This window comes from Triticum dicoccoides, chromosome 1A (genome assembly GCF_002162155.2).
Source record: "Triticum dicoccoides isolate Atlit2015 ecotype Zavitan chromosome 1A, WEW_v2.0, whole genome shotgun sequence".
NCBI lineage: Eukaryota > Viridiplantae > Streptophyta > Magnoliopsida > Poales > Poaceae > Triticum > Triticum dicoccoides.
Window position 1 is genome coordinate 188,758,076 of NC_041380.1, and position 72,089 is coordinate 188,830,164.

The window sequence follows — 72,089 nt, forward strand, 5'->3', positions numbered from 1 at the left end:
ACCGCCGGGGAAGATACCGGCGCCGATGCCGGTACCGAAAAGAGGCATAAGAAGCAGATGATACGAAAACCTAACAAACTAGGGATTGGACGACTTGTGATCACAAAGATGGCACCTGGCAAGTTTGAGCCGTTAGAGCCGGAAGAACCTCGCAAGTGCTATGGGAACCAAGTAGGATGCATCTTACGGGAATGCGCGAGCATCAATGACGATGACTTAAGTAGTAAAGAACATTTGACGCAGTTTCTCCTAATGAAGTTGCACAAGAGATTCAAGTTCCCCGATCGGGATGATAACATAGAACAACCGTGGGATGATCCGAAGATGAAAAAGATTAACAATCACGCCATGGGCATGTTCAGCAATGATTTGGCCTCCTAGAAATCGAGGGTGAAATGAGCTATTGAGGCTGAGGAACCCCTGTCCAAGATTCTGGAGGAAAATCCAACACTTACGGAAGAGGAGTTTGAAAAGTTCAAGGACACTTGCGCTACCGAGGACGCCAAGGCTACGGCTGCGAAATTCAAGAGCCTTCAGCAAAGGAACACGGGGAAGCATCGCCTCGGAAGCCGTGGCTACCTCGGTAAAAGGCCCATATGGGATAAGGAGGACGCGGAACGTGAAGCCGCGGGTCTCCCAGACCCCTTTGCGAAGTTCACCAACCCCTTGGAGCATGACTTCATCAGGGCCCGCTACAAGTGGGACAAGGAGAAAAAGGTTTTTACACGGACAAGATCACGAGGAAATTGATTAGGCTACCGGAGAAGCAACACCAGCTTGCAGCCGAAAACCCTACTTCTCCGATGAAGCCCAAGTGGGACACCCCTCTCAACCGGGCCTTGAACGAACTTAAGGGACTTCCTTTGGGCCAGCGGCCACAATATGGTCGTGTGCACGGCGCTGGAGATGGCGCCACATGGAAGGTGTTTTACAACGAGGGCCCGGAGGCCAAGAAGCAGAAAAAGAAGTTTAGTCAGGCAGACATCGACCCGAAGGTGAAGCTTGCAGTCGAGAAAAAAGCAGCTGAGGACGCGAAAAAAGCAGCCGAGGACAAATATGAGTTGCTACAGCAGGCAGTCAATGCAGCTGTAACTGCCTGCAGAAATGATTTCGCTACTAACTTGGTTCCAGTTATCATCAAATGGACGAAGGAAAATCCAGACAAGACGGTACATGATTTCCCGTTGCCCAGTTTCGTCGGGAGCAACTCCATGAACAACAACACCATCGCACCATCACTTGCTCACGCAACTGGGCCTCCTCTCGCAGCCGCTCCCGCTCATAGCAGCCGTCCTCAGTCTTTGGTGTGCTTGGTGGACCTTCGTCTTTGGTTGAGCTCGACGCCGTCACGGTAATTACATGTTGCACCAACACACATATATATATATATATAATATTCCATTTTTGTTGCCTTTCGAATGTTTTACGCCACAGACATATGTGTTTGTAGGCGAAAGAAACCCCGTGCACCATACTCTACTTGATCAAAGGCCAGAAGGTGGACGTGGGAAAGGGGATGATAATGGACCCCTTGCAACCCATGTTCCACAACCAGCCGGTCCCTGCTGGGCACTTTAGGGTTAGCTTGTCCAGTGTAAAATCGGGGCACGAGGATTTGCCTCTTCCAGTACACCATGTGGGAGCGGACGACGAGACCCCGCAACGGATTGGAAGCTACAAGGGTTGGGTGCTGCTATGGCCGAAGAATCTTATTTGTCTGGAGCCGACCGAGAGCACACCAATAACCACACATCAACAAGCATGTGCGGAGACCACCACCCCGCCTACGCAATTACCAGCTCTTATAGTGCCGGGTGAGAGCGGCGGACGACATGATGAAGGGGGTGCAATAGTGCTGGCTGATGTAATTTGTCCTGTAGAACAGAGAATGGATGATGAGACGGAGGTCGACCCTATGGATTTCCTCAATACAAACGCGTATGACTGTGACATAGAATTTATGAGTCAACCATATGACGAATCGGGCTATCAGCTTGCTAATGAGGATATGGATGATATGCCCGGGCAGGAAGGTCGTAGCAGGGATTGCAAAAAGTTTGTCTTCACGAAATCCTCACAGGACACGCCTGAAGATGCCGCCTCAACACAGGCTCAACTATCCCAGCACGAGGGTCGTACAGTACTTAGCCCGGGAACACTGGGGCAGGGGTTAAGGAAGGATCTAGAAGGTGTGCCCAAGAAAAAGGAGAGAAAGAGATCGGGGAAGATAGCTGCCTCCAAACAAGCCAAAGCACATAACAGCCAAACGATGCATTCTGAAGAGTGTGTACCCGTGAAAGGTGCGGCCATGTTCCATCTCACGGGCGAGCCGATGCTACCGCCGAGACCGCTGGAGGCACTATCAGGGGATCTCAGGAGACTGCACGACCATGTGTTGTCGACTGAGAAAAGCCAACTAGCCTCAAAGGATCCAGGATATCCGACATACGCGGCTCGTGTGCCTGAGGGGAAGTTCTACATCGAGACACGGCCCGTGGAGGTGTTCTTCCTGCGGTTTGACTATATCTTTGAGATGTTCCTGACAAGGCGGCTCGATTTTACAATCGTCTGCCTTTTTGCGCTACATATGAGCTCTGTCATGAACAGTGAAGAAGTCTCACAAATCTGTGTGGCGGATCCGTACTACATGCATGAGTCTTTCTTGAGTCTCGGCGACTTTGAGCGTGAAACTGCTAGGGACTACCTCCAAAACTTCATGGTACAGAATAAGGACCTGGAAATTGTCCTCATGCCTTATCATCCAAAGTAAGTCAGTTTCAAACAACCCTTTCATACATTTCAATCATTCCTTCTCTCTCTATGGGGAATAATTTGAGGTGTCTTTTCCCCGCAGCAACGGGCACGCCGTCATTATCGTTCTTTATCCGCAAGTCTCCCACGCCATGTATTTTGACCCTTCCAGAGACTACGAGAAAAAAGACTACACCCACATAATGAATATTCTAGATGATGCTCTCCAAGGCTTCAGCTTTAGAGGTGGCCACATGCAGATCAGGAAATAAAGGAACAAGAAGATGGGTTTCACGCATAAAACTAACTTCTCCTGCATCCAAGTCCCAAAATCAAGCAAGAAGGATGGATTGTAGTCCTCCATCTCATGATTCAGTTCAACACGGATCACCAAAAGCTTCGCATGAGAAGCAGAAAATGATGATCATATCCACAAGTGGCTAGAATCTCATGGAGAAGCGGATTATAAACTTAGAGATGACTTCTTTCGCATCCAAAGCGACATTGCGACAATCATCATGAAAGAAGCCGTCGATGAGAAGGGGATGTTCCACCACGGCCCTATATCGCGAGCTGACATCCGAACTCGCATAGGCGTGCAACGTCTAGACCTCATGCCATTCAAGAAGCGAGGCTCCATCCTCGATGATATGGAAGGATGGAACTTCTAGTGATTTATGATGCCGATGATGATGATATGTGTTGGTTGAACTTGTATACTATTTGTAGCGATGCAACTTTGTGATGTCCACGATCCCTGCCGAACTTGCGTAACGCTACTTTGTTAGTTTGCGTACGATGACCTGCGTACCTCTAGTTAATTAATTTGCATACTGTATGTTGCATCTAGTTGCCAACCCTTTCTTTTTCGGTGTTCTCTAGTATATTTTGTTGCATATATATGATTGTACATCCTCTTCATGAACATGCATCTCTAACAGGTACCTAGTTTCTTGGTGGCGAGATGGAACTGCTATGTCGTGTACAAAGGGAAGGTTCCGGGGGTGTACAATGAGTGGCATGAGTGTCAGGCGCAAGTGAATGGGTTCTCGGACGCCAGCCATAAAGGCTTCAAAAGCAGACAAGAAGGAGAAGCTAGTTAATTGAGGTTCATGCTAGCGCGAGAGAGGACTCGTAACCGCCATCTCATGTACTGCATAGTTCTGCTCTCACTCATAGTGATAGCTCTTCTCGCGTATACCTTTGTTTAGATGGATGACGTTGTAGTTGCAAGTATTCGAGACTTGCATGTATCGCTATTTTCGAGATGATGACAAGATACCACTTTGTGTTGGATGCTGATTATGACGAGACTATTTGTATGTATATGCTATGATTACATTTGTGGTCTCGCGGGCATTTGTATGTGTATCATGATGACCTTTGTATGTGCTAAAGATTCTTCTATAAAGCCTGTTCAAATACAAAACAAATATGCCGAAAAAACAAAAAACTACTAAAATTAGCAATAGCGAGTGGAGAAAAGTTAGCAGCAGCGCGGTTGTAGCAGTAGCGCGCACAGGGGAAGCACGCTATAGCTATTAGCAGCAGCGAGGTTCCTTTAAGTGCGCTGCTGCAACACTTGTGTAGCAGTAGTGCGGGTGGACCAGCGCTACTGCTATACGTTAGCTGTAGCGCCTTATTAGTAGCGCCGCCCCCCGCTCTACTAAAAGGCCGAAAACCCGCGCTGCTGCTAGGCTTTTCCCTAGTAGTGATAGCAATGAGAGGGCAGAGTGTGTCTACATACCCTTGTAGACCGTAAGGGGAAGTGTTTCAACCGATCTAGTACCGAACGCATGACCCCTCCATGTTTTGCACACGTTAAGCTCGATAATGTCCTCCGCGTTCTTGATCCAGCAAGACGGCGAGGTAGTAGATGAGTTCTGGCAGCACGACGGCATGGTGACGATGATGGTGATGTGATCTCCATAGGGCTTCGCCTAAGCACTACGAAAATATGACCGAGGGAGTAAACAGTGGATGGGGGCACCGCACATGGCTAAGACAATGTTGTATTCTTGTGTGGAGCCGCATTCCCACATATATATAGGTGGGAAGGGAGAGGAGGCAGCCTAGGGAAGCCAGGGCACACCCCAAGGGGCTGGCCGCCGGCCCTAGGGCTCCTGCCCTCCCGCGTCCCCTTTCCTTGTATGAAGAAGGGGAAGGAAAGAGGAGGGGAGAGGGAAGGAATGGAGAGTCCTACTCCACACTTTCCTTTCAGTCCCTCTTTCCTTCTCCTCCTCATAGGGCCGACCTCTATAGGGGTGCACCAGCCCCTTGTGGGCTCGTGTGTTACCTCTCTTGGCCCATAAGGCCCATATCTTTGCCGGGGGTGTGATACGTCTCCAACGTATCTATAATTTTTGATTGTTCCATGCTATTATATTATCAGTTTTGGATGTTTTATATGCATTAATATGCTATTTTATATTATTTTTGGGACTAACTTATTAACCTAGAGCCCAGTGTCAGTTTCTATTTTTTCCTTGTTTTTGAGCTTCGCAGAAAAGGAATACCAAACGGAGTCCAAACGCAATAAAACTTCACGATAATTTTTCTTGGACTATAAGACACCCAGGGGACTTGGAGTGCAAGTTAGAAGAGCCACGAGGCGGCGACAAGGGTGGAGGGTGCGCCCTAGGGGGGCGCCCCTACCTTGTGGGCCTCTCGTGACCTTCCTGACCTAGTTCTTCCTCCAAAATATTCACATATATTCCAGAACCACTAGAGGCATCCATGAAAACACTTTTCCACCGCCACAACCTTCTGTTCCCGTGAAATCCAATCTTGGGTCCTTTTCCAGCATCCTGCCGGAGGGCGATTCGATCACGTAGGGCACCTACATCAACTCTATTGCCCTTCCGATGAAGCGTGAGTAGTTTACCACAGACCTACGGGTCCATAGCTAGTATCTAGATGGCTTCTTCTCTTTCTTTGATTCTCAATACCATGTTCTCCTTGATGTTCTTGGAGATAACCGATGTAATCTTCTTTTGAAGTGTGTTTGTCGAGATCCGATGAATTGCGGATTTATGATCAGCTTATCTATGAATATTATTTGAATCTTCTCTGAATTCTTATATGCATGATTTGGTATCTTTGTATTTCTCTTCAAACTATCGGTATGGTTTGGCCAACTAGATTGGTTTTTCTTGCAATGGGAGAGGTGCTTAGCTTTGGGTTCAATCTTGCGTGATTTCACCTAGTGACAAAGTAGGGGTAGCGAGACACGTATTGAATTGTTTCCATCGAGGATAAAAATATGGGGTTTACATCATATTGCATGAGTTTATTTCTCTACATCATGCCATCTTACTTAAGGCATTACTCCATTCTTTATGAAATAAATACTCTAGATGCATGTGTGGAGTAATAGTAGTAGATGCAGGCAGGAGTCGGTCTACTTGACATAGACGTGATGCCTATATTACATAATCATTGCCTTGGATATCGTCATAACTTTGCGCTTTTCTATTAATTGCTCGACGGTAATTTGTTGACCCACCATATTATTTGCCTTCATGAGAGAAGTCTCTAGTGAAACCTATGGCCCCCGGGTCTATTTTCCATCATATTAGTTTCCGACCTACTATTTTGCAATCTTTTATTTTCAGATTTATAAACCAAAAAACTCAAAACTATTTTATCTTTTATTTAGTTTTATTTATCTCTATCATATCTCACCTTTGCAAGTGACTGTAAAGGGATTGACAACCCCATTATTACGTTGGGTGCAAGTGTTTGATTGTTTGTGCAGGTGCATTGATTGGGGACTTGCGCGTTTCTCCTACTGGATTGATACTTTGGTTCTTAACAGAGGTAAATACTTATCTCTACTATGCTACATCACCCTTTCCTCTTCAAGGGAAAAACCAACGCACGCTCAAGAAGTAGCGGGAAGAATTTCTAGCGCCGTTGCCGGGGAGATATACGCCAAGCCTACCAAGTACCCATAATAAACTCTCATCTCTTGCATTACATTATTCGCCATTTGCCTCTCGTTTTCCCCTCCCCCACTTCTAAAATGATTTTCACAAAAGATTTTCCTTCTTTCCTATGCCTTTTTGCTCGTTTGCTATCTTTGCTCATGTTGCCATGTGCCTTCTATTTGCTTGCTAAAAATCTATTGATATGGATCCACTTAAAGTTTTTTATTTGGATCATCTTTGATCCATATGTGCTCGTGCTGAGACCCCAACTAGTCTAGTTGAGGTAAAATCTTTAGATGAGCATGCTCATTTTGTGCGTCATCGTTTGTCTGAAAAAGGGAGACTCTTATGGAATCAAATAAATTGTTTGCTATGTTATGAGTGGAATCTTTATGAACTTTGTGATTTTACTTGTTGCTCTAAGAACCCTAAAAAACACCTTCCCTACCTATGTGAGTTTAATGATAATGAAATCTTATCTCCTTATGAAAAGGGTGTTTACAGTTACTATGACATCGAACAAATTGAAGAATTTGTTGCTTTTAAGGGTGCTTATGAAGTTACTTCTTTGATTCAAAAGTACGATATTACTCGACAAATCTGAAAATTTTGACATACTTAAATATTGCTATGAAAACTATGCTCATAATGTCTATGTCAAAGAATTTATTAAGAGAATGACCATTGCTTTGGAAGAAAATAATGATATGCATGAATCTATAGATAATTATGATTTTGATGATTTGATTGAAATATCCCTTGATGAACATGATGCTTGCTATTCTTATGGCCATGATGGCAATATTTATGGAGATGAATTTTCTATAGTTCCTTATGTTAAACATGAGATTATTGCTATTGCACCCATACTTGATAGTTCCATGAATCAAAAGCATGATTGCAATGATGTTGTTATAAATTCTACCAGTGTCAATTGTGCTAATAATATGCAAAACCCCAAGCTTGGGGATGCTAGTTTTTCTATGTCCGCTACTTACTGCAATGATCATGATTGGGGTGATAATGCTTCTTATGACCTTGAATTTTTTTAAGCCTCATGTTGAATATGTTTGCTATAATATTGAAAGTGGGTTTGGAAGAGTGTCAACTTTAGGAATTAATGATCCCACTACTTTGGAGATTGATCGATCTTATGAAATTTTTGATAAAAGTGGGCTTGGAAAAGTAATGACTTTGTTTTATGTTGATCCCACTATTTTGTAAGACTGTCAACTTTGCATGCATGAGGATCATAAAGAGAAAATTTTATGTGATAGCTATATTGTTGAATTTGATTATGATCCTACATGTAATTATTATGATAGAGGAAAATATGGTTGTGGAAATCTTCATGTTACTAAATTACCTCTCGTTACATTGAGATTGCTATTGCTTCTTTCTTCTTCCTTGCATATGCTAGTTTTTGCTTGTCTTGATAATTTGTTTGCCTATAAGATGTTGTGAAACGTAGCATGCAATTTCAAAAAAAATCCTACGCTCACGCAAGATCTATCTAGGAGATGAATAGTAATGAGAGGGGGAGAGTGTGTCCACGTACCATCATAGACTGAAAGTGGAAGCATTTGACAACACGGTTGATGTAGTCAAACTTCTTCTCGTTCCGACCGATCAAGCACCGAAGGTATGACACCTCCGAGTTCTGCACACATTCAGCTCGCTGATGTCCCTCGAACTCTTGATCTAGTAAAGTGTCGAGGGAGAGTTTTGTCACCACGATGGCATGGTGATGGTGAAGTGATCCGCATAGGGATTCGCCTAAGCACTACATGAATATGACCGGAGACATAAACTGTGGAGGGAGACGCTGCACACGGCTAACAAATGTTGTTGTGTGTTCTAGGCGCCTGCCCCCTCATATATATAGGTGGGAGGGAGAGGGAGCAGCCAAGGGGGCGCCCAAGTAGGAGGAATCGTACTTGGGGCCCTAGTGCAATTCGGCCCCCCTTACCATAACTTCCTGAGGGGGAAGGAAGGAGGAGGGAGTGATAACCCACAAGTATAGGGGATCGCAATAGTTTTCAAGGGTAGAGTATTCAACCCAAATTTATTGATTCGACACAAGGGGAGCCAAAGAATATTCTCAAGTATTAACAGTTGAGTTGTCAATTCAAACGCACCTGAAAGACTTAATATCTACAGCAAAGTATTTTGTAGCAAAAAAGTATGGAAGTAACGGTAACAGTGGCAAAATTAACAGTATTGGTTTTTTAGTGATTGTAACAGTAGCAACGGAAAAGTAACTAAGCAAAGATCAATATGTGAAAAGCTCATAGGCATTGGATCGGTGATGGGTAATTATGTTGGATGCTATTCCTCATGCAACAATTATCACATAGAGTGACACAGAACTAGCTCCAGTTCATCAATGTAATGTAGGCATGTATTCTGAATATAGTCATATGTGCTTATGGAAAAGAACTTGCATGACATCTTTTGTCTCCCGTGGCAGCGGGGTCCTATTGGAAACTAAGACATATTAAGGCCTCCTTTTAATAGAGTACCGGACCAAAGCATTAACACTTAGTGAATACATGAACTCCTCAAACTAAGGTCATCACCGGTAAGTATCCCGATTATTGTCACTTCGAGGTTAATGGATCATAACACATAATAGGTGACTATAGACTTGCAAGATAGGATCAAGAACTCACATATATTCATGAAAACATAATAGGTTCAGATCTGAAATCATGGCACTCGGGCCCTAGTGACAAGCATTAAGCATAGCAAAGTCATAGCAACATCAATCTCAGAACATAATGGATACTATGCATCAAACCCTAACAAAACTAGCTCGATTACATGATAAATCTCATCCAACCCATCACCGTCCAGCAAGCCTACGATGGAATTACTCACGCACGTTGGTGAGCATCATGAAATTGGTGATGGAGGAAGGTTGATGATGAAGATGGCGACGGATTCCCCTCTCCGGAGCCCTGAATGGCCTCCAGACCAGCCCTCCCAAGAGAGATTAGGGCTTGGCGGTGGCTCCGTATCATAAAACATGATGAATCCTTCTCTCTGATTTTTTTCTCCACGAATGTGAATATATAGAGTTGGAGTTGAGGTCGGTGGAGCACCAGGGGGCCCACGAGGCAGGGGGCACGCCCTAGGGGGGTGGGAATGCCCCCACCCTCGTGGACAGGGTGTGGGCCCCCTGACGTAGATTCTTTCACCAGTATTTTCTATATATTCCAAAAATAATCTCCGTTGATTTTCAGGTCATTCCGAGTACTTTTATTTCTGCACAAAAATAATACCATGGCAATTCTGCCGAAAACAACGTCAGTCTGGGTTAGTTCCATTAAAATCATGCAAGTTAGAGTCCAAAACAAGGGCAAAAATGTTTGGAAAAGTAGATACGATGGAGACATATCAACTCCCCCAAGCTTAAACCTTTGCTTGTTATCAAGCAATTCAGTTGATAAACTAAAAGTGATAAAGAAAACTTTTACAAACTCTGTTTTCTCTTCTTGTTGTAAATATTTAAAGCCAGCATTCAAGGTTTCAACAAAGATTATGAACTAACCATATTCACAATAACATTTAGGTCTCATGTTTACTCATATTAATGACATAATCAACTAGCGAGCAATAATAATAAATCTTGGATGACAACACTTTCTCAAAACAATCATAATATGATATAACAAGATGGTATCTCGCTAGCCCTTTCTAAGACCACAAAACATAAATGCAGAGCACCTCTGAAGATCAAGGGCTGACTGGAAATTGTAATTCATGGTAAAAGAGATCCAGTCACAGTCATACTCAATCTAAACTAATAGTAATGCATGCAAATGACAGCGGTGCTCTCCAACTAGTGCTTTTTAATAAGAGGATGATGACTCAACCTAAAAGTAAATAGATAAGTCCTTCACAGAGGGAAGCAGGGATTTGTAGAGGTGCCAGAGCTCAATTTCGAAATAGAGATAAATAATATTTTGAGTGGTATACTTTCATTGTCAACATAACAACCGAGAGATCTCGATATCTTCCATGCTACACACATTATAGACGGTTCCCATAACCCGCCTAGCATGGAAGATATAGACAACCCTAGTAAATACATGAGCTATTCGAGCATAACAAACATAATTTCATTTGAAGGTTTAGAGTTTGGCACATACAAATTTACTTGGAACGACAGGTAGATACTGCATATAGGAAGGTATGGTGGACTCATATGGAATAACTTTTGGGGTTTATGGAGTTGGATCCACAAGAAGTATTCCGGCTTAGTACAAGTGAACGCTAGAAAGAGACTGGGAAGCGACCAACTAGAGAGCGACAACAGTCATGAGCATGCATTAAAATTAATCAACACTGAATGCAAGAATGAGTAGGATATAATTCACCATGAACATAAATATCGTGGAGGCTATGTTGATTTTGTTTCAACTACATGCGTGAACATGTGCCAAGTCAAGCCACTCGAATCATTCAAAGGAGGATACCACCCTATCATACCATATCACAACCATTTTAATAGCATGTTGGCACGCAAGGTAAACCATTATAAACTCGTATATAATTAAGCATTGCATGAGCAACTATAATCTCTAATTGTCATTGCAAACATGTTTCATTCATAATAGGCTGAATCAGGAACGATGAACTAATCATATTTACAAAAACAAGATAGGCCAAGTTCATACCAGCTTCTCTCATCTCAATCAATCCATCATCTATCGTCATTATTGCCTTTCACTTGCACGACCGAACGGTGTGGATAATAATAATAATAGTGCACGTGCATTAGACTAAGCTGGAATCTGCAAGCATTCGATACAAGGGAGAAGACAAGGTAATATGGGCTCTTGGTTAAATCAATAATAATGCATATGAGAGCCACTTCAACATTTTCATCAAGGTCTTCTCCTCTCGACCCCCAAAGAAAAGAAAAGAAACAAAACTATTTACACGGGAAAACTCCCAACAAACAAAAGAAGAACGAGAAATCTTTTTGGGTTTTCTTTTAATTTTTTTGGTTTTTCTTAAGGTTTTTCAAACACACAAGAGGAAATCTTAAAAATAAAATAAACTACCATGGATAGTACAATGAAAAAGTATGAGAACCGACAACTGACATGAGTGTGTGAACATGAATGTAATGTTGGTGAGAAATATGTACTCCCCCAAGCTTAGGCTTTTGGCCTAAGTTGGTCTATGCCCATGGATCAAAGTGACCCTCTCCGATGTGCGGAGGAGTGTCGTCTGGGTGCCACTAGTTGGCGATCTCCTACGGGTTCCACTGATAAACAGACTGTCGATAAGGGTCAAGTGGTGGTTCCGGCTCAGGCTCTGGAGCTGGTGTCAGGCTCCAGTATGCATAAACGGCCTCCGGCCAGATGAGGTATGTGCCTGAAAATATGTTAAACAAAGAGGGCGCAGGCAAGGTAATAATCTCATAATAATTTTTATCAAATATCAATATATATTTAAGCATCTTCTTCTTATCCTTAACAATAAGATCATGTGCTACCATACTCTTATAATCTAGAAAAATAGGAGGAAGCAACTTTTCTTCTTTCTCAAAATGCCTAATAGGTATGTTAAAGTGTGCAACAAGGCGCAGAGAAAAGATGCCTCCAAAGATGGGACCCTTCATACGGTTCAGATTTAACCGTTTAGCAACAATAGCTCCTGAACTGAAAGTAGCATCACGAAACAAGGCATGACACAAAATAACAATGTCAGGGGCACTAAGGTTTCCACTGTTCCCACGACCAATCAAGCATCTACTAGCAAATATTGCAAAGTAACGTAGAACAAGAAAATGTATGCTAGTAATTCTTGCATCGAAAACTTTCCTCGTTTCCCCTACAACAATCATATCAATAAATCTTTCCACATCATTACGATGTGGTTCCTCTATGCTGCCCGCAAAGGGTAACTTGCAAACCGCACAAAAATCATAAAGTGACATCTCCTTAAACTCATAATATAAATAAAAATCCACCAAAGGTGGTGATCTCCTAGCATGGAAATGAAAATTTGGCACAAAAATATTAGTGAGTAGGAGATACTATTCGCGTCAGTCGTGGAGGAAGTCGATGAGGCCCGCATTCTCAACCAAATAATAAAAGTCATCATGAATCCCGGCTGATCTCAAGAATTCATTACAAGTCCATTCACACGGCTGAACCTCCGCAGTACGAGGGAGATTATATTTGGGCTTCTTATTCTCTTCACTTTGCTTATCCTTCGAGCTCCGGCTCGAAGAGCCCCTCAACAATCTCTTCATCATTTCCTTTGAAAAATTTCTGAAATTTTTAGTGACTCAAAATAAAAGTGAACCAAACTCAACAAGATTGATAGCAACTACTCCCACAAGTTCCTAGAGGCCATATCATGCATTGAAACTACTTTTGACCACATAAATTTGACATGAAAGCTCAAGAACAGGGTCACCTAAGCAGCAAAAATTTGCAATAAATAAGCACTAGACAAAAACTAATTGGACCATTGGAGGAGTCACATACCAAAGAACAATCCCCCAAAGCAGTTTTGTGAATGGAGCTTTGAGCAAGGAGATCGAAAATGGCAGCAAGATGAGCTAGAACTCGGGTTTGAGCTGGTGGATGATTTTTTCTGGAGGAAGATGAAGTAACTGGGTGCAAGAATAAGTGGAGGGGTCCCACATAGGGTCCACGAGGCAGGGGGCGCCCTCCACCCTCGTGGGCATATGGTGGGTCCTCCTGGTGTGTTCTCAGTGCCAAATATTCTTAAATATTCTAGAAAAAATCATATTAAATTTTCATGACATTTGGAGAACTTTTATTTTTAGGGTATTTTTTATTGCAAGGATAATTCAGAAAATAGACAGAAAATCCTATTTTTGCTTTATCTAATCTAAATTACATAAAGTAAAAAGAGGGTACAGAGAGTTGTGCTTTCTAACTTCATCCATCTCATGCTCGTCAAAAGGAATCCACTAACAAGGTTGATCAAGTCTTGTTAACAAACTCTTTCTGAATAACATGAAACCGGAGAATTTTGTAATAACCCTAGGTTACCTCAACGGGGATACGCACATCCCCAACAATAAGAATAGCATATTTCTTCTTGACAGTAGGAAGAGGAAATTCAAAACCTCCAATAGTAATTGTTGGAATACTCCCAATGAATTGATAATTTGGACTTGAGGTTGTTTCCTCGGAAAGTGTACCGTATGCTCATTACCATTAACATGAAAAGTGACATTGCCTTTGTCGCAATCAATAACAGCCCCTGCAGTATTCGAAAAGGGTCTTCCAAGAATAATGGACATACTATCGTCCTCGGGAATATCAAGAATTACAAAGTCCGTTAAAACAGTAACCTTTGCAACCACAATAGGCACATCCTCACAAATATGGACATGTATAGCAGTTGATTTATCTGCCATTTGCAAAGATATTTCAGTAGGTGTCAACTTATTCAAATCAAGTCTACGAGATAAAGATAGAGGCATAACATTTCTTTTAATGGAGCATGGTATAGTTGGTACTCCGGGATCTCCTAGTTTCTTTGGTATTCTACCTTTAAAAGTGTAATTAGCAAGCATGGTGGAAATTTCAGCTTCCGGTATCTTTATTTTATTTGTAACAATATCTTTCATGTACTTAGCATAAGGATTCATTTTAAGCATATCAGTCAAACGCATACGCAAAAAGATAGGCCTAATCATTTCAGCAAAGAGCTCAAAATCCTCATCATCCTTTTTCTTGGATGGTTTAGGAGGAAAAGGCATGGGTTTCTGAACCCATGGTTCTCTTTCTTTACCATGCTTCCTAGCAACAAAGTCACTCTTATCATAATGTTGATTCTTCGATTGTGGGTTATCAAGATCAACAGCAGGTTCAATCTCTACATCATTGTCATTGCTAGGTTGAGCATCAACATGAACATCATCATTAACATTATCACTAGGTTCATGTTCGTTACCAGATTGTGTTTCAGCATCAGAAATAGAAATATCATTGGGATTCTCAAGATGTGTCAACAACAGGTTCACTAGAAGCATAAAAAGTCCTATCATTTTTCTTTTTCTTCTTCTTGGAAGAACTAGGTGCATCAATATTAGTTCTCTAAGAATCTTGCTCAATTCTCTTAGGGTGGCCCTCAGGATACAAAGGTTTCTCAGTCATTTTACCCCCTCTAGTCACAACTCTAACAACATTATCATTTTTCTTATTATTTAATTCATTGAGAAAATCATTCTGAGCTTTAAGTACTTGTTCTACTTGAGTGGTAACCATAGAAGCATGTTTACTAATAAGTTTCAGTTCACCTTTAACTCTAGACATATAATCATTCAAGTGTTCAATCATATAAGCATTACGTTTCAATTGTCTGCCAACATAAGCATTGAAGTTTTCTTGTTTAACCATATGATAACCCACAAGTATAGGGGATCAATTGTAGCCTCTTTCGATAAGTAAGAGTGTCGAACCCAACGAGGAGCTAAAAGTAGAACAAATATTCCCTCAAGTTCTATCAACCACTGATACAACTCTATGCACGCTTGACATTCGCTTTACCTAAAACAGGTATGAAACTAGAAGTACTTTGTAGGTGTTTTTAGATAGGTTTGCAAGAATATAAAGTGCACATAAATAAAAAGTAGGGGCTATGTGACGCCCTCGATTCAATCATACACTAATCATACACGCAAATGTGTACGATCAAGATCAAGGACTCATGGGAAGATATCACAAAACAACTCTAGACACAAATTAAAATAATACAAGCTTTATATTACAAGCCAGGGGCCTTGAGGGCTCGAATACATAAGCTCGAATACACAAGAGTCAGCGGAAGCATTAATATCTGAGAACAGACATAAGTTAAACAAGTTTTCCTTAAGAAGGTAGCACAAAAGCATCTACGATCCAAAAGGCAAGGCCTCCTGCCTAAGAGCCTCCTAACTACTGCAAGTCGTCAGCGGCCGTCAGCGGCCCTCGGGGTAGTAGTAATCATCAGTGGTGTCGTCTGGCTCCTGGGATCCATCATCTGGTCGCAACAATCAGGTATGGGGGAAAAAGAGGTAGCAAAGCAACCGTGAGTACTCATCCAAAGTACTCGCAAGACTTACATCAGATCTAAACTAAGTATGCATCTGTATCAAAGGATAAGGGCTATACTGTGGACTAAACTGCAGAATGCCAGAAGAGACGGGGAAAGCCTAGCCTATCGAAGACTAGCATCTTCTAGAACCCACCATCTTCCAGCAACAGGAGGGAGTAGAGTAGCATAAAGTAAAGTAGTAGAAGTGTTGTCAACCTCGGCCAGAGATCCTTTCTCAACTCCCTGCGAGAAAGCAATCCCAGAGCCATACTATCCATTTCTCATATCCATTCATTTCTCATCACAAGTATCCTGTTCTAGTTGTATCGATCAGGATACAACTCCAATTGTCCGTTACCGTAGGACAGGCTATCGATAGATGTTTTCTTCCCTGTAGGGGTGCACCAACTTACTCACCATGCTCGATTAACTCCGGCTAGACACACTTTTCTAGGTCATGCCCGGCCTCGGCCAAACAATACGCCGCAACCCAACCTAGGATTAATAGAGAGGTCAAGCACGCCGGACTAAACCTATGCCCCCAGGGGTCTTGGGCCATCACCCCGGGAACTCCTGCATGTTGTGTGGGCAGCCGGTGAGCAGACCTAGCTACCTCCTTAAAAAGGCAAGAGCTTACCAGTCCAACCTGGCGCGCGCCGCTCAATCGCATGACGTCTATTAAGGATCGGCTGATGCATACGACGCAGAACGCCCATACTATGCCCAAGTGATGGTTAGTGCTATCAGGCCAGAGTCCCCTCTGATCAAATATCCAAACCGAAGTGGATTAGGAGCACGCGGTAACGAGCAGAGACTCACGATCGATGTGACCCCGTCGCCCCGTCTCGAGTACTTGCGGCAAGGCCTAAGAATGCCCGGCCACGCCTCGTAAGTATCTCGCGAGCACCTTCCAGGTCAACCCGACTCCACATCACTCGCTATTAAGCTCGCGCGGGTACCCCTCAGGGACGACCCATCTTTAGTAACATGGCTCAGTGCCAAGTCATAGTAACCATACCAACTATGTGTCTAACACCAAGGGGAAAACCCGAGGAATCACCCCGGTGAATTCCACTCGATGTTGTCATCAAGGTGAACGTAAGAGGATCCACCCTCGAGGTTCACACTTGAGGGGTTGCACGACAGAGCCGTAACAGAAGTGGTTAAGGAGGAAATCACCCTCGATGACTTCGACCGTATAGCTACACTACAGAGATCTCATCAGGAGTGATGTAAGAGGTTCCACCCTCGGCACTCGATGGTAACTCTGCAGAGTCGTATAACTAGGGGGGTGATGTGCGGTGTCGGGGCCTGGACTTCGATCACGTTGATCGAGTCATCGAACATAAAGCGAGGCAACTGGGACAACATGGGGTCACTGATGGATCTCTAACCAATCTATACTAAGCAGTTTAGAATAAGCATGTAAGGTAAGAAAGCAGGTAACAAAAATAGGCTATGCAGCAGAGTAGGATCATACATAAAGAAGTAGCAGTTCTAATGCAAGCATGAGAGTGAAAGAAATGGGCGATATTGGAATGCTCAAGGGGGGAGGGTTGCTTGCCTAGTCGCTCAGACGAGAAGGAGGGGTCGTTGGTCACAGGAGCATGAACATCGTCATGGGGTCTACCGAAGAGAAGAGGGGGGAGATACAGTAAATACACAGGAAGCAAGTGCATAACAGGACAACATGTAGAGCTAGACATGTTCTAACGCGCTGCTACACGATACCGGTGAAAGGGAAGTCAACCGGGAATGTTTTCCCGATTTCGGACCTGTGTCAGACAGAGGACCGGAGGGGGAATGTTCCATGTTCGGCATGCTAGGGGCATGTGATAGATTAACGGACCACGTATTCGGATTCGTCTCGCCGTTCTAAGCAACTTTCATATATAAAACTTTTTCATCCGAGCTACGGTTTATTTTCTACGATTTACTGAAGTTTTAGCAATATTCTGAAATTACTAATAATTCGAAAATAAATGCTAAAATGCTAGATGCACCCAGCAGAGGGTACACAGAACTGTACCCAGTGGCTGACAGGTGGGCTAGGGGGTCCCAGTTGACCAGTCAACATTTGAATTAACTACTATTTAAATTAACTAATCTAGTTCATTAGTTTAATTAATATTAATTAATTAAGTTAATTAAGCAATTAACTAATTAATTAATTATTTTTATTAATATGTTTTTTACATTTCTTTTTTTATCTAAACAACGGCGTGGGGCCCATATGTCATAGGCCCGAGGGGCCTAACGTGCGCTGGCTTTAGTGGAGCGGAGCTAGGTGCGGGAAAACCCGCCTAGGCGACGGGGAGCCTACCCAGAAGGGCGCAACAGCGCCGGTATGCACTGGCCACGATGGCAGCGGTGGTGGGCGGTGCGACGGCACCGGCGGAGGGCGACGCCGGTGGAGGGTGGTGCCAGAGCGGGCCGGGCACGCGGAGCAGGTGAGCGGAGCGACGTGGGGCTTGGCGGCAAGGCGCAGGGGAAGCAGGGTGCACGGTGGTCGGACCGGGGCTACGCCGGCGCGGGCGAGAGGTCGGGGCACCGTAGCTGGCAGCGGCCGAGGCCACCGGGTGGCGGGGAAGCCCGGCGAGGGGAAAGGTCGGCCAGGGGCGCGGCCTTGGGCGACGACAAGCGCAGACGCGGCTGGTGGGGGCGCGGGCACTGCGGCGCGGCGCGGGGGAGCGGTGAGCTAGGAGGCGCGAGCATCAGCAGCAGCGAGGGGCGATATCAGAAGCCGCAGTGATCGCCGGCGGGAACAACAACATCAACGACAACTGGCGAGCAGCGGCGGGGGCGTGGCCAGGCGAGGGGCGCACAGGTTGTGCGCCGCGCGGCCACAGACACGGGCAGGGGCGCCCAAGGTGTGCAGGAGCTCGGGGGCGGCCACAGTGAGCAGGGCGAACAGGGGAGGAGGCGTACGCGGTCTACCGCGATGGAAAGAGGGGGTGAGCAGGGGGAATCGGTGCGGCTCACACCGGAGGAGTCGTGGATGAGCTTGAGGTGGCTCGACGGCGGCCTGGAGCAGTGGATCGAAGGACGGCGTCCGGCAACCGTGCTCGGGGAAGGAGGCCATGATAGGTGTCGATGCGGTCAATAAGCCTTGATCCGTTGGTGGAGACGATGAAGCTTATGCCGGTGGACCTCCAGGACAACCTCCCATGGCACGAGGAGTCGTCCGTGCACATGGTCGACGACGGTGGGGTGACGGTGACGCTCGGTTGAGCTCGGACGCGGGCGGGGGAGAGCAACAGGGGTGTTGGGAAGAAGGGGGAAATGCGGGCGACATTAGGGCGAGTGGGGAGGGCTGTAGCGCAACCATATAGGGCATGGGAGCCGGGGATGCTCGACGTGTGGCGTCTGCCATGGAGATGGCGCCACGGCTGCCCTGCCTGCTCCTGTAGCTGGTAGGAGAGGATTGGGGGTGGGCTGGGCCAAAACTATTACTTTAAGGCCCAGAGGCTGAGTGATAGGTTCCCCCCTTTTTCTTATTTACTTAACTGTTTTGCCTTTGCTCCTGGTTTGCATTTTTCTTTTAGTACCAAATGAGTTTTGTTTTTAACAAAACTTGGCACATAAAGCTAACACAATACCTTGAGATGCTACAAAAAGTTTGGGGTCAAAGGGAGTTGCCTAATCAATTTTAGAAATTGAAAAGGCCAATTTAAATGCTGCTGGAGCACTGAATTAATTTCCATGGGAATTTTGGTAATTCAGAAGAGGTTGGTTTCAACAAGACAGTGATCGGGGAAATTTATAGGATAGGGTGAGTTTTAGTTTTACCGCTCAAAGAAAATAATTTATTTGACTTATTTTAAAATTGAAAAAGGCTTTGATTTTTGGACAAGCGGCAAGCTGCATAGTAATCACGATGACATGGCCACCATTAGGGGTATATTACTGTAGCATGATTCTCGGGGTGTTACAAATATCCTCCACTACAACAAATCTTGTACCGAGATTTAAGGGGTGGAGTAAGGGGGAAAGACTCGGGAAGGATGGAGCTCAACACAAGATACTTACCTGGGGACTATCTCAATGAATGTGGCAAAGAGGAATCTCTCGAGTTGAAATTCAAGAAAGCCATCGAGATCAAGGTAAGAAGGTGCAATAAGAAGCTCCAATCGGGTAGGCAATAATTTGTTGCTTGAAACATAGTGTGAAAGGGTTTCAGAGTGACGGGAATAAGTATTTTGTCTGATACGAGAATTGGTGATCTCTCAGAAGGTGGCTCGTGGATTACATACGAAACCAAGCATGAGGAAGAACTTTTAGAAATAGGGGTATACATGAGAGTCATGTTTTGATCCTGTTGAATGATGACCCACAAGTATAGGGGATCTATGGTAGTCCTTTCGATAAGTAAGAGTGTCGAACCCAACGAGGAGCAGAAGGAAATGATAAGCGATTTTCAACAAGGTATTCTCTGCAAGTACTGAAATAAGTGGTAACAGATAGTTTTGTGATAAGATAAATTGTAACGAGCAACAAGTAACAAAAGTAAATAAAGTGCATCAAGGTGGCCCAATCCTTTTTATAGCAAAGGACAAGCCGGAACAAACTCTTATAATAAGAAAAGCTCTCCCGAGGACACATGGGAATATCGTCAAGCTAGTTTTCATCACGTTCATATGATTCGCGTTCGATACTTTGATAATTTGATATGTGGGTGGACCGGTGCTTGGGTGCTGTCCTTACTTGGACAAGCATCCTACTTATGATTATCGTCTATTGCAAGCATCTGCAACTACAACAAAAGTATTAAGGTAAACCTAACCATAGCATGAAACATATGGATCCAAATCAGCCCCTTACAAAGCAAACGCATAAACTAGGGTTTAAGCTTCTGTCACTCTAGCAACCCATCATCTACTTATTACTTCCCAATGCCTTCCTCTAGGCCCAAATAAAGGTGAAGTGTCATGTAGTCGACGTTCACATAACACCACTAGAGGAGAGACAACATACATCTGATGACCCACAAGTATAGGGGATCTATCGTAGACCTTTCGATAAGTAAGAGTGTCGAACCCAACGAGGAGCAGAAGGAAATGATAAGCGATTTTCAACAAGGTATTCTCTGCAAGTACTGAAATAAGTGGTAACAGATAGTTTTGTGATAAGATAAATTGTAACAAGCAACAAGTAACAAAAGTAAATAAAGTGCATCAAGGTGGCCCAATCCTTTTTATAGCAAAGGACAAGCCGGAACAAACTCTTATAATAGGAAAAGCTCTCCCGAGGACACATGGGAATATCGTCAAGCTAGTTTTCATCACGTTCATATGATTCGCGTTCGATACTTTGATAATTTGATATGTGGGTGGACCGGTGCTTGGGTGCTGTTCTTACTTGAACAAGCATCCCACTTATGATTAACATCTATTGCAAGCATCTGCAACTACAACAAAATTATTAAGGTAAACCTAACCATAGCATGAAACATGTGGATCCAAATCAGCCCCTTATGAAGCAACGCATAAACTAGGGTTTAAGCTTCTGTCACTCTAGCAACCCATCATCTACTTATTACTTCCCAATGCCTTCCTCTAGGCCCAAATAATTGTGAAGTGTTATGTAGTCGCCCCGTCTCGAGTACTTGCGGCAAGGCCTAAGAATGCCCGGCCACGCCTCGTAAGTATCTCGCGAGCACCTTCCAGGTCAACCCGACTCCACATCACTCGCTATTAAGCTCGCGCGGGTACCCCTCAGGGACGACCCATCTTTAGTAACATGGCTCAGTGCAAAGTCATAGTAACCATACCAACTATGTGTCTAACACCAAGGGGAAAACCCGAGGAATCACCCCGGTGAATTCCACTTGATGTTGTCATCAAGGTGAACGTAAGAGGATCCACCCTCGAGGTTCACACTTGAGGGGTTGCATGACAGAGCCGTAACAGAAGTGGTTAAGGAGGAAATCACCCTCGATGACTTCGACCGTATAGCTACACTACAGAGATCTCATCAGGAGTGATGTAAGAGGTTCCACCCTCGGCACTCGATGGTAACTCTGCAGAGTCGTATAACTAGGGGGGTGATGTGCGGTGTCGGGGCCTGGATGTCAATCACGTTGATCGAGTCATCGAACATAAAGCAAGGCAACTGGGACAACATGGGGTCACTGATGGATCTCTAACCAATCTATACTAAGCAGTTTAGAATAAGCATGTAAGGTAAGAAAGCAGGTAACAAAAATAGGCTATGCAGCAGAGTAGGATCATACATAAAGAAGTAGCAGTTCTAATGCAAGCATGAGAGTGAAAGAAATGGGCGATATTGGAATGCTCAAGGGGGGAGGGTTGCTTGCCTAGTCGCTCAGACGAGAAGGAGGGGTCGTTGGTCACAGGAGCATGAACATCGTCATGGGGTCTACCGAAGAGAAGAGGGGGGAGATACAGTAAATACACAGCAAGCAAGTGCATAACAGGACAACATGTAGAGCTAGACATGTTCTAACGCGGCGCTACACGATACCGGTGAAAGAGAAGTCAACCGGGAATGTTTTCCCGATTTCGGACCTGTGTCAGACAGAGGACCGGAGGGGGAATGTTCCATGTTCGGCATGCTAGGGGCATGTGATAGATTAACGGACCGCGTATTCGGATTCGTCTCGTCGTTCTAAGCAACTTTCATATATAAAACTTTTTCATCCGAGCTACGGTTTATTTTCTACGATTTACTGAAGTTTTAGCAATATTCTGAAATTACTAATAATTCGAAAATAAATGCTAAAATGCTAGATGCACCCAGCAGAGGGTAGACAGAACTGTACCCAGTGGCTGACAGGTGGGCTAGGGGGTCCCAGTTGACCAGTCAACATTTGACTGGTCAACACGGGGTGGGGTCCCCCTGTCATGCACACCGTTATCTAACTACTATTTAAATTAACTAATCTAGTTCATTAGTTTAATTAATATTAATTAATTAAGTTAATTAAGCAATTAACTAATTAATTAATTATTTTTATTAATATGTTTTTTACATTTCTTTTTTTATCTAAACAACGGCGTGGGGCCCATATGTCATAGGCCCGAGGGGCCTAACGGGTGCTGGCTTTAGTGGAGCGGAGCTGGGTGCGGGAAAACCCGCCTAGGCGACGGGGAGCCTACCCAGAAGGGCGCAACAGTGCCAGTAGGCACTGGCCACGATGGCAGCGGTGGTGGGCGGTGCGACGGCACCGGCGGAGGGTGACGCCGGTGGAGGGTGGCGCCAGAGCGGTCCGGGCACGCGGAGCAGGTGAGCGGAGCAACGTGGGGCTTGGCGGCAAGGCGCAGGGGAAGCAGGGTGCACGGTGGTCGGATCGGGGCTACGCCAGCGCGGGCCAGAGGTCGGGGCGCCGTAGCTGGCAGCGGCCGAGGCCACCGGGTGGCGGGGAAGCCCGGCGAGGGGAAAGGTCGGCCAGGGGCGCGACCTTGGGCGACGACAAGCGCAGACGCGGCTGGTGGGGGCGCGGGCACTGCGGCGCGGTGCGGGGGAGCGGGGAGCTAGGAGGCGCGAGCATCAGCAGCAGCGTGGGGCGACATGAGAAGCTGCAGTGATCGCCGACGGGAACAACAACATCAACGGCAATTGGCGAGCAGCGGCGGGGGCGTGGCCAGGCGAGGGGCGCACAGGTTGTGCGCCGCGCGGCCACAGACACGGGCAGGGGCGCCCAAGGTGTGCAGGAGCTCGGGGGCGGCCACAGTGAGCAGGGCGAACAGGGCAGGAGGCGTACACGGTCTACCGCGATGGAAAGAGGGGGTGAGCAGGGGGAATCGGTGCGGCTCACACCGGAGGAGTCGTGGACGAGCTTGAGGTGGCTCGACGGCGGCCTGGAGCAGTGGATCGAAGGACGGCGTCCGGCAACTGTGCTCGGGGAAGGAGGCCATGATAGGTGTTGATGCGGTCAATACGCCTTGATCCGTTGGTGGAGACGATGAAGCTTACGCCAGTGGACCTCCAGGACAACCTCCCATGGCACGAGGAGTCGTCGGTGCACATGGTCGACGACGGTGGGGTGACGGTGACGCTCGGTTGAGCCCGGACGCGGGCGGGGGAGAGCAACAGGGGTGTTGGGAAGAAGGGGGAAATGCGGGCGACATTAGGGCGAGTGGGGAGGGCTGTAGCGCAACCATATAGGGCATGGGAGCCGGGGATGCTCGACGTGTGGCGTCTGCCATGGAGATGGCGCCACGGCTGCCCTGCCTGCTCCTGTAGCTGGTAGGAGAGGATTGGGGGTGGGCTGGGCCAAAACTATTACTTTAAGGCCCAGAGGCTGAGTGATAGGTTCCCCCCTTTTTCTTATTTACTTAACTGTTTTGCCTTTGCTCCTGGTTTGCATTTTTCTTTTAGTACCAAATGAGTTTTGTTTTTAACAAAACTTGGCACATAAAGCTAACACAATACCTTGAGATGCTACAAAAAGTTTGGGGTCAAAGGGAGTTGCCTAATCAATTTTAGAAATTGAAAAGGCCAATTTAAATGCTGCTGGAGCACTGAATTAATTTCCATGGTAATTTTGGTAATTCAGAAGAGGTTGGTTTCAACAAGACAGTGATCGGGGAAATTTATAGGATAGGGTGAACATTTTAGTTTTACCGCTCAAAGAAAATAATTTATTTGACTTATTTTAAAATTGAAAAAGGCTTTGATTTTTGGACAAGCGGCAAGCTGCATAGTAATCACGATGACATGGCCACCATTAGGGGGATATTACTGTAGCATGATTCTCGGGGTGTTACAAATATCCTCCACTACAACAAATCTTGTACCGAGATTTAAGGGGTGGAGTAAGGGGGAAAGACTCGGGAAAGATGGAGCTCAACACAAGATACTTACCTGGGGACTATCTCAGTGAATGTGGCAAAGAGGAATCTCTCAAGTTGAAATTCAAGAAAGCCATCGAGATCAAGGTAAGAAGGTGCAATAAGAAGCTCCAATCGGGTAGGCAATAGTTTGTTGCTTGAAACAGAGTGTGAAAGGGTTTCAGAGCGACGGGAATAAGTATTTTGTCTGATACGAGAATTGGTGATCTCTCAGAAGGTGGCTCGTGGATTACATACGAAACCAAGCATGACGAAGAACTTTTAGAAATAGGGGTATACATGAGAGTCAAGTTTTGATCCTGTGGAATGATGACCCACAAGTATAGGGGATCTATGGTAGTCCTTTCGATAAGTAAGAGTGTCGAACCCAACGAGGAGCAGAAGGAAATGATAAGCGGTTTCCAGCAAGGTATTCTCTACAAGTACTGAAATAAGTGGTAACAGATAGTTTTCTTATAGGATAATTTGCAACGAGCAACAAATAACAAAAGTAAATAAGGTGCAGCAAGGTCGCCCAATCCTTTTTGTAGCAAAGGACAACCTTGGACAAATTCTTATATAGAGAAAATCGCTCCCAAGGACACATGGGAATATCATCAAGCTAGTTTTCATCACGCTCATATGATTCGCGTTCGGTACTTTGATAATTTGGTATGTGGGTGGACCGGTGCTTGGGTACTGTCCTTACTTGGACAAGCATCCTACTTATGATTATCGTCTATTGCAAGCATCCGCAACTACAACAAAAGTATTAAGGTAAACCTAACCATAGCATGAAACATATGGATCCAAATCAGCCCCTTACGAAGCAAACGCATAAACTAGGGTTTAAGCTTCTGTCACTCTAGCAACCCATCATCTACTTATTACTTCCCAATGCCTTCCTCTAGGCCCAAATAAAGGTGAAGTGTCATGTAGTCGACGTTCACATAACACCACTACAGGAGAGACAACATACATCTGATGACCCACAAGTATAGGGGATCTATCGTAGACCTTTCGATAAGTAAGAGTGTCGAACCCAACGAGGAGCAGAAGGAAATGATAAGCGATTTTCAACAAGGTATTCTCTGCAAGTACTGAAATAAGTGGTAACAGATAGTTTTGTGATAAGATAAATTGTAACGAGCAACAAGTAACAAAAGTAAATAAAGTGCATCAAGGTGGCCCAATCCTTTTTATAGCAAAGGACAAGCCGGAACAAACTCTTATAATAAGAAAAGCTCTCCCGAGGACACATGGGAATATCGTCAAGCTAGTTTTCATCACGTTCATATGATTCGCGTTCGATACTTTGATAATTTGATATGTGGGTGGACCGGTGCTTGGGTGCTGTTCTTACTTGAACAAGCATCCCACTTATGATTAACATCTATTGCAAGCATCTGCAACAAAATTATTAAGGTAAACCTAACCATAGCATGAAACATGTGGATCCAAATCAGCCCCTTATGAAGCAACGCATAAACTAGGGTTTAAGCTTCTGTCACTCTAGCAACCCATCATCTACTTATTACTTCCCAATGCCTTCCTCTAGGCCCAAATAATTGTGAAGTGTTATGTAGTCGACGTTCACATAACACCACTAGAGGCTAGACAACATACATCTTATCAAAATATCAAACGAATACCAAATTCACATGACTACTAATAGCAAGACTTCTCCCTTGTCCTCAGGAACAAATGTAATTACTCAAAAGCATATTCATGTTCATAATCAGAGGGGTAATAATATGCATATAGTATCTGAACATACGATCTTCCACCAAATAAACCAACTAGCATCAACTACAAGGAGTAATCAACACTACTAGCAACCTACTAGCACCAATCCCGGGCTTTGAGACAGGAATTGGATAAAAGAGACGAACTAGGGTTTGGAGATGAGATGGTGCTGGTGAAGATGTTGATGGAGATTGCCCTCTCCCAATGAGAGGAGCGTTGGTGATGACGATGGTGATGATTTCCCCCTCCCGGAGGGAAGTATCCCCGGCAGAACAGCTCTGTCGGAGCTCTAGATTGGTTCCGCCAAGGTTCCGCCTCGTGGCGGCGGAGTCTCGTCCCAAAAAGTTCCTCCCTATTTTTTTTCTCATCGAAAGACTTCATATAGGAGAAGATGGACGTCGGAGAGCCACCAGGGGGCCCACGAGGTAGGGGGCACGCCCTAGGAAGGGGGGCGCGCCCCCCATTCTCGTGAGCAGGGGGTGGGCCCCCTGGCCTTCATCTTTGGCGAGGATTTTTCTTTATTTATTTTAAGATGTTCCATGGAGTTTCGGTTCTTTTCGAGTTGCGCAGAATAGGTCTCTAATATTTGCTCCTTTTCCAGCCCAGAATTGTAGCTGCCGGCATTCTCCCTCTTCATGTAAACCTTGTAAAATAAGAGAGAATAGCCATAAGTGTTGTGACATAATGTGAAATAACAGCCCATAATGCAATAAATATCGATATAAAAGCATGATGCAAAATGGACGTATCAACTCCCCCAAGCTTAGACCTCGCTTGTCCTCAAGCGAAAAGCCGATAAAAATAAATATGTACTCATGTTTAGAGGTAGAGGCGTCGATAAAAATAAAATACGGACATGAAGGCATCATGATTATTCTCATAACAACAACATATATAGATTTTGTCATATGATTACTTATGTTCAAGTGATGATCTATTCACAATGCAAAAGTTTAAATCATAAACCTTATTGGGCTCCGACAAACTATAATCTCAGTCATTGAAGCAATTGCAATTTATCATAACATCTGAAAGAGTCTATGTCAGAGCTAAAAAGCAAGTACACATACTCAACTACCATCTAGTCCTTCATAATTGCTAACACTCACGCAATACTTGTGGTTACGGAGTTTTAATCGGACACAGAGAAAGATAGGGGCTTATAGTTTTGCCCCACAACCTTTTACTGCAAGGGTAATGTCAACAATAATGGTTCATGCTCCCCTACATCCAATTATATATATATATATATATATATATATATATATATATATATATATATATATATATATATATCATGTTCTTTCCAACCTGCTGAGCTTGCCAAAGGATAAAATGAAAAAGAAAAGGTGAAGATCACCATGACTCTTGCATAAGGTAGAAGATAATAATAAAGGATAGGCCATTCGCAGAGGGAAGCAGAGGTTGCCATGCGCTTTTATGGTTGGATGCATAAAATCTAAATGCGAAAGAACGTCACTTTATATTGCCCCTTATGATATGAACCTTTATTATGCAGTCCGTCGCTTCTATTACTTCCACATCACAAGATCGTATAAAGCTTATTTCTCCCACACCAATCAATCATACATATTTAGAGTAATTTTTATTGCTTTGCACCGATGACAACTTACTTGAAGGATCTTACTCAATCCATAGGTAGATATGGTGGACTCTCATGGAAAAACTGGTTTAAGGGTATTTGGAAGCACAAGTAGTATTTCTACTTGGTGCTGAGAATTTGGCTAGCATGAGGGGGAAAGGCAAGCTCAACAAGTTAGAGGATCCATGACAACATACTTTATCTCAGATATAAAAAAGACATAACTCATTACGTTGTCTTCCTTGTCCAACATCAATTCTTTAGCTTGTCATATTTTAATGAGTGCTCCCAATCATAAAAGATGTCAATGATAATATATCTATATGTGAAAACCTCTCTTTCCTTATTACTTCCTATTAATTGCAACAATGACCAAAGCTATGTCTGCCAACTCCCAACAACTTTTAATCATCATACTCTTTCTATGTGAAGTCATTACTCTCAATAAGATCAATATGAACTTTTTGTTTCTTTTTATTCCTTTTTCTCTTTTCTTTTATTCACCCAAGATCATGGAAAAATAATCAAGCCCTTGACTCAACACTAATCTTTATTATATATAGCTCACGGACTCGATTACAAAGAGAGATCATAAAGCAAACTCAAAACTAGTTCATGCCATAAACTTTATTCCACTAGATCAAGATACTACTATTAGGATCGAACTAAGAAAAACGGTAAAGATAGGAGTTGTGATTGTGATACGATACCAGGGCACCTCCCCCAAGCTTGGCAGTTGCCAAGGGGAGTACCCATACCCATGTGATTATGTCTCCTTTGTCGGTGAAGAAGGTGGTGGTGATGTTGGCTTAGTTGATGGCTTAGGCTTCTCCCTTAATTTGCGCTTGAGGACGGCATTTTGATCCCTCAGATCATCGATCTCCCACTCTAGGGTTAATATCTTTTTGCATAGGTCCTTCTTATTTTCCTGTAAGAGACGAAAAGGGATAAACTCGAACTTGGGTTCCTTTACCCTATAAGGGAGACTTGACTTTTTGAACTCCACGTGCATGTCCCCTGGTTGAGGTAATGTGTAACGCCCTCGATGCGGCTATATCTCCTACGTGTCGAAGCATGACTTAGAGGCATAACCGCATTGAAAGCAATGTCGCAAGTAAGGTAATCTTCACAACAACCCATGTAAGTAGATAATAGGGGAAAAAGGTACATAGTTGGCTTACACTCGCCACGTCACACAAGGTACATGAATAGCATTACAATCATCAAATACACTCATGGTCCGACTACGGTACCAAAATAAAAGCTCAACCCCAACATGCGACACGGTCCCGATCGCCCCAACTGGGCACCACTACTGATCATCAGGGAAAGACACATAGTAACAACGTGAATCTTCGTCGAACTCCCACTTGAGATCAAGCGCATCATCTGGAACGGAATCATCGGGCCCTGCATCTGGTTTGGAAGTAATCTGTGAGCCACGGGGACTCAGCAATCTCGCACCCTCGCGATCAAGACTATTTAAGCTTATAGGTAAGGCAAGGTAATATGTGGAGCTGCAGCAAGCGACTAGCATATTTGGTGGCTAACCTATTCGCAAAAGAGAGCGAGAAGAGAAGGCAAAGCACGAACGAAGAACTAAAGAACAACCTACGACAAACATTACTCCAACACCGTGTTCACTTCCCGGACTCCGCCGAGAAGAGACCATCACGGTAACACACGCAGTTGATTCATTTTAATTAAGTTAAGGTTCATGTTATCTACAACCGGACATTAAAAAATTCCCATCTGCCCATAACCGCGAGCATGGCTTTCGAAAGTTCAAATCCCTGCAGGGGAGTCCCAACTTATCCCATCACAAGCTCTCACGGTCAACGAAGGATAAACCTTCTCCCGAGACATTCCGATGAGACTCGGTATCCTGGTTCTACAAGACAACTTCGACAAAGATAAAACAAGTCCAGCAACACCGCCCAAATGTGCCGACAAATCCTGATAGGAGCTGCACATATCTTGTTCTCAGGGCACACTCAAATGAGCTCTCCATACAACTAAAACCAAACCTCGAGTTTCCCTGAGGGGGCGCTGCACAGGACTCTAGTTTGGAGCAACACTCAGAGGAGCACTGGCCCCGGGGGGGGGGGGGGGTTAAATAAAGATGACCCTCGGGCTCCGGAAACCCAAGGGAAAAAGAGGCTAGGTGGCAAATGGGAAAAACAAGGTTGGGCATTGCAGGAGGAGTTTTATTCAAGGCGAACTGTCAAGGGGTTCCCATTATCACCCAACCGCGTAAGGAACGCAAAATCCGGGAACATAACACCGATATGACGGAAACTAGGGCGGCAAGAGTGGAACAAAACACTAGGCAAAGGCCGAGCCTTCCACCATTTACCAAGTATATAGATGTATTAAGATAACAAGATAATATAGTGATATCCCAACAAATAACCAATGTTCCAACAAGGAACGATCTCCAATCTTCACCTGCAACTAGCAACGCTATAAGAGGGGCTGAGCAAAGCGGTAACATAGCCAATCAATGGTTTGCTAGGACATGGTGGGTTAGAGGTTTGACATGGCAATTTGGGTAGGTATCATAGCATAGGCATAGCAAAAGAGCGAGCATCTAGCAAGCAAAGATAGAACTGATTTCGAGGGTATGATCATCTTGCCTGCAAAGTTCTCAGAGTTGACTGGATCCTCAAAAGCAAACTCAACGGGCTCCTCGTTAGCGAACTCGTCTCCCTGCTCTACCCAAACAAGACAAACAAGCAAAATGAACACAATCAACCACGTGCAAAGCTCAAACAAAACAAGATGCAAACATGATATGCTATGCGGGATGCGATATGTGATGCATATGCAAGATTTGACAAGGAATGATTGAACCTGGCCTCAACTTGGAAATCCAAGAGTTCCACTGGAAAGGTTAGGTGATTTCGGTTGAAATCAATATAAAGATCACCGGAATCGGATGCACGGTTTGGAAATGGCAAGCAAAACAAATATGGCACCGGTCTACGATACACAACAAGTAGCCATCTAAATGCATCAAGATAATTATACTACAACACTCAAACATGGCAACACAATACATGGAAGGGATCCACTCATAATTCTTGACAAAAGATGAACACTGAGCTACGGACAATTCATACATTAACAGGTTCAAACAAGCATGGCGAAAATGCAAATGATAACAGGTTTCAGACTTAGTCAAATTAACACAAGTCTGGAATTTCAGATCAGGTAGCACACTTTGGAGCATGAAAACTATGTGCTACAGGAACTTAACATGGCAAAGAAAGGCATGAAATGAAGCTACTCAAAGCACTTAACAAAAGTCCCTTAGTGACCTTGAGCCAAAAGGGATCAGAAAATACAATTGCAAGCATGTGAACATGGCAAAAACATAATCAGGTTACAGACTTAGAGAAAAACTGGAACATGCAAATCTGTTAACGAATAGGCATGTTTACGAGCTTGATGCACTCACTACAGAGCAAGGCATGACAAATTAAGCATACACACATCAAGAATACATATCATAGAAGCTCGACAGGGCAAGAGCAACAACATAGCATGCACGGATGAACAACAACATCCTCAGCAAAATCGCTAACGAGTCAACAATCTACCAGGATTCACGAAATAGCAAAAGTAGAGCTCGATGGACTCAAGTTAGGGTGCTCCATAATTGCAAACAAAGACATGGACGGATAGAGCACCGCAATAGTAACAAATCATCCTTACTGATCAACCTCAAAAGAGGCACGGATCACTAGGAAACAACATGAACATATGGCATATTGATAAAAATAGATCAAGGACTGTGAAATTTCTAAGTCCCTGAAATCCGCATTAACGAATGCACTACTTTGCAAGCTTGTGCTACTCACCACACATATCACAAAAATACATGGTAAGAACCTTTGTAAAGATGGCATGGCATATAACAAAACACATGTAGAGCTCAAGAGCATATCATGCACACATTAATCATGGCAAAAATGACAAATAGCTATTTGGTGCAGCAGATCTGACAATTATCTCAAATAGCTCCCTTCCAACAGCATTTCGGGCATCAAGATGAGCTTAAATGAAAATGATGCAATGAGGTGAAATGATGTACTCTCTAAGCTGAACATCTTGATATTCTACACGCGCAAAATGGAGCTACGGATGCGGAGTTACGGCATGAACAAGAATGCAAAATAATATGTAGACTCGGGGGAAAAACAGGGTCAACCCTAGGGTTTACTGTAGCAACCGAATCCAGATCTGGGCGCACGTACTTCGAGGTTGGCCGGGGAGCTCGCTGAAGTTCATCGGGGGACTTGGTGAGGAGGGCGCCTGCCGGAGCTCCTCAGGCGGTGAGGTGGTGGCGCCGGCGCGCCAAGGTGCGGCGGCGAACGGGCGGTGGTCGGCAACTGGCAGGCGGCGGAGGTGCCGCGACATCGAGGCGGAGGCGGCGTCGGCGACCGGACGACGACGGCGGCGGGACGAGGCTGCTTCAGGCGCGGGCGGCGCTCGGGAGCAAGAAGGCGGGGCCCGGGCGCGGGAGGAGAGGGCCGGCCTTGGGCCCGGGCGGGCCGGCGGCGATGTGGGCACGGCTGCCCATGTGGCGGCATGCGGTTGGTCCAGGCAGAGCGGCGGACGTGTCCGGCGCGTCCGGACGCTGTCCGGCGCGTGGAGAGGAAGGGGAGCTAGGGTTTTCGGGTGGAAGATCCGAAAATTTCGGGAAGAAGCTATATTTATAGGTAGGAGGGGCTAGGAGAGTCCAAATGAGGTGCGGTTTTTGGCCACGCGATCGCGATCGAACGCCCTAGATGATGGAGAGGTTTTTGGTGGGTTTTGGGCCAAATTAGAAGGGTGTTGGTCTACATCACACACGAGGCCTTCTCGGTCCCTCGGTTAACCGTTGGAGTATCAAACGATGTCCAAATGGTACGAAACTTGACAGGCGGTCTACCGGTAGTAAACCGAGGCCGCTTGGCAAGTCTTGGCCCAATCTGGAAATGTTTAACCCCCACACACGAAAAGAAGGTAGAAAGGACCACCGGAGGAGATAGGAGCGCCGGAATGCAAAACAGACAACGGGGAAAATGCTCAGATGCATGAGACGAACACGTATGCAAATGCAATGCACATGATGACATGAAATGATATGCATGACAACGACAAGAACACACGGAGGCAAAAACCCGAACCCGAGGAAATAAAATAACTTAGCACCGGAAACGACAAGAGTTGGGGTACATATAGGTAAATTACATCCGGGGTGTTACAACACTCCACTACTACGAAAGGATCTCGTCCCGAGATCTAGGACTGGAAGAACGCCGGGTACTCAGAACGGAGGTGATCCTCGCGTTCCCAGGTGGCTTCACGGTCGGAATGGTGTGACCACTTGACTTTGAGGAATTTGATTGACTTATTGCGAGTCTTGCGTTCAGTCTCTTCAAGAATAGGAACGGGGTGCTCACGATAAGAGAGATCTTCTTGGAGATCAATGTCTTCGAAGTTGACGGTGTGGTCAGGGGTCTTGAAGCACTTGCGGAGCTGAGAGACATGGAACACGTCGTGCACATTTGCAAAGTTTGAAGGAAGCTCGAGTTGATAGGCGAGATCGTCTCTCTTGCTGACGATCTTGAAAGGACCCACGTATCTAGGGGCAAGCTTCCCTTTGATACCGAAGCGACGAGTACCTTTCATTGGAGAGACGTGGAGGTAAACATGATCTCCGATCTCGAAAGCCAAATCACGGTGCTTACTATCATAGTAACTCTTCTGGCGCGATTGCCCTGCTTTGAGGTTACCGTGAATGACTTTGCACATCTCCTCTGCCTCTGTGATCAAGTCATTTCCAAGAAGTTGACGTTCACCGGTCTCTGACCAGTTAAGAGGAGTACGACACTTCCTGCCATACAGAATTTTGAATGGGGCCTTGCCTGAACTTGCTTGAAAACTGTTGTTGTAGGAGAATTCGGCGTATGGAAGACAATCCTCCCACTTCATACTGAAAGAGATAATGCAAGCCCCGAGCATATCTTCGAGAATCTAATTGACACGCTCGACTTGACCACTAGTTTGAGGATGGAAAGCTGTGCTGAAGCGGATGTTGGTGCCCATGGCCTTCTGAAAAGAATCCCAAAACTTGGAGGTAAAGATGCTGCCACGGTCTGAAGAGATCACCTGTGGAATACCGTGCAGAGAGACAATTCGAGAGGTATACAGCTCCGCCAATTGAGCTGCAGTGATAGACTCTTTGATAGGCAGAAAGTGAGCCACTTTAGTGAGTTTGTCGATGACAACGAATATAGCATCATTGCCAGGCTTGGACTTTGGAAACCCAGTCACGAAGTCCATCTCAATGTGGTCAAACTTCCATTCTGGAATGGCAAGCGGTTGGAGGAGACCAACTGGCCTTTGGTGTTCTTCCTTCACTCTTCTGCAGACATCACACTCATTCACGAACTGAGCAATCTCGCGCTTCATTCGAGTCCACCAATAAGCCTGCTTGAGGTCCTGATACATCTTCGTGCTCCCAGGGTGGATGGAGAGGAGTGAATTGTGCGCCTCGTTCATAATAACTTTACGAAGGTGACCTTTGGGCACAACAATACGATCCTCGAAGAAGAGAGTATCCTTGTCATCAAGGTGATAGCACTTGTACTTGGGTTGACTCTTGGCAATCCCAATCTTCACCTTCTTCACCATAGCATCAAGAAGTTGAGCCTGACGAATCTAATCTTCCAAGGTAGGAGAGGCTTGAAGGTTGGCGAGGAAACCTTGAGGAACAACTTGCAGATTGAGTTTGTGGAAAGCTTCACAAATTTTGGGTTGGTAAGGCTTGATAATCAGACTGTTGCAGTACGCCTTCCTGCTCAAAGTGTCAGCAATCACATTGGCCTTGCCTGGAGTATACTCGATACTCGGATTCTACTCTTGAATCATTTCGACCCAACGAATCTGCCTGAGGTTGAGATTAGGCTGAGTGAAGATGTACTTGAGACTCTTGTGGTCAGTGAAGATGTCCACTTTTCTTCCCAAAAAGAGATGTCTCCAAGTCAAAAGAGCATGCACAACTGCCGCCAACTCGAGTTCATGAGTGGGGTAGTTCTTCTTGTTGGGCTTCAACTGGTGAGAGGTATAAGCCACAAGTCTCTTCTCTTGCATCAACACTGCACCAAGACCTTGAAGAGAGGCATCGCAGAAGACCTCAAACAGTTTGTATTCATCAGGAGGAGTCAGAACTGGAGCAGTGACCAATTTCTCTTTCAAAGTCTTGAAAGCGATGTCACATTCCGGAGATCAAACGTACTTGACGTGCTTCTGGAGAAGGTTTGAAAGAGGCTTCACGATCTTTGAAAAGTTCTCAACGAACCTTCAACAGTAGCTTGCGAGACCGCGGAAGCTACGGAGTTGCTTCACGTTCTAAGGTGGTTCCCAATTCACAATTGCAGACACCTTCTCAGGATTCACCGCAATGCCCTTGGCAGAGATGATATGCCCAAGATAGAGAACCTCATCGAGCCAAAACTCGCACTTTGAGAACTTGGCGTAGAACTGATATTCCCTGAGCTTATCGAGCACCACACGCAATTGCTTGGCATGATCTTCCTTGTTCTTCGAAAAGACCAGAATGTCATCGAGATAGACCAAGACAAAGTCATTTGTGTAGGAGTTGAAGATGAAGTTCATCATGCGAGAGAAAGTCAGAGGAGCGTTGACGAGGCCAAAAGACATGACAGTGTATTCATATGAACCATAGCTTGTTCTGAAAGCCATCTTGGGAATATCTTGCTCACGGAATCGAATCTGGTGATAGCCCATACGGAGATCAAGCTTGGAGAATACTTGGGCACCTTTGAGTTGTTCGAACATCTCATTGATGTTGGGAAGTGGGTACTTGTTCTTGATAGTCTTCTTGTTCAATGGACGGTAGTCAACACAAAGTCGGTCCGTTCCATCCTTCTTCTTCACAAAAATAACTCCACAACCCCACGGAGAAGAACTAGGTCGGATGAGACCCATTCGCTCTTGAATATCGAGTTGCTTCTTCAACTCCTTCAACTCTTCAGGTCCGAGCTTGTAAGGACACTTGCAAACCGGTTCTGTGCCAGGCTCAAGATCGATGACGAATTCAACTGGCCGGTGCGGAGGCATTCCTGGAAGCTCTTCTGGAAAGACGTCTTGATATTCGCAAACGACTGGAATTTGAGAGATGGCATCCAGTTCACCCTTCTCATTGAGAGAAAACAGACGGATTGTATCATCACGAGCGGCAAAGACAATTACATCCTCAGACGAATGAGTCAATTGAATCTGCCTGGCAGCACAATCAAGATGAGCCTTGTGCTTAGAAAGCCAATCCATTCCGAGAATAAGATCAATATCTGAGTAGCCCAGAACAATAGGAGAAGCTAGAAATTTGTTGTCGCCCAACGTGATAGAAATATCCGGGACGCAGAAATTAGCTGTCATTTGCTTGCCCGGTGACACGATTTGCAAAGAACTTTGCAGATACTGGTAATCGCACTCATACTTGGATGCAAAAGGTTTTGAAATAAAACAATGCGATGCACCAGTGTCAAAAAGAACTTCTGCAGGAATATCGTTAACATGAAGGTTACCCATGATGACATCTGACGAGTCCTCTGCCTGAGCTGCATTCATCAAGTTGACCTTGGCGTGCTTGGGGTTATGCTTGATCATAGCTGTACTTGCCGATCTCACAGGAGAAGGAGGAGGGAGACGCCTCTGATTGAAGCATTTGTTGGCATAGTGACCCTTCTGTTGGCCCTTGTTGCACGTGACCTCTGAAAGCGGACGGTGATACATAGCACTCGATCTTGGAGCTTGAGACGAAGTCTTGTTCTGAAAGACAGGGTTGGGTGGGTGGGAAGATCCACTGCCACCTTTGCTCTTCTGTTGATAAGGCTGACGGAATGGAGGAGGAGGAAGCCAATACTTCTGCTGCTTAGTCACTTGAGTTGAGGAAGAAGGAGTAGCATCTCTGACTCGCTTCTTGGAAGCATCATACTTTAGTTGAGCAGCCTCTTGCTTCAATGCCATGTTGTAAAACTCATCGTACCTCCTGGGCTCAAAGAGAACAAGAGCTAGCTGGATTTCTTCTCTGAGACCACCCCTGAACTGGTATATCATGCTCTTCTCGTCAGGGACGTCCTGCTTAGCAAAGTGGGCGAGCTTCTGAAACATCTTGTTGTAGTCATAGACAGACATAGAGCCTTGCTTCAGGTTGCGGAATTCCTCACGCTTGCTTTCAGCCATGCTCTGAGGAATACGATGAGCTTTGAAGTCTTGACGTTATTCATCCCAGGTAATCACACGGCCTCCTCTGGAATCTTTGTACTACTGAAACCATTCTGCAGCTTGGTCTTTAAGTTGGAAGGAAGCGAACTTGACAAAGTCCTCAGGCCTGACGTTACTGCACTCGAAATGCTTGCATAAGTCCACGAGCCAATCATCAGCATCAGTTGCCTCAACACAATTGCTGAAGGTCCTTGGCTGGTTAGCAAGGAACTGGTTGAGTGTAGCAAAGTGATTCTGATTGTTGCCCTGGTTGCCTTGGTTCGCTTGGTTGCGCTCTTGAAGAATTTGCATGATCAGCTGCGTGTTTGCATTGGTAGCGGCCATCATAGCTTGCCATGCCTCCGGAGGTGGAGGTGGTGGTGGCGGATCAGGATTCGGAGTCGTGTGCGTTGGAGGAGCCATCCTGAACAGGTTGACATCCATTAGCACATTGATAGACAAAAATTGAAGCTGAACCAAACGGGTTGAAATTTCAACATATAGTCTTCGCATCCGAACGAAATGAACGAATGCATTCCAATTAAAATGGTCACATATCCATAAATTCAGAAGCCACTTAGAATTGATGTAGAAGAAGAACAACAACAAGGTATGGAGCAAGAACGAATACTCGGTAAGGATCACCCAATCTCGAACCAAATATCCGTGGAAGAAGAACTAGAGCTACAAGAATTCCCACCTATGAAACTCCCGAACCTTTCCGGTTATGCAATCAGGTGTTGGGGATACAGGGGAAGCATAATATCTCACCCAAATGTAGCAAATCCTACATCCAGCTGTATCCATCCTTCAACACATAACCGAGAAAACTTCAGAAATCGTCTACCTCAACCTTCGAAAAGCATCCGTTATACAAGTTATGGCAATACTCCCGAACTCCCGCCCCAGTACTGGGTGGCGTCGAGGTTATCTCACCAACAACTGCATAAAAGAGATTTTCGATGTCGGCGAACTAAACTCAGGTATTCCAGAACTACAACGATAAAATTGTGACGACAACACCTCGGAGCTCAACTCCCCGGGACACTGCCACAACCCCTAAATGACAGGAGGCACCAAGAACAATGTTCTCGTCACAAATCGATCAGAACGATTCCAAGATACCCGCGTGATACTAAATTTTTTTTAGTGAAATTTGAGAAGAGAAGAGTCAAAACTCTACGTCAGGATGCCTTACCAGAGCGATGAAGGGACTGGGGAGTAAAAAGAATTCCTAAACTCTCCGATATATAATTCCTAAATGACTCAAAACATTTTTTTCTAGACTTAACTCGTCAGCTAATTCGATCAATCAGTGGGGGCTCCTAAGGTCGGGGAAGGCTCTGATTACCAACTTGTAACGCCCTCGATGTGGCTATATCTCCTACGTGTTGAAGCACGACTTAGAGCCATAACCGCATTGAAAGCAATGTGGAAAGTAAGGTAATCTTCACAACAACCCATGTAAATAGATAATAGGGGAAAAAGGTACATAGTTGGGTTACACTCGCCACGTCACACAAAGTACATAAATAGCATTACAATCATCCAATACACTCATGGTACGACTACGGTACCAAAATAAAAGATCAACCCCAACATGCGACATGGTCCCGATCGCCCCAACTGGGCACCAATACTGATCATTAGGGAAAGACACATAGTAACGGCGTGAGTCTTCGTCGAACTCCCACTTGAGCTCAAGCGCATCATCTGGAACGGAATCATCGGGCCTTGCATCTGGTTTGGAAGTAATCTGTAAGCCACGGGGACTCAGCAATCTCGCACCCTTGCGATCAAGACTATTTAAGCTTATAGGTAAGGCAAGGTAATATGTGGAGCTGCAGCAAGTTACTAGCATATTTGGTGGCTAACCTGTTCGCAAAAGAGAGCGAGAAGAGAAGGCAAAGCACGAATGAAGAACTAAAGAACAACCTACAGCAAACATTACTCCAACACCGTGTTCACTTCCCGGACTCCGCCGAGAAGAGACCATCACGGTAACACACGCAGTTGATTCATTTTAATTAATTAAGGTTCATGTTATCTACAACCGGACATTAACAAATTCCCATCTGCCCATAACCGCGGGCACAGCTTTCGAAAGTTCAAATCCCTGCAGGGGAGTCCCAACTTAGCCCATCACAAGCTCTCACGGTCAACGAAGGATAAACCTTCTCCTGAGACATTCCGATCAGACTCGTGTAAGTGCATCTAGTGCCACCCCTAGTTGGTTTTGGAGTATTGACGACAAACCTAGTTGAGGGACTAATGTGTTTGTGAGAATTGCAGGATAACACAGGTAGAAGTCCCTCATTGATTCGGTTTTCCTACCAGAGATGACCCCTAAAAATGTATGAAGACATTGATGTCAAAGGTGGTATGTGAAGATATTCACATTGAAGACTATGACACGAGAAGACGTCGCATGAAGCATATGGAGCTCGAAGACTTAGATCTTTCGTAGTTCTTTTTCTTCTTTGTTGAGTCATAGGAACTACCGTACTGTTAAGTGGGGTCCAAGAGAACCAGTCAGAATGACTGAAGTGATGCTTAACCAAAACCTATGTCTTCGAGTGAAGACTATGAGAGCAAATCTTGTCCAGAGTCGGACAAGTCAGCTTTGCTTATAGCCCAAGTAAAGTTGCCGTGTGTGTTTGAAATCTGACCGTTGGAACACGTGTCAGTTCCTTAGTGACCCAGGGTCATTTCGGACAAATCAGGTCAGGTTGCCTAGTGGCTATAAATAGCCCACCCCTACAACCATAAACGGTTGGCTGCTCAGAGTTAGAGTACGGCTTTTGTCGTTTGAGAGCAACCCACCTTGAAGCCTTTGAGAGAGAATTCCTTGCGAGGATAAATCCCTAACCACCCAGAGCTAAAGAGTGTTAGGCATCACTTAAGTCTTCCTGTTTGTGTGATCTGAAGACTTATTACACTTGAGGACTGTGAATCCTCCAGCCGGTTAGGCGTCGCGTTCTGAGCATCCAAGAGCCATTGTGGATCACCGGTGAACGAAGTTTGTGAAGGTTTGGGAGTCTACCTTTAAGACTTACTAGAGTGATTGGGCGAGGTCTGTGTGACCTTAGCTCAAGGGGAATACGGTGAGGACTGGGTGTCCTGAGCTGCGTGTTCAGGACTGAGTGTCCGGGACTGTGTGTTCTCAGGTTTAAATACCTAGCCGCCCTAACCAGACGTACAGTTGTCATAGCAACTGGAACTGGTCCAACAAATCATTGTCTTCAACAAGTCACTGGTTTCATCCTTCCCCTTCCCTTTACTCACTGTTGGTCCTTGTGAAGTCGCTGTATGACTGCATTATCTTTTGTCTTCACTGAGTGACTGCTTGATCTGATTGGCTTCATAATATCTTCCTATCTGATCCTTACTACCTAGCTGCTATTAGTCATTGTGCTTTCACTTCATTGAATACTTGACTATGGCTTGCCTAGTGTAGTCTACCTTCCGCTGCATGATAATAGGTTTATTTCTATCGTTTGTCTTCGAAACTTCCACGTATAGAAGCCTTTCAAAAAAATTGCCTATTCACCCCCCTCTAGTCGATATAATGCACTTTCAATTGGTATCATAGCAAGGTACTCCCTTGTTCTGTGTGATTCGGTTTAACCACCTGGAGTTTTAGCTATGTCGACTGCAGGGATAATTAAAGTCTCCGCTGCGTGCCCCGTCTTTGATGGAACTGAATATCCCTACTGGAAGAATAAGATGCGCATGCATCTTGAAGCCATTGACGTCAACTTATGGTATGTCGTCAAGAACGGTGTTCCCAAGGCTGGAGAAGGTGTCACTGCTGCTGACGTCAAGAAGTTCGTTCAACTGGACTCTCCTGCCAAGAATATCATTTGTGGTCATCTGTCCAAAGGACAGTATGGCCGTGTGAGTGCTTTGGAAACATCTAAGCTAGTCTGGGACTGGCTCTCCAAGGTCAACGAAGGCGTCTCAACCCAGAGAGATCAGAGAATCTGTGTCCTTCGCAACCTCTTCAACCGCTTCATGAGAAATGATAATGAGAATGTCCAGCTCACATTTGATCGACTCACTGACATCACAAATGAGCTTCAAGACCTCGGCGCTACTGAGATCACCAAGCATGAAGTCTTCAAGACACTCCTGAGATCACTTGACAGTTCGTTTGACACCCTAGCCTTGATGATTCAAGAACGTCCTGATTTCAAGACACTCGATCCGTTTGACATACTTGAGAGGCTCAACACACATGAGTTTCAGCTTTCCGAGAAAAGAGATATCTACGGTCCCAACTATGGGTGAACTCGTGCCTTCAAGGCAAAAGCTGTCTCCACATCTGAGGAAGAATCCGACAACAGTACTGATGATCCTGAAGACATTGGAAAGGAGCTTGCTATGCTTGTGAAGAAGTTCCAAAAATTCACCAAGAAGAAAGGCTTCAGAAAGTCTTCACGATCAAGCTCAAGGAATGATGAAGCTTCTGCTTATGACTACAAGAAAAGATCATGCCACAAGTGCAAGAAACCTGGCCACTACATCTCTGAGTGTCGGCAGTGGGACAATGAGAACAAGAAGAAGAAGAAGAAGAGAAAGGAGTATGACTCTGACGACAAGAAGAAGAAATACTCAAAGTCTTCTTCCAAGTCTTCCTCCAAGTCTTCATCACACAAGAAAAGCTCATCTGGCAAGGCCCGTGCGTTTGTTGGCAAGGAAATGGATTCAGAGGAGGAGTCTGCTTCTGAGGAGGAGGAGGTGGAGTCTGAGGAGGAGTCCGATTCTGGTGTTGTGAGTCTGGCTACAACATAAGTTGCCAAGTCCATCTTCAACACTGAAGACAACGACCTCATCACCGACACTAACGCAAATGACAAGGACTACTCCGCTCCTACCTACTGCTTCATGGCATGTGGTGCTAAGGTAAACACACGCACTACTCACTATCAAACATCTAGTGAAGATGACTCTGATTGTGATTCCAAACCCAACTACAAAACACTTGCTAAAATTGCAACTGAACAACAGAAAGCTATGGAACATATTCAAAATCTGTTAGACAAAAGTGATGATCTGCTAGATGCTGAAATGACTCGATCTCAGTCCTTAATTGAAGACATAAAAAATCTTCATGTTAAGTATGAGGAACTTGAAAATCGTCATGAAACGCTCTCAACAACTCATGAAAGGCTTTCCTATGATTATCTTCAAAGGAAGCAAGATCTTGAGAAATTGAGAGCGGCTCATGAAGATCTTCAAAAGGAAAACGAGTCACTTCGCGCCAAACAGATCAGTTCCGCTCAGGAAGGATTTGAACCACCATGTCTTAAATGCATTGAGCGTGATAATGCTACTTCTGTTGCTGAATGTTCTACTGCTGCTACTGTTGCAATATCTTCAACTGCTGATGTGGGAACTAACCCCTCTGCTGAGGATACCACGTCAGTCATTGCTGATGAGAATGCTAGGTTGAAGACACTTCTTGAAATAGGGATGTACAAAAGTCTCAAAGGGCATCGGACACTATGTGATGTCCTCAAAAGGAAGATCCTGAACCGAAACCTAGGAAAGAGGGTGTTGGGTTCGAAAGGAAAATGAATGCTAATGGCTCTTACTGGAAACCTGAGCAGTACCCCAAAACCACATGTGTTGCTGCAAAGGAACCTTCAGCGGATCCATCCACCCTATCTGGCTTCACTTGTGCTAATCCCATCATTATTGATGAATCCTTTGATGCAAACTATAAACTGCTTAAGAATCAGAATGGTGAAGTGTTTGCCAGGTATATTGGTACTAACTGCAAAATGGACCGCGTATGAAGAATATCTGGGTGCCGAAAAGGTGTTTGGAGAATCTTCCTGTGACTGTCATCATGACACCACAGCTGAAGAAGACAAACCCCAGACCACAGGCTTCATACAGCCCAAAGGCTTCATACGGTCCAAAGGCTTCATACAGACAGAGGACTCACCTGAGTCGCACTAACGCAAATGTTTTGCAGGGAAGCCATACTCAGGCCTATGAATATGAGCACGGTTCATGAAACCGCCATGTGCATAAGACCAAGAACTATTCTGCTTATTCTTATGAGTACAATTGTCCTCCTGCAAGACTTTTTGCTAGGGCTCCAAAGCCAAAGTTCTCAGATGCTGCACTTAGACTTATTGCTTCTAAGCCACCCTTGAAGATGTGGGTGGTTAAGAAAGCTTAACTCTGTTTTGCAGGGAAGGGTCTCCAGCAGAAAAACAAAATCGTTTGACGCTATTGCTGGGGACCTTAAACATCTTGTAGGGCTCAAGATCAAATGCCCTGATGGTCTTATTATGTACTTTGTTCCTGAATCGCTTGGTACTCCCTATCAGTCCAAATCTCGATCTAAGCTTTCATAACCCACTGGTTCGTCAAATGTTTTTGCTTCACAATTCTCTTTGTGAAGCCTATCCCCCTAACTGCACTGTAGGGTACGACACCAGCAGCTTCAGAATGGATTATTGATAGTGGGTGTACCAATCACATGACTGGCAAGAGAAGCCTTCTTATGGACTCAACCTTACGTCCATCCGACAAGAGTCAAATCACATTTGCTGACACTGGTAAAATTAAGGCATTGGGTCTAGGTAGAGTTGCAATCTCAAAGGATTAACACGTGGATAAAGTCATGCTTGTTGAATCCCTTGGCTTCAACTTAATGTCTGTCTCAATGCTTTGTGATTTAAACATGATTGTGATGTTTGGAAAATATCATTGTCTTGTTCTAGTGGAATCTGACAAGTCTCTAGTGTTTGAAGGGTATAGGAAGGATGATTTGTACGTGGTAGATTTCTCAGCAGGACCACAGCTTGCCGCATGTTTTCTGGCAAAAGCTTCAGAATGCTGGCTCTGGCATCGGAGGCTAGGGCATGCTGGCATGAGGAACCTCCACACCCTTGCAAAGAAGAAGCATGTCATAGGCATCGAGGGCGTCAAGTTCAAGAAAGATCACCTATGCGGTGCCTGTGAAGCAGGAAAGATGACGAGGGCCAAACATCCCTCGAAGACAATCATGACAACAACTCGACCCTTTGAACTGCTCCACATGGATCTTTTCGGTCCCACTCATTACTCAACTCTTACTACTACTGCTTGTCTCTATGGCTTTGTCATTGTTGATGATTATTCTAGATATACATGGGTGCACATAATCCTCTACAAGACTGAAGTGCAGGATGTCTTCAGACGCTTCGCCAATCGAGCAATGAACAACTATGGCGCCAAGATAAAGCACATCAGAAGTGACAATGGCACTGAATTCAAGAACACTGGCCTTGATACATATCTTGATACTTTGGGCATCACACATGAATTCTCAGCTCCGTACACGCCACAGCAGAATGGCGTCATCGAACGCAAGAACAGAACACTCATTGAGATGGCCCGAACGATGCTTGATGAATACAAGACTCCAAGAAAATTCCGGCCTGAAGCCATTGATACTACATGCCATACAATCAACCGTGTTTATCTTCACAAGCTTCTGAACAAGACATCTTATGAGCTCCTTACTGGCAAGAAGCCAAATGTCAGTTACTTCAGAGTATTTGGCGCTAGGTGCTGGATCAAGGATCCACATCACACTTCAAAATTTGCACCAAATGCACATGAGGGTTTTATGCTTGGATATGGAAAGGATTCGCACTCCTACAGAGTCTTCAATCTCTTTCATTATAAAGTAGTTGAAACAATGGATGTGCGGTTCGATGATACTAACGGTTCACAAAGAGAGCACCTACCAAATGTGCTAGATGAAGTTCCATCCAGTGAATCAATCAAACTTATGGGAACAGGAGAAATCATACCCTCTGAAGCTCAACCTGAAGAGGAACTTATCATCTCCGCACCTGATCAACCTAAAGACAATGGTCAGCCTGAAGACAATCCCTCTAACAATGACAATGATCAGCAAGAGCAAAATCTTCGCCCTGTACATCCTCGTGTTGCCAATCAAGTGCAGATTGAGAGAATAATTGATAGCATAAATGCACCCTGTCCGCTCACTCGTTCAAGGGCGACACAGCTAGCAAATTTCTGTGGGCACTTCGCATTCATCTCAATAACAGAACCCAAGAAAGTTGAAGAAGCCTTCATGGAACCTGAATGGATTCAAGCTATGCAAGAAGAGCTTCAACAGTTTGAGCTGAATAATGTATGGGAACTGGTTAAGCGTCCTGATCCTCAGAAGCACAATATAATAGGCACCAAATGGATATATCGCAACAAGAAAGATGAGCATGGTCAAGTTGTCAAAAACAAAGCTCGCCTCGTTGCTCAAGGATATACTCAAGTTGAAGGCATTGACTTCGATGAAACATTTGCTCCTGTGGCTCGACTTGAAGCCATACACATACTGCTGGCCTATGCAAATCATCATAACATACTTCTATATCAAATGGATGTGAAGAGCGCTTTTCTCAATGGCAAGATTGAAGAAGAAGTGTATGTTGCACAACCGCCTGGCTTTGAAGATCCAAAACATCATGACATGGTATACAAGCTCAACAAGGCACTGTATGGACTCAAACAGGCCCCTCGGGCTTGGTATGACACACTCAAATACTTCCTGAAGAGCAAAGGCTTCACACCTGGTTCCCTCGACCCCGCGCTCTTCACGAAGACATATGATGGTGAACTGTTTGTGTGCCAAATATATGTGGATGACATTATCTTCGGCTGCACCAATCAGAAATATAGTGAAGAATTTGGATATATGATGCAAGAGCAATACTAGATGTCCATGATGGGAGTGTCACACCCTAGCTAGTTCATGCATTAGAGTGTTGCATCATGTTTATTCTTTCATCAGAAACCTGAAATGGGGATGACAGAACCCCCAGCCCCCTCTGAAACCAACTAGGGTTTACTAAAAACTTTTTCAATGAACCTGAAATGCCCTTCTAAAATGCCCATCATTTTTGTCTTGGTTCAGAACCTCTGCCAGAAGTGATGCACATTTTCCTAGGTCATCTTAGGGTCTTTGAATTAAATCATAGATATTTGAATTTGGGCATTTAAAATTATATAAAATATTTAAATGCTCAAATATCTCCAAACTAAAATGTTTCATGTTGGAAATAATCCAACTATGGACCAGGAGTAGTTTGGTGATTTTAGGAGTTGCCTAAGTATTTTTATTAATTCAACAAAGTTGCAGAACTATTAAAAAACAGAAAACAGGAAAAATAGGAAAACTTACCTGGCGCCCAGCACCCGGCCCACCTGCCGGCCCAGCCCAGCGCCGCTCCAGCGAGCTGCTTGCCGGCCAGGCAGGCAGGCAGGTGCCCGACGGCGACCGCAGCGCGCGCCACGCACCTGCTCGCCGCCTCGCCGCTCCCCTCGCCCAGTGACGTCGTGGATCGCTCCCCCTCTCTTCCCCGAACCTCCCAGACACCCCCTCTCCTCTCCAGCTCCTCCCCCTTGCGCCCCCCCAGCCATGGCCGACGCTACCGCCGCCGTGCCTACGTCGTAGCCGTGCTCCCCGCCGCCCGTGCGTCCTCTCGTCGTGTCCAGGAGCTCCGCCGCTGTCCACTTCATCGAGCAAGCCGAGCCCCGAGCGCTCGCAACACCCAAGTCCACCGCAACGACCTCGCCCGAACCGCCGTCGCCGGAGATCCCCTTCAACGCCGTCGTCGCTCCGGTCCGTCCCCGGCCGCACCAAGGGCTTTGTCGAACTCCCCGTGAGCTTAGCCATCTTCCCCTCCCTTCTTTTCTTGCTCCCAAGCCGTGTAGCGACCTCCCAGAGCTCAACCGCACCCACCGCCGTGGAGCTCGTCGCCGACGTGCTCCCGATCGTCCTCCGGCCACTCCACGGTGTCCATCACGCTCACTGCGTCACGTAGCACCTAACTAGCTACTCCCCGCACCTCACCGACCCCTCTTGCGACAAGTTCGACTTCGGACGAACTCCGGTGGCCGCCAAAATCGTCGCCGGCGCCAACTCCGGCCACCCCGACCCCAACAGACTCCACCAAGAGCTGCGGTTCGTCCTCAGCTCCTCTCCGGTGGCCTCCACGGCTCGTTTGGTTGCCGGAACGGCAAAAACCACTTCCGCCGCCGCGTCGGGCTCGCCGGCGGCTAAACGCCGGTGCAGCCGACCCGGGTTTGACCACGGGTGGGCCCTGGTTGACTCCCCTAAGTCAATGACAGGTGGGGCCCAGCCCTGTTAACTAATTAGGATTAGTTTAAATTAATTTTAGTTTAACTAATCACACTGACACGCGGGACCCACTGTCAGGTTTGTCCCGGACCGTGTCCCGTTGACCTGCTGATGTCACACTGACGTCAGGCTGACGCAGTAATTGATTTTCTGGATTTAATCTAATATAGGAAATTCCAGAATATAGTTTAAATTTCAAAAATTCATAACTTTTATTCTGTAACTCCAAATCAGACACATTATATATGAAAAATGATCAGAAAAATCCAATCTATCCATCTGTACTATTTTCATGCATGATTAAACAAGTTAACTTGATGTTTAATGCAGAACAAGATATAACACCTTAAAGGGCCATGTATGAGTTTGAAATTTGAATCTTTGGTTCAAATTGGTTCAAACCCTTCTGGTCTTAGTTGCATTAGCCCAACACACTCATATTGCCATGTTTCATGCATGCCTCATATTGTCGCACATTGTTTGGTGATGGTTGTGTATCGGTGTTCTTTGCGGCAGGTTCTGCCTCCGAGGAGTACTGTGATTACCCTAACGAAGAACCGTATTAGTGCATCGAACCATCAGGCAAGCAACCAACCATTTGATCATATCGATACAATCCCATGTTCTCGCTCCTGCTCTCTTTTACTGCATTAAGACAACGCGTTTCAAACTGCTGTGTGCTACGGTAGTTGAACCCACTTCCTTTGCATGACCTGTCATTGCCACAGTAACTAGATGAAACCCACTAGCATGTGTAGGAGTTAATTGAGCCATATGTATGTGTTGTTCCTACCTTGCTATGCCTGCTATGCTTAGAGTCGTGTCAGGTCTGGTTCATCTGGGTGATGGGCTAGAGTGAAATGATTATGTCGGTAATGAGAGTGGTGTGGTGAACACGATTTGGTAAAGGTATCGATGAGAGGCCATGTAGGAGTACATGGTGGGTTGTTTCATTGAAGCCGACCTTAAGCACTGAGATCTGTATGTGTGATTTAAGATTCAGCTACTACCATGCATTGGGCCCGAAACCAATGGACCCTCTCGACTTCTTATTCACCCTAGTTCTCTGTCTAGGAGTTGCAAGTAGTTTCTGGTGTTTGTAGCCTACTGGAGGCCGTGGACAGCGCTGACCGTAGGGGTGGGCTGTGATGCGGTAGGTACGTGGCACGGTGTACCGAATACCCGTTAGGTATCTCGGGAACCCTGTTCACATCGTTTGGGGATGTGAGCGAAACCTCAGCCGGATCTCCTCATGGATGGAACCCGAATAGGCGATAAACCTGGACTAGAGGCTTAGGTGATTAGGTAGGTCGTGGCCGACACCCACGTTGGGCTTCCGCTTGAAGGTTGCCGAGTACATGTCGTGTAAACGACGGTAAGTGGTGAGAGCGTGTATGAAGAGGTACACCCCTGCAGGGTTATCATGATCTATTCGAATAGCCGCGCCCGCGGTAAAGGACTACTTGGTTGCCTATACAGTTCATAGACAAGTAAATGGAAACTACTAAAAGCCTCAAGATAAGTGTGAGTGCCGAGGATGGCTCTTCCGTAGGAAGACGGAGGTGGATCCTCGGTAGTGTATTGAAGTGGTGAGTAGTGGACTCGTGTGCGCAAAACCATTTCAAGTTGGAGTCTCGTAGGATAGCCTAGCCAAGAGTCAAAGCTGGCTTGCTGCAACAACTCCACCAACCCTTCTTGATAATGTGCATGTATGTAGGATCTGATGTAAGTCTTGCTGAGTACCTTTGTACTCATGTTGCTATAATTTACATTTTTACAGAAGACGCTGCAACCCCTTCTGATGGGTTCTTCGTAGATGTTGACATCAATGAGTAGGCTAAGGCCCAGGTGGTGATCTTGAGCTTGTGAAGGACCACGTAGTACAGCTAGGCTTTCCAAGCCTCTTCTATTTTACTAGTTGTCTGTACTCAGACAAGCTACTTCCGCTGCTGGTTTGTATGACTGTATGACTTGAATGCTGGGTCGTGTGACCCGTACCTATGTGTATGTTATGTATGGCTCTCTGAGCCTTAAAGAAAGTACTTGTGTCGTAGAGTCATGTTGTGATGCCCTGTCGTATTTGCACATATCAAGCATATTGTGTGTATGTTATTGAAATGCTTGGTATGTGTGGGATCTGACTATCTAGTTGTTTATCTTTAGTAGCCTCTCTTACCGGGAAATGTCTCCTAGTGTTACCGCTGAGCCATGGTAGCCTGCTACTGCTCTGGAACACTTAGGCTGGCCGGCATGTGTCCTTCTTCGTTCCCGTGTCTGTCCCTTCGGGGAAATGTCACGCATTGAGTACCGGAGTCCTGTTAGCCCGCTACAGCCTGGTTTACCGGAGTCCTGCTAGCCCAGTGCTACAGCCCGGACCCACTTGCTGATGACCGACACGTTCGAAGCTGGGTCATGGATGCCTGTCCCTGTAAGTCTGTGCCACTTTGGGTTTACGACTAGTCATGTCAGCCCGGGCTCCTTATCATATGGATGCTAGCGACACTATCATATACGTGAGCCAAAAGGCGCAAATGGTCCCGGGCAAAGGTAAGGCGACACCCGTGGGTATACCGTGCGTGAGGCCGCAAAGTGATATGAGGTGTTACAGGCTAGATCGATGTGACATCGAGTCGGGGTCCTGACAGCGTTGGCATCAGAGCCAGGACTGCCTGTAGGTTCTCCAAGCCAAACTGGTCGATGTTGAGTCTAGAAATTCTTTAGTTATATGTAGGGGAATTGTTTGTGGGTTGGAACGTAAGGCTCTTTTTACTTCTTTACCTTATGACATTCTAATCTGAGTCAGTCTATTCTTCAACCGGGGGTTAAGGAATTAGGATCTTTTCTCTCTATCAGGATCACGTGTTACTAATCAGTAGTACCTTATAGGTTTGATGGATACAAGCCTAGTTCAGTCCTACTACCACATTATGTTGTTAGGATGGACTCAGAACTTTGATATGATGATGTTGAGTGTGTATGAAATCCTTTGTCAAATGTCTCAAAATCCTTCTTGAGCATTTACAGCTGTTATGCTGCCGAAATTTTGCTAGAAATTCTAATGCCTTTGCATTATGGTTGTGCTTTCAGATGGCCACTCGCGACCTCAATCAAGTGGTTCGCCTGACTCGATGCCTAGATGTACCCGGCCATACCGCCATGTTGGTCAGGGTAATGACTGAGGCTGGATACCGTTGGTATCCCGAGTACACGGTCGAAGAGCAATTTCGAGACTTTAATCAAAGCCAATATCTCTGCACTGTCAGGATATTTCCATCTTATCCTGGATCCACCGAGCCCCTTCACTGTTCCTATGGACTCGGGGTTACTATGGAGATGGTTGTGCAGGACGCCGCCTACTCTATGATGACCATCATGCGGGTCAGGTCTGGTCTATTTCGGGACTCTGATTTCCGGTATATGCCAGGATCACTTCCGGGAGCACAAGGGTATCTCCAGGCTATCTATGCTGACCCCACTCAGGAGCATTCAGGGACGCGCACCACTGCTGAGATGCTCGAGGATAAGGACTGTGAAAATCGGGCCTTGAGGCTAGAGCTCTTCAATACCCGTGCTGACCATTGGGCCACATTGACTCGGTTTGCACCGGCGGTGCAAGCTGGATATTCGGATATGCGCGATCTCTATCCTGTGAGATCTGCTTTGCCAGATGTGATGGGTTGGCGTGATGTAGGAGGCATCACCCCACCTCGCGGTCCCCGCAGGCCACCGTCTGTTGGTCCAAGACCTCATCCTAGCCCCTATGGTCCACAAGCTCCGCGAGATCGTCTGTTCCCGGATGGTCATGTTGAGCTTCCAGGCTATGGAGGTGACTTCTACGAGAACTACTACGGGTCGGTCTGAGTTAGTGGTAGTGTCACTAGTTCGTACTAGCTGTGTCGTCTATCGTCCCGCGTGACTCGTGGGATATGACCTAGTTTGTACTCTTTCCGGAGGTGTAGAAAAATAATGTATAGGAGCTTGGGATGCCTCCGATGAGATGTAATCCTCTTTTCACCGTAATAGTACCTTGTTTGGTCTTGTACTAAACCTTGTATGGTGTGTATGACGATGGAATAAAGAAGCAGTTTCTGTATCTACCATGTCATACGGATGATCATCTTGCATTCCGAGTTATTCCTTACATTTTGTATCCTATGTCGGAATCTTATCATTTTGACTAAATCATTGTCTTGTTTACCTAGGATGGTCAACACGCGCAATAACCCTGCTCCTCAAGAGCAGGCCGAAGGCAGTGAAGTCAGGAATGCAAATCTGCCTCATCCTCCTTCCCTAGCCGAGGTTATGATGGAAGCCGAGAGAAACAAGCGGGAGACCAACCGTTTGTTGGAGCGTATTGAACAGAACACAACATACCATCAAAGGACTAACGTGGTGTCACTCAGTGATTTCATCAAGTTACATCCACCCACGTTCCACCACTCCGTCGAGCCTGTCGACGCTGATGACTGGCTTCGCAGTATTTCTCACAAACTGTGTTCTACGCTAGTAGCTGAGGCTGACAAGGTCACCTTTGCTGCATATCATCTTGAAGGCCCTGCCAGTCTCTGGTGGGAGAATTATGGAGCTATGCGCCCAGCGGGCCATGTCACTACTTGGGCTGAATTCAGCGAGGCTTTCCGTGAACATCACATTCCGGAGGGTCTCATGGACCGTAAACGTGAGGAATTTTGCAATTTCACCCAAGGCCGACTCTCTGTGGATGCTTATAGCAGGGAGTTTGGTAACCTCGCACGATATGCAACTGAGGAAGTTTCTACTGATGCTAAGAAGCAAGCAAGGTTCCGTAAGGGACTTAGTCCTGAGCTTCGCCGCAACCTCCGTCTGCATGAGTGCACATCTTTTCAGAAGCTTGTTAACAAGGCCATCAGTGCTGAGACTGGTCAGACTGATTATGACGCAACACGCAAGCATGGCCGTGACGTGGGTTCCTCATCCGGTGCTGGTCCTCAGAAGCGCCGCGTGTGGGTGCCCAACACTGCCCTGCCACCCAGGTTCACACCGAGGCCATCCTTCCAGGCGCCTCGCCCCGTTCAACAGTCTGCACCAGCCAAGTCCTATGGTGGTCCAACCAACAATGCTCCTCCACGTACCAGTTCTGTGACTTGCTTCAAGTGTGGGGAATCTGGCCACTATATGCGCGAGTGTCCCCAGACCAACCCCAACCAATCTGCTAAAGCTGTTGGCCGTGGCAAGCTGACAGGGAAAGTGTTCCACGCCAAGCCGGCCACCGCTGCTCGTGGCCATGTCAACTGTATCTCTGCCGAAGAAGCTCAAGAGGATCCCAACGTCGTTCTCGGTACGCTCCTTGTTAATTGCCACCCGGCATCTGTTCTTTTCGATACAGGAGCATCTCATTCATTTATATCCGAGAGCTATGCTCGTCTGCATAACACCGCATTCTGTGACATGCCATCCACTATGGTAATTCAAACTCCGGGATCCAAATGGCAAACTTCTAGAGTAAGCCATGGAAATGAAATCCAAGTCGACAGACTTGTTTTCCTTGCATCTTTGATAGCCCTCAAATCTTCAGATATTAATATCATCTTGGGTATGGACTGGATGTCAGCTCATCATGCCCAAATTGATTGCTTCTCTAGGACTGTTCAACTCACCCATCCCTCGAGGAAGATAGTCAATGTCTTGACCCGAATAGCCAAGCGACAGTTATATTCTCTTAACGCCAGCCCTTTGCCAGACCTTGAGGACGTTCCGGTAGTCCGTGACTTCCCGGATGTCTTCCCAGAGGAATTGCCAGGTGTTCCACCTGACAGGGATGTTGAGTTCGTAATAGACCTTATTCCAGGAACCGTCCCAATTGCTAGAAGACCCTATAAGATGGCACCACTAGAACTAGCCGAGCTTAAGAAACAACTCGATGAGTCCTTGAAAAAGGGTTTCATCCGACCTAGTTCATCTCCGTGGGCTTGCCCCGTCCTCTTCGTCAAGAAGAAGGATGGTACGGACCGGATGGTTGTAGATTATCGACCTGTCAATTTGGTCACAATCAAGAACAAATATCCGCTCCCCAGGATCAACGACCTGTATGATCAGCTCGCTGGATCCTCAGTCTTCTCCAAAATGGATTTGAGGTTGGGCTACCATCAAATCAAAATCAGGAACGGGGACATTCCTAAAACGGCCTTTGTTACTCGTTATGGCCAATACGAGTACACCGTCATGTCCTTCGGTTTAACCAATGCTCCAGCCACCTTTTCTCGGTTAATGAACTCAATCTTCATGGAGTATTTGGATAAATTCGTCGTGGTTTACCTCGATGATATACTCATCTACTCCAAGAGCGAGGAAGAACATGCCGAACATCTAAGGCTAGTGTTGAAGAAACTTCGAGAGCATCGCCTTTATGCCAAATTTTCTAAATGTGAATTCTGGTTGTCAGAAGTGACCTATCTGGGTCATGTAATATCTGGTAAAGGTATTGCTGTTAACCCTGAGCGAGTTCAAGCCATCCTTAATTGGACTCCACCTGAATCGATCAAGCAAGTTCGGAGTTTTCTGGGCTTAGCGAGCTATTGCCGTCGCTTTGTCGAAAACTTCTCCAAAGTTGCTAAACCTCTAACCGAACTCCTCAAGAAAGATAAAAAGTTCGAATGGACTCCACAATGTGAGCATAGTTTTCAGGAACTGAAAAGACGTCTGACTTCTGCTCCCATACTGGTACCGCCAGATTTCTCTAAGGACTTTGTTATCTACTGCGACGCCTCGCGACAAGGACTAGGTTGCATTCTCATGCAAGATCGACACGTAATTTCTTACGCTTCACGGCAATTGCACCCACATGAGGAGAATTATCCTACTCATGATCTAGAGCTTGCAGCCGTAGTCTATGCACTTAAAACCTGGCGACATTACCTCCTTGGTAATCGCTGCGAAATATTCACTGATCACCAAAGTATGAAGTACATCTTCACCCAACCGGATTTGAATCTCAGGCAAAGACGTTGGGTCGAGTTGATCACAGATTTCGACTTAGGAATAACTTACACCCCAGGGAAAGCCAACGTCATGGCTGATGCACTAAGTCGTAAATCTTATTGTAACAACCTGATGTTACAACAAAGTCAACCGCTTCTCCATGAGGAATTTCGGAAACTTAATCTCCACATTGTTCCTCAAGGATTCCTTTCCACCTTGGTGGCGAAACCTACCCTTACGGATCAGATCATCAAAGCACAGAAGGTAGATCCGGGAATTTCCCGCATCAGGAGAAACATCAAGAAAGGAGTTGCGAATTGTTTCTCCATTGATGATCAAGGGGTCGTATACTTCGGGAATCGACTAGTGGTTCCCAAAGTGCGAAACCTGAGGCGATTGATCCTTAAGGAAGCTCATGAATCTCCTCTCACTATTCATCCCGGTAGTACTAAGATGTATCAGGACCTACGCCAGAGGTTCTGGTGGACTAGGATGAAGAGAGAAATTGCTCAGTATATTGCTAATTGCGACGTCTGCCGTCGTGTAAAAGCAGAGCATCAACGGCCTGCTGGCACCCTTCAACCCTTAGCTATTCCTGAATGGAAATGGGATAAAATTGGTATGGATTTCATTACCGGTTTTCCCAGGACCAAGAGAGGGAATAATGCTATCTTCGTCGTTGTCGATCGTCTTTCCAAAGTGGCCCATTTCTTACCTGTTCGTGAGAGTATAACTGCTAGTCAATTGGCAGATTTATACATCTCCCGAATAGTGTCTCTCCATGGTGTTCCTTTGGAAATTAACTCGGATCGAGGAAGTCTTTTCACCTCTCGATTTTGGGAAAGTTTCCAAAATGCTATGGGAACCCGCCTTTCCTTTAGCACCGCCCTTCACCCTCAATCGAGTGGTCAGGTAGAACGCGTCAACCAAATTCTAGAAGACATGCTTCGAGCCTCTGTTATCTCATTCGGAATGGAGAGGGAGAAATGCCTTCCATTTGCCGAATTTGCTTATAACAACAACTATCAATCTAGCTTGGGTAAAGCCCCTTTTGAAGTGCTCTATGGACGACGTTGTCGAACACCCCTTAACTGGTCAGAAACCGGGGAAAGACAATTCTTTGGCCCGGATATGATTCAGGAAGCGGAAGAGCAAGTTTGCATCGTTCGTGAAAAATTGAAAACAGCCCAATCTCGTCAAAAGAGTCAATATGACCGAAAACATAAGGCTATGACTTTCGAGGTTGACGAGAAGGCTTACCTCCGGGTTACTCCTCTGAAGGGAACCCATCGTTTCGGTATCAAAGGCAAATTGGCTCCTCGTTACATTGGACCTTTTCGCATTCTCGCTAAACGAGGAGAAGTTGCCTACCAGTTGGAACTACCTCCGCATCTCTCCAGAGTCCACGATGTTTTCCACGTTTCTCAACTCAGGCGTTGCTTCTCGGATCCTATCCGTGGAGTGGACCACGAAACGCTTGATCTCCAAGATAATCTCACGTATCGAGAGTACCCCATTCGTATCCTCGATCAGGCCGAGCGTACCACTCAACGTCATAATATCAAGTTTATCAAAGTTCAATGGTCGCACCATTCTGAGGATGAAGCAACTTGGGAAAGGGAGGATCATCTTCGACTCGAGTATCCTGCCTTCTTCCCGGAGGAACCCAAATCTCGGGACGAGATTCTTTTGAGTGGGGGTGAGTTGTCACACCCTAGCTAGTTCATGCATTAGAGTGTTGCATCATGTTTATTCTTTCATCAGAAACCTGAAATGGGAATGACAGAACCCCCAGCCCCCTCTGAAACCAACTAGGGTTTACTAAAAACTTTTTCAATGAACCTGAAATGCCCTTCTAAAATGCCCATCATTTTTGTCTTGGTTCAGAACCTCTGCCAGAAGTGATGCACATTTTCCTAGGTCATCTTAGGGTCTTTGAATTAAATCATAGATATTTGAATTTGGACATTTAAAATTATATAAAATATTTAAATGCTCAAATATATCCAAACTAAAATGTTTCATGTTGGAAATAATCCAACTATGGACCAGGAGTAGTTTGGTGATTTTAGGAGTTGCCTAAGTATTTTTATTAATTCAACAAAGTTGCAGAAGTATTAAAAAAACAGAAAACAGGAAAAATAGGAAAACTTACCTGGCGCCCAGCACCCGGCCCACCTGCCGGCCCAGCCCAGCGCCGCTCCAGCGAGCTGCTTGCCGGCCAGGCAGGCAGGCAGGTGCCCGACGGCGACCGCAGCGTGCGCCACGCACCTGCTCGCCGCCTCGCCGCTCCCCTCGCCCGGTGACGTCGTGGATCGCTCCCCCTCTCTTCCTCGAACCTCCCAGACACCCCCTCTCCTCTCCAGCTCCTCCCCCTCGCGCCCCCCCAGCCATGGCCGACGCTACCGCCGCCGTGCCTACGTCGTAGCCGTGCTCCCCGCCGCCCGTGCGTCCTCTCGTCGTGTCCAGGAGCTCCGCCGCTGTCCACTTCATCGAGCAAGCCGAGCCCCGAGCGCTTGCAACGCCCGAGTCCACCGCAACGACCTCGCCCGAACCGCCGTCGCCGGAGATCCCCTTCAATGCCGTCGTCGCTCCGGTCCGTCCCCGGCCGCACCAAGGGCTTCGTCGAACTCCCCGTGAGCTTAGCCATCTTCCCCTCCCTTCTTTTCTTGCTCCCGAGCCGTGTAGCGATCTCCCAGAGCTCAACCGCACCCACCTCCGCGGAGCTCGTCGCCGACGTGCTCCCGGTCGTCCTCCGGCCACTCCACGGTGTCCATCATGCTCACTGCGTCACGTAGCACCTAACTAGCTACTCCCCGCACCTCACCGACCCCTCTTGCGACAAGTTCGACTTTGGCCGAACTCCGGTGGCCGCCAAAGTTGTCGCCGGCGCCAACTCCGGCCACCCCGACCCCAACGGACTCCACCAAGAGCTGCGGTTCGTCCTCAGCTCCTCTCCGGTGGCCTCCGTGGCTCGTTTGGTTGCCGGAACGGCAAAAACCACTTCCGTCGCCGCGTCGGGCTCGCCGGCGGCTAAACGCCGGTGCAGCCGACCCGGGTTTGACCACGGGTGGGCCCTGGTTGACTCCCCTAAGTCAATGACAGGTGGGGCCCAGCCCTGTTAACTAATTAGGATTAGTTTAAATTAATTTTAGTTTAACTAATCACACTGACACGCGGGACCCACTGTCAGGTTTGACCCGGACCGTGTCCCGTTGACCTGCTGATGTCACACTGACGTCAGGCTGACGCAGTAATTGATTTTCTGGATTTAATCTAATATAGGAAATTCCAGAATATAGTTTAAATTTCAAAAATTCATAACTTTTATTCTGTAACTCCAAATCAGACAAATTATATATGAAAAATGATCAGAAAAATCCAATCTATCCATCTGTACTATTTTAATGCATGATTAAACAAGTTAACTTGATGTTTAACGCAGAACAAGATATAACACCTTAAAGGGCCATGTATGAGTTCGAAATTTGAATCTTTGGTTCAAATTGGTTCAAACCCTTCTGGTCTTAGTTGCATTAGCCCAACACACTCATATTGCCATGTTTCATGCATGCCTCATATTGTCGCACATTGTTTGGTGATGGTTGTGTATCGGTGTTCGTTGCGGCAGGTTCTGCCTCCGAGGAGTACTGTGATTACCCTAACGAAGAACCGTATCAGTGCATCGAACCATCAGGCAAGCAACCAACCATTTGATCATATCGATACAATCCCATGTTCTCGCTCCTACTCTCTTTTACTGCATTAAGACAACGCGTTTCAAACTGCTGTGTGCTACGGTAGTTGAACCCACTTCCTTTGCATGACCTGTCATTGCCACAGTAACTAGATGAAACCCACCAGCATGTGTAGGAGTTAATTGAGCCATATGTATGTGTTGTTCCTACCTTGCTATGCCTGCTATGCTTAGAGTCGTGTCAGGTCTGGTTCATCTGGGTGATGGGCTAGAGTGAAATGATTATGTCGGTAATGAGAGTGGTGTGGTGAACACGATTTGGTAAAGGTATCGATGAGAGGCCATGTAGGAGTACATGGTGGGTTGTTTCAATGAAGCCGACCTTAAGCACTGAGATCTGTATGTGTGATTTAAGATTCAGCTACTACCATGCATTGGGCCCGAAACCAATGGACCCTCTCGACTTCTTATTCACCCTAGTTCTCTGTCTAGGAGTTGCAAGTAGTTTCTGGTGTTTGTAGCCTACTGGAGGCCGTGGACAGCGTTGACCGTAGGGGTGGGCTGTGATGCGGTAGGTACGTGGCACGGTGTACCGAATACCCGTTAGGTATCTCGGGAACCCTGTTCACATCGTTTGGGGCTGTGAGCGAAACCTCAGCCGGATCTCCTCATGGATGGAACCCGAATAGGCGATAAACCTGGACTAGAGGCTTAGGTGATTAGGTAGGTCGTGGCCGACACCCACATTGGGCTTCCGCTTGAAGGTTGCCGAGTACATGTCGTGTAAACGACGGTAAGTGGTGAGAGCGTGTATGAAGAGGTACACCCCTGCAGGGTTATCATGATCTATTCGAATAGCCGCGCCCGCGGTAAAGGACTACTTGGTTGCCTATACAGTTCATAGACAAGTAAATGGAAACTACTAAAAGCCTCAAGATAAGTGTGAGTGCCGAGGATGGCTCTTCCGTAGGAAGACGAAGGTGGATCCTCGGTAGTGTATTGAAGTGGTGAGTAGTGGACTCGTGTGCGCAAAACCATTTCAAGTTGGAGTCTCGTAGGATAGCCTAGCCAAGAGTCAAAGCTGGCTTGCTGCAACAACTCCACCAACCCTTCTTGATAATGTGCATGTATGTAGGATCTGATGTAAGTCTTGCTGAGTACCTTTGTACTCATGTTGCTATAATTTACATTTTTACAGAAGACGCTGCAACCCCTTCTGATGGATTCTTCGTAGACGTTGACATCAATGAGTAGGCTAAGGCCCAGGTGGTGATCCTGAGCTTGTGAAGGACCACGTAGTACAGCTAGGCTTTCCAAGCCTCTTCTATTTTACTAGTTGTCTGTACTCAGACAAGCTACTTCCGCTGCTGGTTTGTATGACTGTATGACTTGAATGCTGGGTCGTGTGACCCGTACCTATGTGTATGTTATGTATGGCTCTCTGAGCCTTAAATAAAGTACTTGTGTCGTAGAGTCATGTTGTGATGCCCTGTTGTATTTGCACATATCGAGCATATTGTGTGTATGTTATTGAAATGCTTGGTATGTGTGGGATCTGACTATCTAGTTGTTTATCTTTAGTAGCCTCTCTTACCGGGAAATGTCTCCTAGTGTTACCGCTGAGCCATGGTAGCCTGCTACTGCTCTGGAACACTTAGGCTGGCCGGCATGTGTCCTTCTTCGTTCCCGTGTCTGTCCCTTCGGGGAAATGTCACGCATTGAGTACCGGAGTCCTATTAGCCCGCTACAGCCCGGTTTACCGGAGTCCTGCTAGCCCAGTGCTACAGCCCGGACCCACTTGCTGATGACCGACACGTTCGAAGCTAGGTCATGGATGCCTGTCCCTGTAAGTCTGTGCCACTTTGGGTTTACGACTAGTCATGTCAGCCCGGGATCCTTATCATATGGATGCTAGCGACACTATCATATACGTGAGCCAAAAGGCGCAAACGGTCCCGGGCAAAGGTAAGGCGACACCCGTGGGGATACCGTGCGTGAGGCCGCAAAGTGATATGAGGTGTTACAGGCTAGATCGATGTGACATCGAGTCGGGGTCCTGACAGGGAGAGCTGAAGTTCTTCCTTGGTCTTCAAATACGACAGCAACGCAACGCAATATTTATATCTCAAGAGAAGTATCTCAAGGATTGCCTGAAGAAGTTCAGTATGCAATACTGCAAAGGCTTCACGATGCCAATGCCAGCCAAACATCATCTGGGTCCCGACCACAATGGTAAAGAGTTCGATCAAAAGGTATACCACTCCATGATTGGTTCCTTACTTTATCTATGTGCATCTAGGCCAGATATTATGCTTAGTGTTTGCATGTGTACTCGATTCCAAGCGGCACCAAAGGAATCGTATCATTTAGCTGTGAAGCGAATTCTTCGATATTTGGCTTACACCCCAACTCTAGGATTATGGTATCCTAAGGGCTCAGAGTTTGATCTGGTTGGATTCTCGGATGCTGATTATGCTGGTGACAGGGTGGATCGCAAGTGTACATCAGGCACATGTCATTTTCTGGGACGATCACTTGTATGTTGGTCTTCAAAGAAGCAGAACTGTGTATCTCTCTCCACTGCTAAATCTGAATACATTGCTGCTGGATCTTGCTGCGCTCAGCTTCTGTGGATGAGGCAAACACTCAAAGACTATGGCATTCATCTCAAGTAAGTGCCACTCTACTGCGACAACGAAAGCGCCATCAAGATTGCCAACAACCCAGTTTAGCACTCGAAGACAAAGCACATTGAGATTCGTCATCACTTTCTCAGAGATCATGTTGTCAAGAAAGATATTGATATCATACACGTCAACACTGAAGAGCAATTGGCAGATATCTTCACCAAGCCCTTGGATGAGAAAAGATTTTGCAAGTTACGGTGTGAGCTAAATATCTTGGAATCCTCAAATGTCCTGTGATCAGGCACACATCCTAACACTTATGCATAATGATGACTTTGATGTGCAACACACGAAGTAAAGTATATCTTCAATCAATGAAGACATGCATTCTAAGTGTGAATACATTAATGTGGAATTTGACTTCGGAGCGCCACGATAATTGTGCGCCGTGTCTGGGTCTAATACTTCCTATACGGTGGGTCACGCCACCACCAAATGTTCTGTTTGAAGTGTTTCACTCATGGCATTACATTTGCTATGTCTTCACATTCGGTTTTGCTACAATCTCGACATGTCTTCATGATTATCTTCGCTACGATGATTATATATGTATACTAGTGTTCTGTCCTCTATAGCATTCACTTATAGCTATGTCTTCTTGTTGAATCTTTTGAACTAAGTGAATGTGATCGGACCCTAACCTCTCTATGCTTTCTATCTCTAACTCTATCACTCCAAATCATATGCATTCTTTTGAAACTGTCAAATGTCTTCTCTGCGTCCTTGTCAGCAGAAGATACGGAGACAAACATTAAGTCCGCTTTCAATGCTAATTCCTTCACCTGAAACCCGGAGAAGTGGGAACGACCACCCGACAATCCAGGCGTGCGTGGGATGTGGAACAACCTCCGATATGCTCCATGATGGCCACGTGTTCCTCAGATGTGAATCACCAGGGGCACCTGTGTAATCACACTAAGCCGCCCCTGTCCCTATAAATACATGCCACACCACAGTCATTATCTCTTCTTCCACTCTCGCACGAACCCTAGCGCCACCGCTAGCCCTCGACGACGCCGGCGACGAAGCGCTTAGCTGCCGCAACCTCTCCGACACCGTCTTCACGCCGACCGCGGACATCGTCTTCTCCGCAGTCGCCGTACGTGTCCTCCGTCGCCAAGTTAGGGCATGGACGATCGGACTGCTCGGCCTCCTCTTCCACTCCGTCTAGCAGTTCTACGTGTGGTAAATAAAACTTCCTTTTTACGGCCCCTTTCATCCTATAGATTCGTCACTTTCTACCACAAGTGGTTTTTGTTCACACATGTTGGATCCACTTCATACTGCATCTCATAATATGCCTAGTATATTCACTTATGCTTCACAAAGTAGTTAGATTCCTCACTTGTACTGATCCGTGGATTCGTACAAATCTGGAACCAACTCCTTATCTATGAGTGAATGTCTTCGCACAATGAGGTCAATGTCTTCTAAACTGATTTATCTTCAAAATCTTCTGAGAATGCATATGACCTCTTCCCCTTCCCTCGCACCTTAATGCTGTCACAGGTACATGTCCGTGGGAGAATCCCTTGGTTCTCATAGTCTGCATTCATTTGCAGAATTCTTACAGTATCACATAAATTCTCCCGAAGCCAGTTCCTGTTTGTCCAGCAAGCGAAAGCCTTTGAAGCCTTTGAACGTATTGAAGCCATTCAATTTAAAGTTCATGGCTGCAGAGAAATCAGCAAGGAAGGGTGGCAGAAAGCGTCGAGGAGAAACATCAAGAGATCTGCCCGATGACCTCTTAGAGCTGTACAAGATAGATCCTGAAGAGGATTACAATCATCACAAGACACGAATCCAATGGATTCGACGATATTGGGCAGAACAGTGGTTCAAGTACAGGTTTGTGACAAAGGAATATGCTGAGAAGAATGCCATCAAGCGACCATGGGGAGACATCCTCTACAAAAATCTTCAACCCAGGTCCAGAGATGAAGCCATTGAACAAGGCTTCTATCCCTACATGGTCCATGGACCACAGCCTGCGGATGCTGACCCATCGTCACTGCTATGGTGTCGTGACGACAATCTGTTCAAGCGCAACTTCCAGTTTGCCCAGAATTCGGCGAAGCAGAACAAGAAGTCTTTGGGAGTAGACTTCAACCCTGGTCCCTCTGCTCCCCGTGCCGATGGGACCCGCGAAGCTGAACCCAATCTTGTTGGGCCCTTCTACAACTTGGAAGGTCTCATCACTCATATCGTGGTTCAAGGGACAGCCGTGAATGAGCCTGCAGATGACGCTGAATCAGATGAAGCGCATGCAGCGCCGAAGCCAAAGAAGTTGAAGCAGCCTAAAGCTTCAAAGCCTGCCTCTGCACCAAAAATCTCACGGGCAAAGCCACTGGCTACTGCACCTCCTGAACACAGCGTGCAGTCTGAAGATTTGTCACGCATCTCCAAGCCCTAGAAAGTCAAGATGCCTCTGCCACATACCGGCCAAGAACTGACAGCTGCTGCTATTCTGCGCAACGATGCCATCGATCTGTCCAGTGATGAAGATCTTGCAGATGACGCTCTTGAGCAACTGATCAAGAGCAAGGAAGAAGCAGAAATCTTTAATGATCTGCCTCTCTTTGACGTAGCAATCATACACAACTTCATTGATGAGTGTTTTGACACGCCCAACCTCAGCTTCGAAGATCTGCAACTCCCAATTGGCCTCAGTGTCGCCGTCCATGGCGCCATTGCTTCAGAGCTAGCTCTAGCTCAGCGCATCGTCGAACTGAAGCAAAAGATTGACTTTGAGAAAGCTCAGTTCAAGAAGCATATGGCCAAGCTCAGCGTGCAAGAGGTGAAAAACTTCAAGATTATGCTGCACGAGCTCAAAGAAGCCTTTCTCAAGAAACATGCAGAAGCTCATGGTTCTCGTGAGCGCATGAAGGTCCTGGCTGACAAGAGTGTGCAAGCCTACAATGAGGCTGAGAAGCGCAAGGCCCTTGGTCGTCCTGGCATCGACCCTAGGATGGCTGCAAAGCAGAAGAAGATGCCCGCTATGGCCGAACCCGACGCACAAAGGCAGGAAGCAGATCCCATTGTCTTCCCAACTAGCATGACTGGCTCGAAGCCAAAAGCCAGGTCTACCGCTTCAGAACTGAAGAAGACAAGGACTGCTGAGGCTGAAGCCCGAAAGAGGAAACATTCTGAAGCCTTTGATGCTGCTCCCTCCAAGAAGAAGAGGAAGACCAAGAAGGAACGGGCTGCTCCCACAGAGCCCTTAATTGTTGAACCCATCTCCATGGTTCGCCCTGCCGCTGAACACCAAGAGCGCTAGCTGACTGTCCATGAGCCTGCTTCCACAGAGGCTCATGAAGCTGAAGACTTTCCAACAGCTGATCCCACCGCTGCTGAAGACATTGGTCACCATGACCATGTTGAAGATGATGCAGTTCTTCCTCAGATCGAGCACCAATAGGTATCATCGCCTGTGCTTACGCACATCGAATTCATCAGCATTGGTCGTCCTCTAACGCCAATTGCTTAGGATGCATCATGAGCTGATCACCCACAAGCACAAGAGGAAGATGAATTTGAGGCCCAGCCAACTCCAACTCCACAGGCGTCACCAGCGTTACGCAGGCTTCGCAAAGGACCAAGGCCTCTAGTCTCCGAGTGTAACACCCTCGATGCGGCTATATCTCCCACGTGTCGAAGCACGACTTAGAGGCATAACCGCATTGAAAGCAATGTCGCAAGAGAGGTAATCTTCACACAACCCATGTAATGCATAAGGGAAAAAGATACATAGTTGGCTTACAATCGCCACTTCACACAATTACATGAATAAAGCATTACATCATCCAAATACACTCAAGGTCCGACTACGGAACCAAAATAAAAGAAGAACCCCAAATGCGACAAGGCCCCCGATCGACCCCAACTGGGCTCCACTACTGATCAACTAGAACAGAACAACACAAAGCGACAAGATCTTCATCGAGCTCCTTCTGAGCTTGGTTGCGTCATCTGCACGGACTCATCGGCACCTGCAAGCTGGTTTTGGAAGTATCTGTGAGCCATGGGGACTCAGCAATCTCGCACCCTCGCGATCAAGACTATTTAAGCTTATGGGTAAGGTAAAGGTATGAGGTGGAGCAGCAGCAAGCGACTAGCATATATGGTGGCTAACATACACAAATAAGAGCGAGAAGAGAAGGCAAAGCACGGTCGTGAAAGTATGATCAAGAAGTGATCCTAAAACAACCTATGTCAGACATAACTCAAACACCGTGTTCACTTCCCGGACTCCGACAAAAAGAGACCATCACGGTTACACACGCGGTTGATTCATTTTAATTAAGTCAAGGCTCAAGTTATCTACAACCGGACATTAACAAATTCCCATCTTCCATAACCGCGGGCACGACTTTCGAAAGTTCAAATCCTTGCAGGGGAGTCCCAACTTAGCCCATCACAAGCTCTCACGGTCAACGAAGGAATAGACCTCCTCCCGAGACGTTCCGATCAGACTCGGTATCCCGGTACAACAAGACATTTCGACAGGGTAAAACTAAACCAGCAACACCGCCCGAATGTGCTGACAAATCCCGATAGGAGCTGCACATATATCTTTCTCAGGGCACACCGGATCGTCCAAACTTCCGGTAGGCCAGCCCAGAGTTGCCCCTGGTGGCCACCGGCGGCTGACAAGTTGGACCAACATTCAGAGGAGCACTGGCCCGGGGGGGGGGGTCAAATAATGATGACCCTCAAGAGCGCGACTCCCAAGAGAAAAGAAAAGTCTAGATGGCAAATGGTAAAACCAATGTTGGGCATTGCTTGAAGAGCTTTACTTAAGGCGAACTATCAAGGGGTTCCCATAATAGCCCAACCGCGTAAGGAACGCAAAATCCGGGAACATAACACCGATATGACGGAAACTAGGGCGGCAAGAGTGGAACAAAACACCAGGCACAAGGCCGAGGCTTCCACCCTTTACCAAGTATATAGATGCATTAATTAAATAAGATATATTGTGATAACCCAACAAGTAAACATGTTCCAACAAGGAACAACATATCCATGTTCCAACAAGGAACACACTTCAATCTTCACCTGCAACTAACAACGCTATAAGAGGGGCTGAGCAAAGCGGTAACATAGCCAAACAACGGTTTGATAGGACATGCTAGGTCAGAGGTTTGACATGGCAATTTGGGAGGCTTTAAAGCAAGTGGTAGGCATCGTAGCATTGGCATAGCAAAAGAGCGAGCAATCTAGCAAAGCAAATATAGTAGTGATTTCGAGGGTATGATCATCTTGCCTGAAATCCCGCAAGGAAGAAGAACGAGTCCATGAAGAAGACAAACGAACATAGACGAACGGATCCTCACAACACGACGTTAGCGGATCCAACCCGAAGAAGCAAACACCGGAATGAAGCACACAACATAGTAAACAACCAACACATGAACATGGCATGATGCACAACCAAGTATGATGCATGTCCGGTTTAAGGAAACATGGCATGGCAAAGTGCACAAACAATCCTACAAATTAAGTGGAGCTCATTATGCAACGGAGTTGCATATTGACGAAACACCACGTTCCATTATTTAGTTCGGTCTTGTTTATGTACCCAACAAGATTAAATGTTGTTAGCATGGCAAGAGGTGAAGCAAATGAAAACTACCTATCTAGTCAAGGTTATATGAGGCCGGAAGCAACGAACAACAATTCCGGAAACTCCTCATGAGCATATTATAGATTTGGTACTGTTCTGCCCTAAACCATATTTTAGAGTTGTTAAACATGCAAAGTAAGGCCACCATGTTAAACTAGGCATTTTTCTACCCCATTTACATAGATAATTTATTTAATTCCGAGTTACGGATATTTAGTTATGAAATAAATTATTTTAACATGGCATAGGGGCAAATTTAATCAAACAGCATTTTAAATATTTTAAACATGGATGAAAGTGACATATTATGAAACTGGACACAATTTTAAGCATTTTTCATATATAAAATTTTTACATGTGATGCACCGGATGAGAGGAATGAAATGCATGAAGTTTAAGGGCTGATCTGCAAAAGTGCAAATCCCTGGAAATGGATAAGATCGCAGCTAAGGAAAAAAAAATACTACAGGCCGGATTAGCTGGATCTGGGCTGCTCACGTTGGGCCTTTGAGGCTGGCTGGGGGTTGTAGAGGCGCTGGGCCTTGGCAAAGAAGCAGGCTGAGCCTGGCGCTGGCTTGGTCAACGCGAGCGGGCACGGGACAAGCGACCTGCTCGTTGTAGTAGAGGGCACAGCAGGGGATGGCGAGGTCGGGGACTTGGGCGTGACTCCGGCGAGGGTCTTGGAGCGGGATCCAGCCGGGAACAGGCAAGGGCGGCGGAGACCGGCCGGATCTGGTGGTGGAGGCGAGGTTCCGACGGCAGCGCGAAGCAGCAGGGGGTCGGGCGGCCACGAGGATCCTGGGTCTTTTGCCGGTGGCGGGCGTGCGCGATGGAGCTGTTGGTCTGGTGATCCTCCGATGAAGAAGGAGGGCAATGAGGACGAGTGGAGGCATGCACGGGAGGACCTCGGAAGGGCGCCATGGGACTGGGCTGCATGCTCGAGCTCGAGCAGCGAGCTCCTCTCACTGACGCGGATGTAGAACATGGAGCTCGGGCTCCTGGTGCTGCGGACGGAGAAAAGGAGCGGCTCCGGGCCTCCAATGGCTGCTGCTGCTTGCGGCAGCGCTCGAGACAAACCCTCGGCACAAGCAGGAGGAAGGAGGCTGCATGGGTGGAGGCCGAGAAGAATTTGGGTCGCGGGCGTGATCTCTGGATCGAGGAGGAGCAGTGGAGAGCGATGGTTGGCTGGTGGCTGAAATCGAGGAGGGGAGGATTTGGATCTGGGAAGATCCCGAGGTGGAAGGAGAGACCGGGTGGAGTGGCGGTGCGGTGATGGAATGGATGGGACATCTCCCTAGATTTTAGGGTTTGGTCTGGTTATATAGCAGGTAGGTGGGTTAGACTTAGGGGTATATCGTCCCTCCGATCGCAGTCGAACGATCGCGAATAAAATAGCTAGGAAGTCCAAATAAGAAAACGGTGACATTTTGTAGACATTTGGGGATGATCGGACACAACGGTGGCGACAGCCCGGGTCGGGTCAGGGACAACTTTTGGACGCTCATGTGAGGGGTTCGATGCACTGTGCAGAGAGGGTTTCGGACCGTGCGATCGCATCGGACAACTCCGGAAGCGAAGAGGGGAAGGAGGATGGACTAGGTGGGCTGTGGCGAGACTGCGAGGGGGAGAAGGGAGAGAGAGGGCCCGACATATGTTTCTGGAGACCGAAAACGTCCGACGTTAGACCGACTATAATGTCGCTATAGTTATCCGTTGGGCTATCAAATGAACTCCGAATGTGATGAAACTTGGCAGGCGGCCTACCTGCAACATAACAACACCACATGCCAACTTTCAACCCATTCCGAGAACATTTTCCGCCCACTTATAAAATACTATTTCGGACATGCCGCGGGCACGTGCAAGTGTGTCTGGGCTCAGAACGGACAACGGACGGAACTGGGGAACCCGGACGGATGCAAGTTTTGAAAACATGATGATGTAATGCACATGATGACATGATAAGATGCAACACGCAAGCAGATGACATGGCAACAACCACGAATAACTGGACGACACCTGGCACATCGGTCTCGGGGCATTACAACACTCCACCACTACGAGAGGATGTCGTCCCGGGATCTAGAATGGCATTGGAGGGAAAACGGAAGAGAAAGAGAAGAGGTAAAACTAAGTTGCTCCTTTGACAAACGAGTGAAACCAAAGAACCTTCAGAAGTTAAACAACTTGAAAGTAAGAATGCAACGAAGTAGAACAAAGTTGAAAGCACTCCGGTAGGGAAGAGGAACAAGGAAGAACAAATTCGTATGACACTCCGGTTAAAACAAGATAGAGGGGAAAAGAATCGTATAATTTGGGCAGCACTTCGAGTGATAATGGAAGGAACTGAACATGATCTTGACACCCAAGATGATGGGTTGAAGAGAGCAACATCACAAAGCCTCCGTAACAAAAGTAAGAATGGTATGGGATGAACGACAAGGAAACAAGATCTTGAGGGAGCACGCTTACAACAAGTGCTAGAACGGAGTTGTTGGAAAACCAACAACGAAAAGAATAAGCTTGATATGGTCTTATGGAATACATCTCAAATTATGAGGTGACAACCTGCCACTCACAGGAAAAGAATTGTATTGATATAGATAAGGAGACGAGAAAATATTTCACCGGGAGGGTAAAAGAAGAACCGGGGTCATTTATAAGCACCATAAATAGCAACAATCCTTAGAGAAAGCTTTAGGTGAAACATGACACCAGATAACTCCAACGAAGAGGTTGGTGGATTTGAAATACCTCATTCTTAACAACATGTGAATCATGAAACATGAACTCAAATTATCAAGAATGACATAATACCAGCTCCAATGATACGATTGAAAGAATTGCACTCCGGATAGCAAGATGAAGAAAACTTGAGCTCCTCGGAAAAGAATCTTTATGAACACTTCAAGAAGGAATATAAATCCTTGATGAACCATCATGTAGAACCTTCATGAGAACTCCGGTAAACAAAAGGTAACGAAAAGAAAGAGAAGTTGAGAACACAAGGTAAAACCTTGTAATGATTTAGATGAATCTCCGTGGTGAAATAATTGAGAGAACTTGGAACTCCGGGAAAAGAAAGATGAACAAAAGAAATCAAGAATTTGATGAGCCTCCGGAATAGGGAATTGAGTTCAGTCGATGCAACAAGAATAAGAATTACATTATGCTTATCCTTCACCAATTAAATTGATGACAAAAATGGATTTGGAATACTACGCATTCTCGTATCAAGGATTAAAAGAGATATAACATAAACTTAATGGACCACCGGTAGGATTGAAACAACAAATGAATTGATATGATGAAGAAGGAAGAGAACAATTGAGCGAACCACCGAAAGAATTGAAAATGATCGAAGTAGGGGTGCATCACCGGTAAGAATTAGCAAATGAACGAAGGTGCTTGAAACAAACTAGATACATGAGAACGAAGAGATCAAGAACTGATTTGAGGATATTTGATTGATGCACCGGCAAGACAGGAGAAAGATAACTGGCAGCTGAGAATGAATAAACCTGAGTTGATGGACTCCGGATAACAAACTGAGAAGACCCTTGAATTACTCCGCATAGGTGAAAAGAATTCTCACGATCGAAACAATTATGAGAGGATGGCAACAAGCTAGAATCACGAATCTTGAACAGAATGGAGCAAGATTAAAGAGAAACTCTTCTTCGGTCTTCAAAATGACGAGAAACATCACCAAGAATTATTTAGACACTCCGGAAGAATCAAAACGAAGAGGTTGAGCCAACGATGAAAAGAATTGTGAAAGATCTAGGAGAAATACATATGACTGATGATGAATCATTCTTACGTCAAACTTTGACAAGAACTTTGAGGATAGCTCCCGGAAAATAAGAGTCAGGTAAGATCCTGGGAACAGACCTGTGGGTTAGGGCCCACTCAAAAGAAACAACGTTGAAATGATTTAAAAGAGAGGTTGCATCGGTTGAATTAAATGACTTGAATGAGATAACACCTCGAAAGATCTTGAAAGAATCTTGAATGACAAGATGAACCTTTTGAGAAAATTTGAGCACTCCGGGACAATTGAATAGCGAGAGGTGAAAGATTGAGAATTGCACCAGCATGAGAAAGCATTGAAAGCGAGGAAAGGGATATGATCAACACCAAAAGCTTGACTTGAAACCACCGGAGAAGATAAAAGAAACGAAGAATGATGAACTAGAAGCTCCGTTAGTAACTTCATGAGAATTACCGGATAAGAACATGAAGGAAATAGAACGGAGGGACCTCCATAATAAAATGGATATTTGATAAAGAAATCCGAGTCCTCGAAGAAAAAGGGTGGGTGGGTGGGAAAAACAAAGGCAACTTGGAGACGGATGAAACAAACACCGTTGAGAAGAACTGATCATTGATCTTGCGGAAGTTGAAATGATCGTATCCACTTGAAGAGAAGCACACCAGTTAAAAATGATTGACATGACAATCTTGATTATCAAGAAGGATTAGTATTCACATAGAAATATGAGAAGACCGTTTAGGAAAGGTATGGAATCAACTCTTGACTTCGAAGCAACTCGAATACCACAACTCAAAACAAAAACAAAGGATTGGCTTGCAAAATAAGCCGGAACAAACATATGATAGAGATTTCGTCTGAAGTTTTCGTGGTGGCGCCTACACGGGCTCGATCGTACAGCACCATCATGTACAAGGCAGTTCACATGACATACGAAGCGTCCCCGAGTCGGCATAGCCAAGGACTCTTTAAGACACAACGAGACCACTGTAAAACCAACCGTGAATAGGCGGACCACTAGACGTCGAACCCCAATTTCATATCATACATCTGTCGGAAAGATATCCTAAGAGCTACTTGAATTCCCACCTATGAAACTCCCGAACCATTCCGGTTATGCAATCAGGTGTTTGGGATACAGGGGAAGCATAATATGTCACCCAAACTAGCAAATCCTACATCCAGCTGTATCCATCCTTCAACACATAACCAAGGAACCTTCGGAAATCATCTACCTCAACCTTCAAAAAGCATCTGTTATACGAGTTATGGCAATACTCCCGAACTCCCGCCCCAGTACTGGGTGGTGTCGAGGTTATCTCACCAACGAACTGCATAAAAGAGATTTTCGATATCGGCGTACTAGACTCAGGTATTCCAGAACTGCAATGATAAAATTATGACGACAACACCTCAGAGCTCAACTCCCCGGGACACTTCCACAAAACCCCAGACAGGAGGCACCAAGACAATGTTCTCGTCATAAAACCATCGGAACGATTCCAAGATACCCGCGTGATCCTAAATTTTTTTAGTGAAATTTGAGAAGAGAAGAGTCAAAACTCTACGTCAGGATGCCTTACCAGAGCGATGAGGAGACTGGGAAGTAAAAAAAATTCCTAAACTCTCCGATATATAATTCCTAAATGACTCAAAACATTTTTCTAGACACAACTCGGCCGCTAAAAATGATCAAGAAATGGGGCTCCTAAGGTCGGGGAAGGCTCTGATACCAACTTGTAACGCCCTCGATGCGGCTATATCTCCCACGTGTCGAAGCACGACTTAGAGGCATAACTGCATTGAAAGCAATGTCGCAAGAGAGGTAATCTTCACACAACCCAAGTAATGCATAAGGGAAAAAGATACATAGTTGGCTTACAATCGCCACTTCACACAATTACATGAATAAAGCATTACATCATCCAAATACACTCAAGGTCCGACTACGGAACCAAAATAAAAGAAGAACCCCAAATGCGACAAGGTCCCCGATCAACC